Genomic DNA, 72,089 nt, shown 5'->3' with positions numbered 1-72,089 from the left:
TTCCCCATACAAACAGTAATTTTTAAACTAAGAACAGATGTGGTACAGGTTGGACCAGATCGTGTTTCTTCAGAAACTTAAATGTCTGTAAACAGGAACTTATACTAAAACTGTAATATCAACCATAATCATTGCTGCAATACTCTGATGAAGTTAGTTATCTTAATTCATCTGCTTTCTCTTCTGTTCATTGTTGATGCCCTTTAGCAAACTTGTTTTGTAGATAACAAAGTGAAAAATGACAGCCCCTCTATATTAACATACTCCACCCTGCAATGTGCAATAGAAAGAACGAACTTCCTGATCTTGAAAAGTTATATATTTCCTATAAGTCCAGTTCTTCCATCTTTATTTATGAGTAGTGCGTTACTCTGCAAGTAGTATCATTGGAACTCCCTGTGACATAACCCTGCACCCATAATAACTTTAGTGGGAACAGAGGTCATGCAGCACCTTACAGAATTGGGCCTTGGAAAAGAGATATTTGCAAATAATGTTGTTAGCCTTAGATTTATACAGTAATCTGTTTTAAATTATTTAGAAGTAAAAATTCAAAGCTAATTTTCCTCGATCTTGTTTTAGTGTTGCTTGAATCATACTATTTCACGGTCGGATTTTTATACATAAAATTTATTTGGGAGTTTATCATGTTTTAATGTGCTATAATGTGATCTAATGTATGATATTGACTTTTTAAGTGGCTCAAATGATTATCGTCATTGAGTCCCTATTCAGGATGAGATGGTGGGAGGAGAGACCATTTTAGTTAGAAACAGTATGTTGCCTACTAACCGTATGTAAACCACAAAGTTGTCATGTGCTTTCTTGAAAATAGACCACAGGCAGTTTTGCAAGTCTGTGAATGGCATGTCAAACTTGCCCCAAGTAAAATGTAGTGAGGCTTCAAATTATATTTTGTACTGAGCAAATACAAAGATGTATGGACATTCTAGCTTGAAAAGCAAGCACATTTGTGACAGCAAGGTTAAGTGTTCTGATTTAATCATTGTACGATCTTCACCTACCTGTATTAGTCTTTATGTAAAGCAATTTCAGAATAGCTAATTAGATAAGGGGGAGATTTTCAAAAGTAACTGAGTGATTTAGCAGCACGCGACCTATTGTAAATCAGTGGGATTTGTGCTAAACCCTTCCCACTTCAAAGCAGGTTACATCAAAGCACACTAGGAAACTTTTAGTATTCGGTAGCAGGGTCTACATGGACACTTAGTGCATGGCAAGCTCGTGTGGGGTAGATTTACACCTCAGCCTGCCATGAATTAATTGTTCGTTTAGACAAGCCCATAGCCTCTTAAGTTCCTAAATCACTTTTGAAAGTGGGACTTATGCTCCTAAACCATATAGGTGCTATTGAACATTTTATGCAGGCTGTTTTTATACAGTTGATCCCTGCCACCAGGTTTGATTAGTATCTGTAGAGAGCACAAAGCAAAAAGTTATGCTAATTCTTCAAAAGCATTTGACAGACCTTACCTGGATTACTGGGTGTGCCAATATAAGAAAATGTCCTAAAATATTTTAACGGCATGTTTTTATAGTGTTCTTCTGTTCCCTAGAGTTAAGCAACTGCAAAAATAAATCATAGACTGAGCTGATAGTTATGTCTATAGTTAAGATCCTGTTTTAAAACTTGACACAGAAATATACAGGTTTTAGGAAAGATAGTGTTATCGACTGGTGAAAATGTAATTGTGAAGCTCAGTTACTAGCAATAAACAGGTTTTTTACGTGATTAAATGCTGAAGCAAGGTAAGCTGTTGGATAACCACAGCAGCCTTTGTGAGTATATTCTGCCACTGTGAATATTGTTTCTACAATAAAAGACAAAAGATGGTTCAATAAACTACAGTGTACAAATTGGTTTTTTAGGAGGTTTGGCCATTCTTTGTTGGTTCTTTCTCTGATTTTCCACTGGCATTACTTTGGGGATTAGATTCAAGTCAGTAAAGCTCTAATCCTCAAAAGGCTCACACATATTCTTAACTTTATGTACTCTGAATAGTTCCACTGAAGTTGAGCACATGCTTAAATCTTTCAGGATTGGGGCCTATATGCTCAAAATGATAGTGCTGCATAGTGAATAGTTATTCAGTGGAGTGGATTAAATATTTAGAAATTTTTTCTCTAAGTATTTGGCAACAGTTCTTATGTTTAAAATGAAAAATGATCGCTGTAAAGTCATAAGGGAAACGGCAATGGAATTATTTGTCATGGCAGAAAATGGTGGAAGCGGTTAAAATAATAATACCGGTTAATAGATTAATGTTGCTGCCCTTTACTATTTCTGGAAGATTTTCCTTTTTTAACATTGAATAAAATTATTGGCATTCTTTGGGCAAATAAAAGTCTGTTTAAAAAAAAAATCCAGTGTACTAAGGAAGCAAGAGTATTGAAGATCCTGGAATTTTATGTTTGTTTTTAAAATATCATGTCACCTCTGCAATGTGCTGAACATGGATGTATATTTACAAGCAACCTTCCTAGGTAGAAGCTGAGAATTGTTTTTTGGGAAACAGTCAGTCAGATACTGGTAATTCCTTTACTTTTGTCCCATAGCCAGTAACGTTTAAATGTTTTGGGGATAAGCTCTTAAGTTGCTTTAGTTTAGGATTTTGAAATATAGAATATACATATATATACACGCACTTGCCACAGGTTAATAGAAATAACTACATTAGTTTTAATTTATTGTTTTGGTGCAAGACGGTGTGTATTGGCACTCTCATTTTGGAATCGAAATGGGTTTTTTTCAGTTAAGCACATTTAAATAAGAGTGTCCATATACAGACTCACTTAAATGACAAAAGGTGTGAATTAAAACTGATTTAGTTATTTAGGTGCAAGTTTGTGTGTAATTCAGCCTTAAGAAACATGTAATAATAACTGGTTAAAAAAATCTGTTTATTTGCATAAAGATAATATAATATTAGCCTGAGATTGTTATTTTGGTCACAATTTTAAAGATGTTTGAGCTCTTCTGAAATAACTGGCAGAACATTTATCCACAAGAGACTTAATTATTGAGGAATTCCAGCTGAGAAAGGGGTAACCATGGTTAGTTAATTTTTTATCTGAATGTACTGTCCGAAGGATTAATATTGGGGTAACAGGGAGGACACTTAATATCTGAAGATGGAAAGGAGTGGAATAATTTCTTTGGAAGAATGAAATAAACAAGCCTTGTAGGTTTACCCTTTAAACCTCTCATCAGTTCAGAAAAATGTATTCCTCAATCTTGTCTTATCGCTACTGAACATCCTTGCCTAACTTGAGGTGGGGGAGTTTTAGCAGTGTGCATATGTGTTTGATTCTCTCTTATAATATTGATAGTTAAGAGTGGTGTCATTTAAAAATATGAAGGCAGAAGTGTTTCCATAGACAAAAAACTAAATAGGAACACGATGAAGATGCAAAGAGAAGTTAACAGGAGCCTCTCTGGTTGATACAATAAACATGTGAAGGCAATCTTACCTTTCAGTATATGTACACAAACCTGGCAGTAAATGTTCAAATGACAGGCTGATTAGCTCATTATAATGAACAAAAGGAAATTTCCATCGGCAAAGCCCAAGGTTTTTGAAGTGCTAAACAAAATTTGAAATATTAATAAATTGAGAAACAGAATAAAACTGAAACTGAGTGATGAAGTTATCAACTGGTAGGTATTAAGGAGCACAGGGCAAGGAGGCAAAGAGGAAAATAAGGCAACAGTTTGCTATAATAGACATGATACAATATCAACATGATATAATATTTTGTTCCATAGAGAGGAAATACTGTACACCAAGTAATATGCTCATGTAATACACAGTAAAATAAATGTTAATTGTTACATTTAGCTATGTAGATTTACTACAAATCATTTTAAAAGGTTATTCATAAATACAGTAAAGGGTATCATCAATCCATGTTGACAGTTCGGTGAACAATACTACAGAAGCCAGCTTCCCCATTGGAAAATATGGGTGACCAAAAATCTAAGCTGTTGTATGTTTAGAAAAAATAGGAGGGTCCCATTCTCCCTTATGTAGGAACAGCCCTGTATGTGTGTAAACTTGGCAAGTTTCAACTCAGTTTCATTTTCGTTTTTCTGTCAGTGAAAGGGGAAGAGAAGAAAGGGTTCCATCTCTCTCTTCACAACAGGTTCCTACAGCAGTTGCTGAGGAGGGTTGCCCAGGGCCTGGGCATTCAGGTGGAGAAGGTAGTGGAGGATGCAGATCCAATGGTGGATATCCTCACTCCTTCTGGACCAGCATATATTGCCCTACCCCTCATAAAGGCCATTGCCGACACCACAAAAACCTCATGGCAGACCCCGGCTTCATTGTCCCCTACACCTAAGTACCATGAAAGATGTCATTTTGTGCCATCCCAGGGCTTACAAGCACTTGTATACCCATCCTCCACCAGATTTCTTGGTCATGGACGCTGCTAACCAACGCAAGTGCCAAGGCTACCAACCCCCTTCTCCCCCTCAAAAGAATCGGGAGGCAAAACGACTCGACCTTTTTGGTAGAAGGATCTCTACTCCGCTGGCAGCTTGCAGCTCCGCATTTCTAATCAGCAGGCCATTATTAGCAGGTACTGCTACAATACATGCTGGGCAATGGCAGATTGCAGAGCTGCTGCCACAGGACTCCCATGCTGAAATCTCGGCCCTGGTGGAGGAGGGCAAGCTCATTTCCCGAGCTTCACTGCAGGCTGCTCTGGACAGGGCTGATGCGGCCACTCAGCCACCCATGTCTACTGGGATTCCCACGAGAAGGAGCTCCTGGCTCCAAGTATCAGGTCTACCAAACAAGGTCCAGCAGACCAGGATCTCCCCTTTGAGGGTGTGACTCCGTTTTCCAAAAAGATGGGTAAAAAGCTACATAGCCTAAAAGACTCAAATGCCACCTTCAAATCGCTGGGCCTCCACACCCCTGCCATGCAGTGGAGGCATTTTAGGCCACAGCCTCCTCCGCGGTTCTACCAACCGCAGAACCGGCAAGATGGCTCAAGAAGGAGAAACAGGAGCAGCAGGAAAAGGCTGCACCCATCCTCGGGCCAGGGCCCTGGCCCATCTGAACTTTCATCTGGCCAGAAGCAGGCCTTTTGAATGTGCAAATGAGGACGGCACACCAGAACTTAGACTGGATCCAACCTGCCTAAACTTCTCGTCCCTACTATCCCCTTTCTACCCTATGTGGGCCCGTATCACATCGGACCACTGGGTGCTCCGCACGGTATAAAGGAGATTCTCCCTCCAGTTCTCTGCCCTTCCTCCCACCTTCCCTGTCTCTCTTCAGGGACCCTTCTCACGAGCAACTATTCATACAGGAGGTGCACTGACCCAGCTGATCGTTGTTAGTGATTTTTTTTTTTTTTTTTTTATTTTTTTTTTTTTTTTTTTTTTTCTTTTTTTATTTTTTTTTTTTCCTTTATTTTATTATTTTTTTCTAATTTTTTTGTTTTTTTTTGTTTTTTGTTTTATCTTTTTTTTTTTTTTTCTTTTTTTTATTTTTTGTGTTTTCTTTTTTTTTTTATTTTTCTTTTTTTTTGTGTTATTTTTTTTTTTTTTTTGCTTTTTTCTATCTTATTTTTTTTTTTATTTTTTTTTTTTTTATTTTTTTTTTTTTTTTTTCATTTTACTGTACTATTTTTTTTGTTCTTATTTTTTTTTGTTTATTTTTATGTTTTTTTTTTTTTTTCTTTTTTTTATTATTTTTTTTTTTTTTTTTTTTTTTATGTTATTTATTTTTGTTTTTTTATTTCTTTTTTTTTATTTTTTTTAGGCTTATTTTTATTTTTTTTTTTTTTTTTTTTTTTTGTTTTTTTTTTTAGTTTTTTTTTTTTTTTTATTTTTTTTTTTTTTTTTTTTTTTTTTTTTTTTTATTTTTTTCTTTTTTTATTTTTTTTTTTTTTTTATTTTTTTTTGTTTTTTTATATTTTCTATTTTTTTTTTTTTTTTTTTTTCTTTGTTTTTATTTTTTCTTTTTTTTTTTTTTTTTTTTAGGTCTTTTTTTTTTTCTGTTTTTGTTTTATTTTCTTTTTTTTTTTTTTTTTTTTTTTTTCTTTTTTTTTTGATCTTTTTTTTGTTTTGTTTTATTCCTTTTTTCAGTTGTTGCGTTTTTTTTTTTTCAATTTTTGGTTTTTTTCCTTTTTTTTTTTTTTGTCTTTTATTTTTTCTTTTTATGTTATTTTTTTTTTTTTTTTTTTTTTTTTTTTTTTGTTTTTTTCTCATTATCTTTCTTTTTTTTTTTTTTATTCCTTTTTTTTTTTTTTTTTTTTTTTTTCTTTTTCTTTTTCTTTTTTTTTTTTTAGTTATTTTTGGATTTTTCTTTTATTTTTTTTTTTTTTTTTGCCTGGCCCCATCAGCCTGTCCGTGGAAGCCCCAGTTACCTTGCCACTCCTCCCGGACTTAATAACTCAGGATCACAGCCGTCTCCAGCACCTGAACCTCAAGTTGTTGCACCTCACAACGTGGAAACTCCATCTCTGAACCCCACAGAGCTCTCCTGGTCGGACCCAATTAGACAAGTCCTCCTTGGCAATAGGAAACCCTCCACCAGGGCTACCTGCCTTGCCAAGTAGAAGAGATTTTCAGTCTGATTGGCGCAGCATCACTTGTCTCCGATGCTCACCTCTATACCACTCATCCTGGACTACTTTCTCCATCTCAAGCACATCTTTGTCCATGTCGTCGATAAGGGTTCACTTGGCTGCCCTCTCTGCCTTCCATCCAGGCTCAGAGGGCCGGTTGGTGTTTGCTAACTCCTATGATCAGCTGTTTCCTGAAAGGTCTCATCTGGCAACTGACCCCAACCTGGGACCTCAATCTGGTCCTTTCCAAATTGATGGGTCTGCCCTTTGAACCACTGGTGACGTGTTCCTTGCTATTCTTGTCATACAAGGTGGCGCTTCTGGTAGCGATAACCTCAGCCAGGAGGGTATATGAGCTCAAGGCCCTAACATCAGAGCCCCCTTACACCGTGTTCTATAAGGACAAGGTTCAACTCAGACCACATCCAGCTTTTCTCCCGAAGGTTGTCTCCCAGTTTCACATCAACTAGGACATCTTCCTCCCTGTGTTCTATCCTAAGCTACACTTGAGCGGCAGAGAGCAGAGGCTTTGCTCATTGGAGAGCACTAACCTTTTACACTGAAAGAACTAAACTGTTTAAGAAATCCATTCAAATGTTTGTGGCTGTGGTAGACAGGATGAAGGGTCTTCCAGTCTCCTCCCAACAAATTTCCTCGTTGATTACGTCCTGCATCTGTGAATGCTATAACCTGGCAAAGGTGCCTGCCCCTCCGCTCACAGTGCACTCCACTAGGGCACAAGCTTCTTTAGCTGCATTTCTGATGCAAGTCCTGACCCAGGAAATATGCAAAGCAGCGACGTGTTCCTCCATACATGCTTTCACTGTGTATTATGCAAGTACCCAGCAGGCCAGAGACGATGCAGCCTTCAGTAAAGTTAGTGGACAGCTCTGACTTTATCGTAACTGTTGTTCTTCCAGATGTGGTGTTCATGCCATTCCAATACCCACCCACCCACCCACCCCCATGAGAGTAGCCAGCAAAAAGGAACTGAGAAGGTGGCGGGTTGGTAGGGCCCAGACCGACCTGATGGATACTGCTGGGGGGAAATCTTCTGACTGCCACTCTCACTCTCCTGATTGGAATGGACATGAACTACACCTCTCGAAAAACAAGAGTTACAAGAAGGTGAGTAACCATTTTTTTCTCTCTTTTGAAAACATTGTTATATTATGACAGCACTCACAAAGGCCTGGCCTGATTCAGCAAGGTACTTAAAGACACACCTAACTTTAACCGTGTGAATAGTCTCGTGGCAATCAATCGTGAATAAGGGTCTAAAACAGTGACAGATAACCTAAGTGTTTGAAAGTTCATTTTAGAACAAAGATAATATACACTCACTAACTCTGCATTCCTACAAACATTGACAATTTACATAACTTTATGCTGCTTAGTATTCTAGTTAAATTCAATGGGATTACTTGGGAATAAATTTAAGCTTCATGTAGTGATGTTTCTTTAGCAGTCTGAAGTATCGTAACCAATTGTTGGAGTTTTATGTTAACAGTAGTCCAACTGTAGCTCCACTGGTAAAGAAAGTACTTGGCAAGAACGTGAAATGATTATGCAGCATTAGTGAACAAAAATGTGCCATCTATATTTTATGGCTGGTAATCTGTTTTCAGTTTTACTTGTTTTTTGATACCCTGTTGAAGCAGAAATTGCTCATCTCAGAAGTCTTTGAAGCACATTTTCAAATTTTAATTTTAACTCCAATCAGTACAGAGACTAGTTTAGAAATATGTTGAATTATTGAGGAGAGTCCTATATTATTTCTCTTAGATTTTTTTCAGTCCAACGAAAAGATTAACATACTAACTGCTTTAGCAGCTTTCCTCTAGATTAAGAATCTCATTTTGAAAGTTACTGTAATATCTGTGGCAGATTATAAAGTATCAGAAAAATGGGTGACATTTATTCTGCCATACTAAAGATACCATACAATGAAGGCCTTTGTTCTAGTTTTAATGTGCTTCAGTATCTATTTTACCTTAGAGATTCAGGAACAAAAAATTGTTTGTATCAATGCTTAAGAAGTGGGGAATGAAGTAAATGCCTCTCATTTTTTAAAATTTTCTAGAAGAGACTTTTTAAATTTTGTAATATGGGCTATTACAGAATAATAGACTATTGTATTTATTCATTGTTCTGATATAATAAAATGTATGTGATTTTGCTGGCTTCAACTTTTCAGAGTAAAATAATATGAGAAAGGCAAGGACTCCAGGCTTTCCCAGCAATGGCCTGGGACTAATTCATGTGATGATTAAAATGTATAAGACATGTAAGACAAAAGTAAAACTCCAGGCAGTCCTCAACTAAGTTTGATATGTGCCTCTCACTCAAAAATATGACAGTACTCAATAGTGTTAATCTATGTTACGGGGAAGAATTCACATCAGTAAATTCAGGGATGAACTATTTAGTGTTGTTTCCTCCAAGCTATCAAAATTTGTTCTGTCCTCCTTGTGGAGACTGAAGATAGTTCAGAACTGTTGGCCTGATCAGGTGATGGCTCATTTAGGGATCTTGCTAAAGATTTTGCCTTTGTCCAAGAGGCCAACTGAGCATGGTGTAGCGTGGATCTTGGCTGCTATCCTCCTGTATCAGGGAGTGCAAGTATCACACAAGTCATTCCATTGGTGTTGGACAAACCCCATGGGATGTGGCCCTACCTTATTCTGCGCTGGGCAGCTGTCCAAGACCTGTGTTGGGATAGAGGATGCTGTTTTCCTGGAAGGTGTAGGAGTTACTCCTACAGGCACTCCCAGAAGCATTCTGTCTGCATCAGCATTGCACATGGAAAGTATCTCCAGCCACGTGTGTGGTGTCGTTCCATGCATGCTCACTGTGGTCCCTGGAACTGCAATATAGACCTTAACAGCAAGCCTCTGAGTGTGAATGACAGAGTCAGATCAGTTTTTTGCACTTTTTCCCCCTACATATCCTTCCCTCAATAAATATAGTAGCTGGCATATTAGTGTGACATCTGTCTTTTAGGCAATTCCCTCTGTTACACAAGAGGACAGAAGGGGACAAGAACAGACTCTCAATGTGGCAAGCATCCTTCCTATGGAATCTTAAGGGTTGTACACAAAAGAGATTCAGGCTTAAACATTCCACAATCAGATCCTGCACTCCTGAAGTTACTGGGAGATTTAATATCGATTTCATTGGGAGCAGGATTGGACCCAAAGTGCCAACGGGTGTGGTTTTTGTGTCCCTTGAAAAGCAGACCCATGTATGAGAAATTAGGTGAGGAGAAAAAAGGAGGGTGGCTTTTAATAAGTTTGTCCAGTTAGCGGAGTTCCAGTCTTAAGCAACAGTCTGCCTACTGTGTAGTAGAGCCTGCGTAGTAACTACACAAAATGTTTAACCACTGGGTATGTTTTCCCTGCCTGTCTCTTTCTGAGATAAAGTCTAGAAGCTCAAAACAAATAATTTTGTGAACTGGCAAGTAGGAAAAATTAATTTTACACACACGAACCTGTAGAACCGCAATGGACTGTTACAAATGTTTGGTCACTCTTCATTACTGTTCCTACTTTTGCTACAACACTCCTGCAACCAAGCTTTCGTTCCATATGAAGGTTCTACATGTGACCTAATATCTAGTTTGGGAAAAGCATAGACTGTTGGATTCTCTTTGTTGTTGTTGTCATGAATACAGTGCTTTATACTAATGGGAATTCAGCATTTTAAAATGATAGGTTATCAGATTCTGTAATGGGGACCGGATCCCACTATCAGTTACTCAGGTAGTCTCCATCAGGAAGCCCATTACTATCTGCTGTAACCACAGGAAATAGAAGGATTTCTACCCTTAGATATAATTGAAGCTGCAGTTAGAAATCAGCTTTTGAATATAAATCCAGACTTGACACAGTACTCCCTCTTCCAGAAACTTTGCTGTATGATGAACACTTAGTAACTATAATTAGGGTTTACAACCAGCCTGTTGTTGGAAATATTGATTTGTTGACTAAAATATTGATGAGTAGCTTCTTTTATGTTGTGATTGCCTTTTCTAATGCTTCCATTAGGAGCATGTGCCTGAGCTACTTTATCATCTTGAAAGTGTGCTCATTGAACATGAAATTCACCCCTCTTCACTCAAATCCCAAGTATTTAGGTTTTGCGCAATTAATTTCATGGAGCTGTCCCAGCTCTGCAGCTGCTGTTCTAATCCATGTAATAGAATGGTGACTTCTGGCCCTCTGTGGCTCTTCTACAATGGTGTTTGTACCACTGGATCGGCATAAGTGAAGATCCAGTTGCCCCCCTCCAATCTGTCCCATTTGGAGTTAGTGTGGAGCCCCCTTTAATGGTGCAAAGGTTCCCTGGTACCACTGCTCCAACTGTGATTTTCCTAAACCCCTTGCTGCTTACCCCTACCTCCAGAAATACTGGAAGGTTTCCACAACTTCTTGTACCATGTCTTCACACTAGGATGAATTTCAGCTTTCCCTGTTGCTAGCCTCGCCCTTTGTCTTCCCTGGCCATCTTTCAGTAATACAGATCCCTTCAGTTTCTTTGTCTTGTGCAAAATACGTAATGGTTTGTAATCTGCTCGTAGAGGTTATTCATGTAGGTTCAGTGGTTCTAAAGTCTTACTGGCAATGACTTTTCAATGAATCCACTGTATTCATTATTGACTATGTTAAAATATGTGACTCATATCAGGTACTGAATTTAATGAGTTCCTTTTTACATATACTTTTGATTTTTTTTTCTAATTCTTGAAAGTAAAAACAGATGAGATGTTTGTAAATTGCAAGATACAGTAATAATAGTATCATATATATCTATATTATATATGTCCAAACGATTTCCTGATTTTGTTTTCTATCTGCAGGTCCAGCAAGAACAAAGAAATCACACTGTAGAGCCTGTTATAGATGACTATAAAAAGATGGGGACTCTCTTTGGTGAACTAAACAAAAGGCTTATCAGCATAGGCTTCACGAGGATGTACTTTGGAGAAAGGATTGTGGAACCTGTAATAATCATATTCTTCTGGGTTATGCTTTGGTTCCTTGGCTTACAAGCTCTTGGACTTGTTGCTGTTCTGTGCCTTGTCATTATTTACGTGCAACAATAGAGTATGGTGAATGGCCTGTTGGATAACATATTACAACCATATCTCCTTTCAATGGATTTATGTGTTTAAGCAAAGAACACCGGCATATTAAAAGCTGCAGTTTTCCAAATCATGCTACACATTACATTTGTGAGGTTTCTACATTCAGACTAAAATTACATACGTATTTTAAAGGAAGTCAACAGTCCTAGCACATCTCCAAAGGGAATGAAAAGGTATGCTCCTAATAATGGTACTGTCCAAAGTAACTTACTCTTTTGACGGGCTTGTCAGCACAGTAGGTTAGTACACGGCAAGCCAGGGTGTGAATCTACTGCACACTGGCCTGTCAAATGCTAACTCAGTGTGGACAAGCCCTGAGTGAGGGTATGTGAGCCATTGCAACCTTGAGGGCTCAGTCCTAGATTGTCTTTTTATTAAATGTGGTATAAAAACACCTCCATCCGAATGGGGTCAGCCTCTCTTCTGTGGTGTGGCTGATATTTTGAAATGACGCTTGTGTAGTGGAAATTCCTCTCTTTGTTTTGAAGAGTACACATAACCATGAGATTTATGTTCTGTTATCTTTACATTGTTCTCCTGTAAGCTTTTTGAAATCTGGACCCATAAATCTGTTAACTAAATAAAAGTGTTCCTCCACTGGCTTGCACGTGTGTGCGCACACATTCGTTTGTTACTGTAATGCCAGGCCTGCATTGGAAAAGGGTTGTCAGTCTAGCTATACCGACATAAATGTATCAGCAAATCCTCCTCTGGTAGGCTTAGCTTATACTGGCAAAAAAGTACTGTTGCCAATATAATTGTATCTACTCTTAAGACTTTTGCCAATATATAATTGTCAGAAAAAAAAATCACACCCCTAACTGACTTTGCTGTGCTGGGAATGTTTCTAGTGTAGACTAGGCCTCGGTCTACTTACGTGTGCTTGGCTGTGGCCATTAATGCCTCTTTTTAAAATCAAAACAGTTCTCTTCGAGGAAATAATTTGAGGACTTTGCAAATAAATATAAATCCCCACCCCTGCAAATACTATTCCAGCTAATGTGCTTGAATACTGACCACAGCCCCTCTACACCTCATATGCGGGAGGGTTGTATTACTAGTATTAAATGTGGATCTATCAACTTTGATTATGATTCTGATTTACTGCAGTCTGGGCCCAATCCTCGCTTAGATGCAAGCTTTGCTTGTGAAAGCACAGCAGATGCAGGCCCTAATGTAAGATATGAGCAATTACATAAGTAAGATAAGTATGTATAGATTTCAACTGCAGTCTTACTCAGGAATTTTTGGTGTTTGATTTGGAAATATACCATCTTAGGGTTTCATGTTATAAGCTGAAATATCAGAGAATAAGATATTGTATAGAGTTTTAAAATAAATCTATAAAATCCACTTTGATAATGTAGGATCCAATCCTGAGAAGTGCTGAACAGAGGAAAGACCAGAGAAAATCTTCACTAAATAGGCTAACAATTTAGCACCTCTCAAAACTGTATTTATTTTAAATACAGAATTGACCCTATTGTATGCATTTTTTCATTTCCGTTTGTTTAAATAAAGCAGTTTACAGTTTAAGATGTAAGCATTTGAAATGCTACTTTCCTTTTGTTTTTGCAAACATTTTTGGATTGACAAACCTTAACCTTGTGTAGTTTTTAGTTATTTACAAATTGTAGGCTTCATCCAAAGTCCTTTGAACTCAATGAAAACAATCCCTATTGCCCCAATCCTTAAGTTAACTAGGTCTTTAGGATGATTCTTATGTCCACATGGAGTCGTGTTGGATTCTATGGCCTGCACACATTGATCCAGTTGCAGGGCCTATGGAGCCATTCCTTGTAAACTTTTACAGCCATTGAAATCAATTACTATTTGTGGTTTTAAGCAGTAAGGCCCCAATCCTACAACACTTTATGCATATGTTTACCTCTATAAGTAGCCGCACTGCATTAATGACACTGTTTGCGTGTAGGAAGTTAAGCTCAACTGTAAGTGTGTGTCGACTGGGCCCAGGTTAAAAAAGGTATCAGTCTGTACATGAGTAAAATAAGTATACTGAGGACATGGGAATACTGTACATCATAAAATATTCATAGATATGCTTTACTCAAACATTGCTGGAAATCTGGATTTCCAAAAGCTAAGCATGAATACAATTTGAATTTAATGGCAGCAGCTCTCGACCCACAAGTGCCTAAGGATAAATATTTAAAAATTCTTTTAAAAATAATGTAATATACATAGTATGTTTGTGTATTGTTTATGTATAGTTGTGGTTTTGTCTGTGTATCTGTATGTGTATATATGAGCTGTATTACAAAATGTGCTTATTTTTTACACATCATGCCTTTTTCCTTCCATACAAGTTATTATTCCGGACATTTCATCCAAACTCTTTTGCCTCGTAGGGAAAAGGTCAATGTCTTGTAGGATAGTCCCTGTTGCTGAGACTCTGTGCACACAGACTATGTGTTGTGATGCAGAATACACTGATTTCCTGACATGAAAGGAAACTTTCCATTGTTTTGGAACTTAAGGCATAGCTGGCCAAAGGTGAGGCTGCTTGGTCACAGGTACAGAAATGAAGTAGGGAAGACAATGTAGTTACCTGCATATAATTTGTTGTCTGTGCATGTTAATGATCACAAAGAACATGCATATAATCATCCCAGCAGCTCTCCTTCCCACACACCATGCAACACACATTCATAAAAGGTGGTTCTTTACACTTGATTTTAGTTCAAAGGAGTGTCAGCTGTGTCTGTCCTCTTTTGAAGAAGACTATATCCTGCCCTACAAGTCTTTCATATCTGCATTTTTATGACCCTAAAAAAAACAAACAAGCCCCCACGTAAAAGTATTTATACAGGATTGTCTGCCTTTAATATCTATATGTTACAGCAGTTCCCTGCCCTGTTTTTGTGTGTTTTTGTTTTGTTGTTTTTTTTATTTTTGAGAGTGAACTGGGGAAGACGTTCGATTATATTGAAAATGGTTTTAAATGAGCAACATAACGGAACAAAGATGTGTATCAAAAGAAAATGTATTGTAAAATTGTGTCAGATTGTGAAGAAAATGTATGAGCAGCCTTTGCATTGCTTCTTCCCCCCACCCCACCCCCAAACTACAGTTTGAAGTCACTGGGAGTTTTGGACTTGCAAAGAATGCAGAATAGAGTCCCTACTCCAGAAATAAAGGGTGAATATAAATTTTGTTTGGATACAAGGAGTATAGTCTCATGCTGAAAATCATTAACTTTAATACAAGCGACTGTCAGTCTCTCTCTCCAGTTCTAATTACATGTGTCTATGTATGTTTGTATACAATGATTGTATAAAAGAATTACATCACCCAAATTGACATTAAATAATGAAATATGTAATCCTTATTGGTTTTTGGGGCAGATAAGATTTCTGTAGAACTATTACTATGTCTCCAAAAGAGCCTTCAGATGCATAACTGTTTGAATTACTATGTACAGTAAGGAAACGGCACATATAGCAAAGCTGGTGGAACCTCATTTGTAGTGAAAATTGACACATTGAAACTGTCCATAAGGGGGAAAATGTTGTTTCCTGGAGATATTTGTGTGAAATAAGTCTTACTGAAAGCACTTTGTTACTCTTTCTAATAAAATGTATTCTGTCCTCACATGAATTTATTGTTTTTCCCCTCTGTGGTGTTCTCTCTTACATTTGGAAGCAGCAAACTGATTAATAAAATGTATCTGATATGTCTTGATAATCCACTGATTTCAGCTGAATTTAAAATTATTGTAAATCAGCTATGGAAGAGTACACAGGTGCTCATCAGTGGACTGTAGCAGCTGTTGGTAACTGCATACAGCATCACATAACTATATATCAAAGAATATAAACTGTCTCATTCCAAAAACCTGTGTAATCTTGTTACAGCATTAGTGTCTGGAGGGTTTTCTGATTAAGAGTGCAACCTGTGGAGGAACTAGATTTGGTCAGTAGCATGAGAGATACTTAATAAGCCCATAATTTGTAGATCTCTAAGTAGACATTTTTGTTTAACACTCATTGTGAATGATACACAGCCCAAGATGTATCAAAGTGGATCCACTTCAAACAGTTCGTTCTCTCTCATTTCTCATTCCTCAACCCAGAAGTTGTTTCATTTCAGGCTATTCCAAAAAACGCACATCTCTACCAGTGGTTCTCAACCAGGGGCTATGTATAGCCGCTGAGTAGGCAGAGATTTTACAGGGGATACAGCAACTCACCCTAGATATTTACCTAGTTTACAAAAGGCTACATAAAAAGTACTAGTGAAGTCAGTACAAACTAAAATTTCATATACACGCCTTGTTTATACTGCTCTATATACTATACATTGAAATGTAAGTGCAATATTTACATTCCAATTGATCTATTTTATATGGTTCAAATGAGAAAGTCAGCAATTTTTCAGTAATAGTGGGCTGTGACACTTTGGTATTTCTGTCTGATTTTGTAAGCAAATAATTTTTAAGCAAGGTGAAACTTGGGGGATACACAAGAAAAACCAGACTCCTGAAAGGGGTACAGTAGTCTGGAAAGGTTGACAACACTGGTTTACACCACACGCAACGCCAGAACTGATAAGGCAACATAGGGATCGATCTGCTTTAGAACAATTGTGTAGGAGGTCTTGGGGCCTAGTTCTGCAAACTTACATGAATAGTCTTGAAGTATATGGGACTGCTCGCATGAGTAATAGGTTGCAGGATCAGGGCCACAGTCATTTTCCAGTAAAATTCCTTGCAATGTGAGGATTCTACTAATTTCCCAAGCATTGTGGTTAACATCGCTGTATAAGTATTTTTAGTCCTATGTACTATGTGCCGTTAAGATTAATTTCGTTTTTGTTTTATATTCTATAGCTTATCTATTCAATGTGTACCTAAATTCTATTCTTAGAAAGCTCTAACTTTCTTATAATAGGGACAGAATAGTTTCAAAGGGGGGGGCTTAGAAATACTCTAATCAGTCTGGTTATTTCTAATGCACTTATATATTTGATGTCTATTGTAAGGTAATAAAGGTGGAAGAGGTTCATGTTTCACCACAATACACTGAAAATCGAACCCTTCCTTTCTGTCCCAGTGATGAAAACACTTGTTCACATGCTGCTAATTTCCCATTTTGATTACTGCAACTTCTCTCTTACCTGGCCTCCTTGACTCCCCTTTGGACAGTCTCTCCAGAGCTTATGTTCCTCACTCTTCTATCAGGTCATATCACTAGCGCCCTCTTGCTTACCACACCAGTTTTAAACTTCCTATTTCCCTGCACAAGTCTGTCTCCGCCTACCTCTTGGATCTCATTTGTTAGCTCCTTTGCTCCATCAACAATGACAGCCTGATCACCAGCTTCTTTTCTTCACCTGTTCCCAACTTTGTGTCTTCTCCATGCTACTTCATATACATACAACAACCTGATGCAAGTTCCACAGACGCTAATTTTACTGTTTCCATTATCTTCTCTGCTCTACCTTTGTACCAGAGAGGCATATAGAAGAGAGGCCTTCTTACAAAAAGAACTGAAGTCCTCATTTCTTAGTGTGTTTATCTTCTCTGTGTCTGCCTTCTAGGGTGCAAACTCCATGGGGCAGGAACTGTATTTATTTGTGTCTTGGACAACCCTGATCACATTTTTGGTGCTTAGCAAATTAATGCTGTCAGCTGCAGTGTTTAAAAATGTTTTATCATCAAGTGCTTGCAAAATATTTTCTCAGAGTGAAGAAAGTGAAAGAATAGAATCATCTGTCCAAGGGAAAGTTGTTTTAGAAGGTTAAAATATTTTGGGTCAATGGGAGAGAATACCTTTCTGGTGCAGTTGCTGACCTATGTCCAGCTGCAGATGAATTAGCTGCTTTCCAATCCACCACCAGCTACCAAAGCTAATGCGAAGAAAGGATAATCTCAACCTATAAGACTCAAGGAATCGATGAGGTCTGTTTTAGCAAGATGCTGATGGCAGCTTAGAGTGGAGGAGCATGGAAGACAGAGGATGGCCTCTCCACTGTCCAGGAATATGGCTTTAAAGGGAGATAGAGGGAGAATTAATACAGGACTGAATGCAGGATCTAAGATTTGTTATATCCATTAATCTTGTATTTTGCTTTCTATCCTGGATGTGAGAACAACCCGGTGGTGTTATTGCTAGTCTTTGCTTCCCAGTTTGTGCCCACAACAATCACTATTTGCAAGAAATTTGTGTGTCTGCCTTTCTAACCTGTCTTGCTGTGTCCTCTGTCAAGGTACTTTTAAATATACCCATTACTGTGTATCTAGTTTAAAGCATTAACAGTGATTGAGATAACCTCCCAAACCTCATTTTTAGGAGCTGGAGGTATCATTTGTGCAAGGAGCCAAGTTCATCACTGGGAAACTGCTGTTGGCTTCCCAGCAAGGGAGGGAACGGATTATTTCAGTATGACTGTAGCAGTTTGGGCTTCATAGAGGATTTCTGAGAGTACTATGGAGAAGAGCATGTTGAATACATACTGGTATACCAGGACAGGAGGTGGACATCAGCCTTCCTAAATTCATTTACAAAGACTACCTGCTTGGGATAATTATTTCTGCTTTTTAGTAAATCTGTATCCTTTTTCTCACAACAAAACCCAGCTTGTCTCAAAACAACACAGCCCTGCCTCCCTCGAGTACTTGCAACAAAGAAAAATATAATGGGTAACAGTTTCAAAAAAAATGTTAGGAGCCAAAGTCCCGTTTTCAAAAGAGACAAGCACTCAGGAATCAGGGCTTAGCTACACGAACATTTAGTCTGTGGCGACCAGAGGTATGGATCTAACCTACACTAGCCTGCCACGGTCTAATTGTCCATCCTGCTGGCTCACGCTGACAGCTTGTTAATGCATGAATGGTTAACATGTGCCAGCAGGGTCCACACAGACAGACTGGGGGAAGCTAATGTGAGGTAGATTCATGCCTCAGTTTGCCACAAACTAAATGTTTATGTAGATAAGCCCTTTGTCTCGCTGACTTTCTGTGAGACTCGAGCTCCCACGGGCCCAAGTTACTTTTGAAAATGGAACTTTAAGCTCCTAAATCACTTACATTTTTGAAAATTTTATCCAAGTGAAGCTAAATTAACGGATTCATCTCTCTTTAAAAATCTATACAATCTTGATCTAAAAGAACACTACTTCCTCCTCCAAATTACTAATTCTCAAAGAGTGGGAAAATATAAGCAGTGTTTAAGGACCACTGGTGCAGGTTACAGTAAAGCATTCTGGCATATCTATCTTAATGCTATCTTATGTCACACACTAAAACGAGTTCTCCAACGTTTCCTTTATAGTCACTTTGTGTATTCATGCATCTTGTAAAAGACCTCGCTAGAGCTGACATCAGCCAAGTACTTGCTTTCCTCAGGCATTTCAGCCCTTTAAGCTCAGGACTCTATGTCCCTCCTCCCCAGCTGATCTTATTTTGTCTGTAGGCAGCTGATCTCCACAAAATGGCCCTGCTTTTCCCTAAAGAGAGTGGAAATATAGTTCTAGCAAACTGCATTCTTTTCCTGGTCTTAATAGGATTAGTAAAAGCATATGATAACATTTTTCAGTAAGAATAAACCTTTCTCTGCCCTAAAGCTTGAACTTATTTCAATAAATATCTTCTACAATTACACTGTTGCTGGAAAAAAGATTTAACAGCCTTGATTCTATTACCTATCTCTGATTTCTAGCCCTCTATTTACTTATGCTAAGTGGTGCTGTTCAGTGTCACCCAACGTAATTAAATATTATTCTAAGTTGGTTGTTAATCATAATTCAGAAATGCAAAAAGGAAACTGGCTCTATTGCATTTTCAGTGAAGCATTACCTAATGCCTCATGCTTGATTGATTCTTATTCCAGTTATTCAAAAAGCAAACACAAGTTACTGCTAACTGACTGACCCCTTTGTTATCTTAACCTTTAAATTGCTCCCTTATTTTTCCTATGTTGTGCAGTAGCCATCACCATTCAGTCCACTCTACACTTGTAATATCTACTGTCTTGGGGAATTCAATTCCCATATAGGGGCTGGATTTGTCATGGTTATAGCACAGTTGAATAAGGCAGCGGAGGCAGGATTGTTTCATAATTTAAGTGTTTCTAAACTGTGCTTCAGCATTGGACTTTATCATTTTTCTGTCCTGTCTACAATGCAAACTTTAGGCAGGTTTTACCTGTCTTGCATGAATTCTGTGTTATAAGCACGTGGTGGTTAGGGTAACCAGGACCTTAAAACAATAAGAACTTATTTGTGTATTGATTGCCATCTGCAGTTTCCCGTAAGACTGAGCAATGTATCATAATGGCTTTTTTTTTTCAGGAATCAGCAGCAAATAAGCTACAAAATACTTTCAGGTGAAAGTAATCCTTCGCTAATCATTACACTCTGCTGCTCTATTCTTAAATACTTTCAGGAAAATTAATTCTCTGTTATTAGAACCTTCATTTAGATGTCAGTGTTGGTAATATTGTATCTTTAGTGCTAAATACACAGGCAGGATGATACTTTCTCTGAAAGCTGCTTTAATGCCTCATCGCATTTCCCAATATTCTCTGGGAATACAGACTGTGGAGGAAAATCACTTCAGTTCTCCTTCAACAGAAGTCAATCACTTTCACCACCAGCTTCTGATAGTGCTCATTATGTTCTCTGTAAAAGCCCCAGATTTCTCAAGGGGAAACTCAGAAAGCATTCCACTTAGAATCAGGTCTGTGTATGTATAGTTATATACTCTGTGTATTTTATGTACTTTATTACTACTATTTAAAAACTATTTTTTGAAAACATTAGTATTTGTTTGAGTTCATCCCCTGCTGCTTATTTCCCATGTACAGTCATAGGACCACATTCATCCCTGGTAGAACTCCTCAGAGGCCTATAGCGTTTTCTGCTGAGAATGAATTTGGCTCATAGTGCCTGATTCTGTAGCTGCTACTCAGGCAAAACTCCCAGGGTCAAATTCAACCCTTAGTGGAAATAGCATAATTCTATCTATTGCCTTTATTGGAGCTGCTGATAGTTAAACCTAACAGAATCTGGCCTTGTCCTTGAGTAAGAATTTAGCCTGATTAAGAACCGCAGAGTTAGGCCCAGGACTCTTGTTTGTTACATTTATGACCCTCTCTGCAGCAACCAGTTGTGCAGTCACACACACAGCCGTATGATTTTAGACTGCCACAGGAGCTGATAAGAAACCAGGGTCTTAATGGAAAAATTTGTAAAGCATTAGTCATTAAGTATTGGCATTCAGAGTTGGAAATTTCCACTCTCGCCTCACTTGACACAGCTTATGCTTTTATTACCATATTCCTGGTATTTTGTGTTCACAGGGGACAGGTTTGAGACGTGCTGACGTTTGCTCTCTGAGTAATGTGCACCTGGCTCCAAAGCAGCCCTGGAGGCATGGGCATTCTAGGGTGGGCAGAGCAGAAGCCGGGCGAGGGTAGACCAGCAGAAGGAAAGGGTGTGGCTGGGACAGGCTATTCTGTACCCCTGCAAAGACCCGCGGGGCGCCCCGTGATTGGGTCCAGGGAGCGAATTATTGCTGCTCTCAGGGTTGCCCTAGTCTGTGCCAAAGGCCACACCAGCCTGCAGCCTCCATGACCTTGAATAGGAGACACAAACTGCACTCCTGTCCCTCTGCTGGTGCCTACACGGGAATGATTGTGGCTTTATATTGGATGTTACTGGGACTATAAAACTTCTGGCTGGTGGTTTAGGATAAATCCTTTTGCCAAGTGCATATTTTCATGAATTAAAATAGAATGACCTTTAACTCGAAGCAAGGAAAGGTTATGTAAAAACTTTTTCCTTTAAGGCTTTTTAAAGGACTTTTGAAGGCTTTAAAATCATTTTAGTTTCTCAGCTAAGGGAGTTACATTTAAAGTTTAAATTTTAAACCATTCATTTAAAACAAAACATAGAGAATCCTAAAATAATCCTATACCCCCAATAAAATCCTGAAGTGTCCATACATCTGAAATTTGTCTGTAGAGCCTCTAAAGCTACACAGCTACAGGCTTCTACGTCTTACAAAATGACAGAAGATAAGGGCAAATAATTGCATTTATGGGGTTCCCAAGTCTGTATCCATCCCAGGTGTAGAAGCATAGACTCTGTACCCAGTTGATGGCAAACAGGCTCATGGGATTCATCCTGCCTTTGCAATTTTTAAATGGGCCCTGTGGCACAAAGTTAATATTTCATTGCTGGACTCTGAAAAGCATCTCAACTCAGAGAGAAAAGATGGGGTACATTGGACTGAAGAGGTACATGAATACACATAAAGGGTATGGAAGGAAGATGGTGTCTCCCTATTCTGGAGCCCCACCCCACCTTCGCTCAACAATTTTACACCCCACCTTGAGCTCTGCAGATTCCTGTTGAGGTCTGTTATTAGTATTAGTCATGTACAACATGGGATAATTCAGCTCACTGCACAGTAGACATGTCCAGCCTTCTGAGCCCTGAGTGCCCCAGAGGGTCACATAGAATTTATTCTGGACACATTTCAGTGTTGAAATCCCCCCCAAAAAATTGTTTTTTTAATTGCTGAGCTGCTCTAAGATAATTTGAAGTGTCATATTTAATTTCTTCTGTCATTAGATTTGTTTTAATGCATCTATTCATATATACTTTTGAGTGTCTTTTATATTAATTTTTAGTACTTATACAGTGTCTTCTATTTAAAATATATGATCTTAGAATATGTGAATTAACTACTTGAATACCAAATTGTCTCCCAAAACATTTGAAATATCAAATGAAATGGAAATTCTGATTTTCACTTATCTTTATTTAGCAATTACTTTCCTAGCTTGACTCAACATCCATGTCACCTCGGTTGGAGACTGTGTGAGGTGCAGCTCAGGTTTCATTGTCCTGTGATGTCATGTTTTTTGTCCTTTAAAGAATGCCAAAGTCAACCTGCAAGAAGAGGAAAGCCAAGACCTGATATTCCTAAAGTAAAAAAAGAAAAAAATCTTGAACAGTAAAAAACTAAACTTGAAGGTTCTCTCTTGTCATAAAGAAGCACTAAGCACAACTCTGTTTTTTTCATTTTGATTATGCAGTTCATCTTGAAGATACTGTGTAAAGATCTGGATGAAGTTTTAGTAATAACTTCAGTGACTTAGATGTAGAATGTCAGATAGCTAAGTGGAGGATTCATGGCTTACTATTTTAAAGAGTGCAAAAACCACTTCACTGCTGTGGTTGTAATCTCAACCTGAGGAAGGACACGAGCAGTGGAAATGTCTTTGATTTTTTGCCCTCTCAGGCTTCTGTAAAAAGTCTTCATCTATTTTTTTTTTTTGTCTTTTCCATTCTGGTATTGTTGTGTATATGCTTAAGTGCTCTGGGGCTTATTGTATCCTCATAAAACAAAAATCAAGTTGCCATATGTTCCGTTTCTTCAGGAAGCAAAATGTAAATCAAAAGCTTTATAGCTCATCTGGCTGCTCAAAATGACTGCAATGGTACCTTGGATGCACTGGGCTCACTGATGGTATGGAACAGTTGTGAGGCATGGCATGGAAACTATATAACAGTCAAAGATTGTTTCATTAACCCCATGACTTTTTGGCCAAACACAGGTATTCACATAGGCTGTGTTCAGCTTCCAGCTTTTCACTGACAGCATTGCTGGCTCCAGTCCCATGATGACATTGGCTCCACTAATAATACAGGTACCTATATAACTCCTCCAGTAAGGTTCGCATGGCACATAGGTCTGATCAGAGAAGAATTAACTCATATTTTTAATCCTGTAACATATGCTGGAATTTGAAGGCAACATGTCCCACAAAGCTGCTGTTCCCCCACTGCTTTCACCATCCACACCTCTCGTAGTTCACATACTACCCAAGATAATGTACAGTTGCCATAGCAGGCCTGTTGGTGCTTCCCAGTGGGGATATAATTGCATTTGCCCTCTGTGTGCTCTGCTTCTTTTCCCGACGTGATTTTAGCCCAATTTTCCTATGTTCGTTGCATAAGCATAAGGGTTGACAGTGTAAGTACAAATAACTAGGCTTAAATAGCAAAATAAAACTGACATAGCAGGAAATTGAAATGTTCTGGCTAATACGCTGGTGTCTGGTCTCCGCTGTGCACATTAAGGACTGGAATTGGAGCCATAGTTCAGTTTCCTGATGATGTCATGTTGTGGTTTTGAACATAGCTGTATGTATTTAGTCCCTTGAAACCATCAGGTCAAGAGTTCCTGCCATTAGCACGACTGTAAACTGCATTAGAGCATCCCACTGGAAAAATCAAAACTCCTGCTGGCTAATGGTTAATAATGTTTCAAGGGTACTCTGCTCTCTGCCATGCATCCTGATCATTATCTTTGTATACTTATTCCTGCTTCAATAACTTTATCAGCTGAGGTGTGTAAAATTCTCTCTCTACAATTTACAGATTTATAATATTGTTATTACTGCTGTGACTAGCTATTACTGCTGTGACTAGAAAATGAATTGTAGTACTTTTATCATGGACACAAACTATGGTTAAAGCTTAGCAGTGCCCCCCACCCCGAGGCTCACTTGCTGATTTTTGTTTCCATGGGCTCTCAAACTGACTTAAAGAAATCAAGGTCACTGTGTTAATGGAAATGTTGACACCTTAGCTCTCAGTTCTGAATGTCTCCTATTTGCCCATCAAGGTGTAAAATGTAATACCATTTGTGTGAAATATCTTGTAAGTTCATGTAGGATCTTACTTCTTGCCTCATATGTGTTCCATTTCACAGAACTGAAAATAGTATGTCTGCTTTTGCATCTGTGCATCACATTTCCTAGTTTTTCATGCAAAATTCTTAGCCCCAGTTGAAAATTTGGGCCTCCACACACCTCCTTTAATACACCTTCTCATCTCAAAGCATCTTTACAGACACAGGGAGAAGTACAGCACCACCATTCATTCCTGTCCATGGCTTATTCCTCCATTAAGTCCAGCCTGATCATGTCCCTACATGTGATGTCCTGATAACTAGTCCGTAGTCAGTCTCTAGGTCTGACTGACCTTGGTTGCATTTCCATTACTGTCTTTAGCATCCTATCATCTATTTGTCTTCTACAGTGTCCCCACCATCATAATATTTTCCATTGCAGTCAATCCCATACCCTGACTTCACATCAAACTCTTTCTAACTTTTTTTAAAAAACTCATTCCACTTTACACTTGCTATCATCCAAAGAACTCTCCTCTCTACTGCTGCCAGCCTTCTGATGTTTCATTTAATATATCTGCTTCCAAACCATAGAGCAGGGATTGGCAACCTTTGGCACGCGGCCTGTCAGGGAAATCCGCTGGCGGGCCGGGTCGGTTTATTTACCTGCAGCGTCCACAGGTTCAGCCAATCGCAGCTCCCTCTGGCCATGGTTTGCCATTCCAGACCAATGGGGGCTGCGGGAAGCGGCAGCCAGCACATCCCTTGGTCAACCAAAAACCAGACTGACCATATTATTAACAGTAAGAGGCATAGAAGGTCGCTGTTGGATGTTAGAGTCTATAGGAGTGCCGAGTGTAGCAGCTATCATGAGCTAGTAATGGGAAAGATTAACTAAAAAGTAAAAGAAAAAGATGGGTGCAACTGGAGCCAGATTTGATTGTCATAAGTTAAAGGCTAGCTCTCTGAGGGAGGTATACAAGAATGATGCTTCAAGGGTGTTTCAGTCCATTAATTTGCAATGAAAAAGAAATCTCACTACAGACTGGATTGGTACTGTTCAAGGAAGCAATACAAAATATGGTGGAGGAAGTTATTAGAAACCATAAGCAAACAAGGAAAAGCTAGACAAGTAATTAAACAAGAACATTACAGGAAAAGTGTAAACAATCCAAGACTGCTGGAAAGATTGAAGAAATGAAAGTGTTGCAGAAAGCAATGAAGAAATCACAAAGATTGCACAAGCAAAAGGTCTGGAAAGATGAAGTTCAAGAGCTAGAGGAAGGGTCAAGAAAAAAAATTAAAACAATGTACCCAAAGGTTAAGTTATATGGAAACACAGTCAGACCAGCAATACAAGCAGTAAAAGAGACTACCACAGAACTGACAACAAATACTAAAGAGGTGCTGGAAGTATGGAAGCAGCATTTTGACCAGGTGTTGAGCCCTGCCATTCAGCCAGATGCAAGCAGTCTAGACATGCTAGATGAACAGTGCAAGGCAAAATGGTTATCAGCACTGAACTACCATCAGAAAAAGAAATAGAAAGAGCAGTGAAGTGCTTACAAATGGGAAAGCTACAGGAATAGACAATATAATAGTTGAGCTACTAAAATGTGGTGGAACAAGTGCTGTCAAATATTAAAGAAAAATATATAAAGTATGAGAGCAAGAGGAGGTACCAGATGAGTAGCTAAAGGCAATAGTTGTACCAATTCCAAAGAGAGGAGATCCTGTCAATCCAAATAATTGTAGCAGTATAAGCTTATTATCAGTACTGGGAAAAATCATTATGAAAGGAATTGTCAACAGATTAAGGCAAGTTTTAGAGGAAATGGTAAACAAGGAATAGTATGGCTTCAGACAAGGACAAAATTGCATTGATCAGATATTTGCTCTTTGACAAGTGATGGGGAGAAAAGTCAGAATCACAGGACTGGAAGGGACCCTAAGGGGTCATCTAGTTCAGTCCCCGGCACTCATGGCAGGACTAAGTATTATCTAGACCATGTCTCACAGGTATTTGTCTAACCTCCTTAAAAATCTCCAACGGTGGAGATCCCACAACCTCCCTAGGCAATTTATTCCAGTGCTTAACTACCTGTCTTCCCCATCTTCCATGACTTTTTGAAGATAATTACTATTGGCCCAGATGTGTCCTCAGTCAGCTTCTTGAGTATTCTAGGATGTATTTCATCTGGCCCTGCTAACTTGAAGACATCTAACTTGTCCAAGTAATTTTTTACTTGTTCTTTCCCTATTTTAGCTTCTGATCCTACCTCATTTTCACTGGCATTCACTATGTTCGACATCCAATCGCTACTTTCGGTAGAAACTGCTTTTTGGTGAAAACTGAAACAAAAAGGGCATTTAGCACTTCTGCCATTTCCACATTTTCTATTATTGTTCCTCCCATACACATACATTGAGTGAAGGACCTAGCCTGTCCTTGGTCTTCCTCTTGCTTCTAATGTATTTGTAGAATGTTGTCTTCTTACGTCTCTAGCTAGTTTAATCTCATTTTGTGCCTCAACCTTTCCAATTTTGTCCCTACAGAATAGTATTATTGTTTTATATTCATCTTGTGTAATTTGACCTTGTTTCCACTTCTTATAAGGCTCTTTTTTGAGTTTCAGATCATTGAAGATCTCCTTGTTAAGCCAGGGTAGTCTCTTTCCATACTTCCTGTCTTTCCTAAGCAGTGGGATAGTTTGCTCTTGTGCCCTTAATAATGTCTCTTTGAAAAATTGCCAACTCTCTTGAACTGTTTTTCCCCTTAGACTTGCTTCCCATGGAATCTTATCTACCAACTCCATGAGTGTGCTAAAGTCTGCCTTCTTGTAATCCATTATCTTTATTGTGTTGTTTCCTTCCTTCCATTTCTTAGAATCATGAACTCTACCACTTCATGATCATTTTCATCCAAGCTGCTTGCCACTTGCAAATTCTGGACCATTTCCTCCCTATTTGTCAAAATCAAATCTAGAACAGCCTCTTCCCTAATAGCTTTCTCTACCTTCTGAAATTTAAAAAAAAAATGGTCTCTAATACAATCCAACAGATGTCCAGGTAGTTGAAGTCACCCATAAGCCCCAAGTCTTTTGCTTTGGATGATTTCATTAGTTGTTTAAAAAAAAGCTTCATTCTGGTTAGGTGGTCTGTAGTAGAATCCTACCATGATATCCTTACCCAGAGACTTTCAACAAGTCTGTCTCCCATTTCCATCTCAAGCTCAGTCTAAATGTATACATTTATATATATATGGCAATACCTCTTCCCCCTTTCCTCCTCCCTGTCCTTCCTGAGCAAGCTGTACCACTCTATACCAATATTCCAGTCATGTATACTATCCCACTAAGTCTCTCTGATGCTAACTATGTTGTAGTTGTGTTTATTAACTAGCATTTCTAATTCTTCCTGTTTATTCCCCATACTTCTTGCATTAGCATACAGATATCTAAGATACTGATTTGATGTCCCCTTATGTTCTTTCTTATCTCTCCCTTATCCCTACTGTAATGGCCCATGTTCCCCCCTGTCATAAACAGTTAAGGGTTAATGTCTCTTTTACCTGTAAAGGGTTAAGAAGCTCAGTAAACCTGGCTGACACCTGACCAGAGGACCAATAGGGGGACAAGATACTTTCAAATCTTGGTGGAGGGAAGTCTTTGTTTGTGCTCTTTGTTTTGGTGGTTGTTCGCTCTTGGGACTAAGAGGGACCAGACGTCAATCCAGGCTCTCCAAATCTTTCTGAATCAGTCTCTCATGTTTCAAACTTGTAAGTAATAGCCAGGCAAGGCGTGTTAGTCTTATTTTTGTTTTCTCAACTTGTAAATGTTCCTTTTTTGCTGAGAGGATTTTAACTCTGTTTGCTGTAACTTTGAACCTAAGGCTAGAGGGGGTTCCTCTGGGCTATATGAATCTGATTACCCTGTAAAGTATTTTCCATCCTGATTTTACAGAGATGATTTTTACTTTTCTTTCTTTAATTAAAAGCTTTCTTTTTAAGAACCTGATTGATTTTTCCTTGTTTTAAGATCCAAGGGGATTGGATCTGGACTCACCAGGGATTGGTGGGGGGAAGGAGGAGGGGATGGTTAATTCTTCCTTGTTTTAAGATCCAAGGAGTTTGGATCTGTGTTCACCAGGGAATTGGTGAAGTCCCTCAAGGCAACCCAGGGAGGGGAAAGTTTTTGGGGGGAAAGAGAGTGCTTCAGACACTGGAATTCTGGATGGTGGCAGTGTACCAGATCTAAGCTAGTAATTAAGCTTAGAAGTGTCCATGCAGGTCCTCACATCTGTACCCTAAAGTTCAGAGTGGGGAAGGAACCTTGACACCCCCAGATTCTGATTGGAATTAAATGATGGGGATTAAATATATTTGCTGTTCTCACTGACTTCACAAGGGCATCTGATTCAGCCTGGAAGGAAGCATTATGGAAAGTAGTAAAATTATATGGTGTCTGTACCTATTGGGTTCCAGGAAGTGGGCACCCACTCCTACCTTAAAAGGTTTAAATGAGCCCTGGGAGAGGGCTGCTACTAGGAAAAGCAGCAAGCCTCGGCTGATTGGGGAACCAGCCACAGATGTGGCCACGCCCCAATCAGGGCCCAGCTGGCCCTTATAAGAGGGCAGTGGGCCAGGAGCACATAGACACTCTCTCTCTAGATGTGGAGAGGGATGGGCCTGGCTGCTAGGAGCTAAGCAGGGTACTGAGACTGGAGCAGGGCTGGGGGAAGATCAGAGGAGTTGGGGAGCTCTGGCCTAGAAAACCCCAAGGCTGCAGGCCTTCTTAAAGGCCAAAGAAAGGTAATGGGATTGCAGAGGGTAGCCTAAGTGCAGGCAGAGGCAGCAGGTCCAAACCCTCCTTGCTGATGATGAATGACATTTACACTGCAGTCTGCCCCAGTGAATGGGGCTAGATTGAGACTGGCAGTAGCCATAGTCTGCAGTGAGGGTGGGGGTTTCCTGGGGAGGGGAGACCCAGATCTGTAGGGGTACTGCCAGGGGGCAGCACCCTGGCCTGAAAGGGGCACCGGGGTCCAGAAGGGACTCAGGCCCAGTGGGAAGCAGTACACCAGCCTGCAGAGGGCTCTCTAGGGGCTGGAAACGCTAATTCCCTGGCTGACCAGCAGGATGCACCGCACCAGTGAGTCATCACCCTGTGACAGAGTCCCAGATAGGGCAATTGTAATTATAAAAGTTGTGTCCAAAGACTTCTTTAATATATGAGCAATGCAAATTCTTTCTTGGAAGGTGACTTAAAAATTTAAAACTAAAACACATACCAAGATTACTATTATGTGTTGAATGGTACTAATGATCAGGAGGAGAGGGGTATTCTGCAATGACAGCTGATGACCGCTGAAAGCAAGTAAGCAAAACTGACCTTGAAACTGTGCTTAGAGCCAGTTTAGAGAATGAGAGGAAAATCAACACTATGTGACCTAAAATAGGATTGACAAGGCCTGCTAGGTCTATCCTAGCTGCCTGAAGAGCCTTCACTGTCATTCAGCATGTGATTTAAACTTAATATTTATTTTATGTTTGTTTAAATTCTGTTATGCCCAGTCTTACAACATAGCCCCAGCTCTTTATTTTGAGCTGTGCCCCAATATATGCTGTGTTGGGGATATATTGGCCAACCACATCATTCTTCTGGAGTCTCTGTACATTAGGTAAATCCATGCTTTCTCTAAAAATATACATTTTTGCAAAATGTTTTTAATGCTGTTTGCACTGTACTATACAAAAAGATGGCTATACCTGATCTATAGAAGTCAACTGCATACCTCAGAGAGAGGTGCCAGGGTTGGCTGGTATGAAGTCACCAGTATAGTCTGTACTGGGACACTCCTTAGAATAAGAAGGAATAATATGCAACAGGACTGAGCATTGCAGGATGTTGAAACCTCCAAAAACTCTAGGTACAGTTTAAATTAAATATGTGATGAGGCCCGCTTTTGAATGTAGAGGGCCAGATCTGCAGCTGGTGTACATTCATTGAATTCCAAGCCTACTGTTAACAATAGGCTTTTGATATTCCTATTGAGAAGTCCCCTTTGTCATTTTCTTTTGTTTTTTAAACTCTGTTTCCCACAATTTTCACTCCAAGATCCTCCCTTCAGCACTACCTGGAAGTTTCAGTTATTTATATTTCTCCCTTAAGGTTCATATTTTACCTCTTGAACTGACTTAGAGTTAAGTGACATAAGTCCAGACTTTTATCTTGGGATTTAATAGGAGGTTTTTGCCCTAATGTCACTTTTATGACAATCACATGTTTGAGACTTCCCAGGTGTGCTTCATAAGTACTTATTCCAGTTTCATATTGCAAAACATATCCACCCAGGGACAAATTCTGTGCTCACTTCCAGCCTGTACATAATACATTGAACTCACTGGTATTTGCAATGTAAATTAGTGCAGATTTCGGCCCTCAGTGTCTGCTAGTCTACTGTCCTAACTGTACTTGGTGTCCTGTTCTAATTGTTAAATCATTGCTACACTCTCTGTTCTGCTAAGAGGTTGGCCATCCTCACTCTGCACTCTCATTTTGGCTGGTTTAACTAGCAGATTCATTGCCTGGTTAATATTGTTTGTAATTCTCTTATAATACTGTTCTCGATCTGTTTCCCAATATCTGACTTCTCCAGCTTGGAAGCATATAAAGAAAGAGCTATAATATTTCCTACTGAGCAATCTAATTGATTTGATTTGTAAGAGTGTGATTCAAGTATAAGGAGGATTACAGTTATAAGCATTGGTACTTCAATCAAGTTCTTGCTAAATTCTGTTTGCCTGCTTCAGTTTCCTCAGTCAATTGCGTATTACAATTATGTACTTCAAGTATCCTGGATTTCAGATGTTCAAATATTTGTGAACATAAAAACTAATAGACATCTGGACAATAACACAAATAAATTACCCTTTTAGTTTAACAAAGCAATTGCTTAATATCTACTGATTCTTCCTTTTTGGGGGGTGGGGTATAAACTTCAGCGATTGATAAGTGTTAGCGGAACCTTAATACAATTCAGCGCCTTTCACTTCTAGTTTACCAGTTCAACTTTGGTCCAAATCATTTCAGAACCAGAAATGTTACCATCTGATGTCTTATTGCAGGACTATAGTCTATATGAATGAACTGGATGGCCCAAGTCCAGCTCTTAATGAGCAGACGTGTAATTAACAAAATAACCATCACAATTGGCGCTATTTGACATGCTTGTCAGCAGTGTGAGCAAAGAAGAGCAGGATTAGGACGACAGGGACCCTGAACTATATATCCTTCCTCTTCCTTATTAATAATTACTTATATTACAGTAGTGCTTAGCAGCCCCAGGATTGGAACCCCATCATGTTAGACACTGTAAAAACACAGTAAGAAATAGTCCCTGCCATGAAGAGCTCACAATCTAAGAAGATGAGAGAGACAAAAGGTAGAAGAAAAGGAGTATTATTATTCTCTTGTTCCAGCAGCACCTAAGCCACAGAGTGATTAAGTAACTTGCCCAGTATCACACAGGGAGTCTGTGGAAGAGGTGGGCATTGAACCCCAGTTGCCTGCATCCCAATCGAGGGCCTTTAACTAAATGACCATTTTCCTGTTGAATAATTGTGCTCCATACTTATGTTTTTCTGGAGGCTCACACTTCAGGAGTAGGGTTTAGGAGTTGGAAAAATCTATATTAAAAGAGTGAATTCTGAACAGTATTGAATTATTAGGCTCAGTTCTGTCTGAGGGATTGGAGCAAATACGGTTGTATCTTAGAGCTTAGCTGTAGACAATGGATCGTTTGGTGTGTCCTGAATGGAAACTGGAGGCATGTAGGTAAGTATAGCGGTCAGTGGGTTTCCGGTATAGGGTGGTGTTTATATGACCATCGCTTATTAGCACAGTAGTGTCTAGGAAATGGACAAATTGGACACTAGGAAATCCCTCAGACAGAGATAAACACCTACAAGATCTCTATCAAGCATTCTTAAAACTACAGTACCCACCTGCTGAAGTTAAAAAACAGATTGACAGAGCCAAAAGAGTACCCAGAAGCCACCTACTACTGGACAGGCCCAAAAAGAAAATAACAGAACACCACTAGCCATCACCTACAGCCCCCAACTAAAACGTCTCCAGCGCATCATCAAAGATCTACAACCTATCCTAAAGATGATCCCTCACTCTCAGCAGATCTGCGAGACAGGCCAGTCTCGCTTATTAGACGCCTCCCCACTGAAACATTTCACCAGCAGCCGCCACCATACACATAGAAACACTAACCAGGAACCTATCCTTGCAACAAGCCCGATGCCAGCTCTGTCCAGCAATCGATTCAAGTGACACCATCATAGACCTAATTTCACATCAGCACGCATCAGGGTTCGTTCACCTGCACATCTACCAACGTGATGTATGCCATCTGGCAGCAATGCCCCTCTGCCATGTACATTGGCTAAACGGGAAGTCTCTTCGCCAAAAGAATAAATGGACACAAATCTAACTCAGGAATCATAACATTCAAAAACCAGGAGAGAACACTGTCAACATCTCTAACCACTCAGTGCAGACTTGAAGGTGGCCGTTTCAACAAAAAAAAAAAAACTTCAAAAACAGACTCCAAAGAGAGACTGGCTGAACTCGAATTAATATGTAAATTAAACACAATTACTCAGGCCTTAACAGAGACTGGGAATGCTGGTCGATTACACTAATTGAATCTATTTCCCTATGTTTAAGTTCTCCTCACACTTTCTATGGGTCATCTTAATTATCACTTCAAAAGTTTTTTTTTTTCCCCTGCTGACGATAGCTCATCTCAATTGATTAGACTCTTCCTGTTGGTATGCATACTTCCATCTTTTCATGTTCTCTATATGTATAAATATCTCCTGTCTGTGTGTTCCATTCTGTGCATCTGAAGAAGTGACCTGTAGCTCACGAAAGCTCATGCTGAAATAAATTTGTTAGTCTCTAAGGTGCCACAGGTACTCCTGTTCTTTTTGCAGATACAGACTAACACGGCTGCTACTCTAGAGCATATGTTAACTGGCAGACCTTATACCCAGCCGGATTTGAAAAGCTCATTTTGTGGATGTACTTGGCATGTCCTGCAGCACTGGAAAGGTAAATTCCTGGCAGAAAATATCAGGTGCTGTTTTTGGAGTTGGTTAGGTACTGATAGGTACTGTCCTTAACTGTGACTACAGGCTCACAAGCACTCTGTGGATCTTCCAGACAGTTGTTCTCAGCTCTAAGAGGGTTCTTTCTACTCGATAGCCGCCATGTAATGCCTGATTAGATTACTTCCTGTAAACCCTCGTTCCTTGGTGCTGAGTCACTCTGCCCTGCTTTACTGCCATACGGAATGGCAAAGTGGCTCAGGGTAATGATACTGGGAGAGAGACTGGGCATTGTGTGCACTTTGAATGCTAATATGGGACTGTGTAACTGAGCAATTATTGGGCAATGGAGCAGTGAGGCTCTGAGACCTCCAAAATGTGAGTCACGATGAGATGTTGACTTTTTGAAACAGATATTATATTTTCTCCACTTTCTCTGTTTCTGTATCCTATCAACACTATATCCCTATAAGCAGGGCCCTATTAATGCAGGGGGCTTTAGGGGCTGCAGTCCAGGGACTCAGGCTAAGGGGAGCCCTGCAGGCTGGATTTGGCCTGCTGCTTCTTTTCATCTGGCCAGCGGCATGTCTGTGTGCCACAGGCCGTACACCAGTCCCCGAGCCTCATGCCCCTCTTCCCCGCACCCCCAGGGCTGGAGCCACAAGCGCTGGCTTGCTTATGTGTCCCTGTGGCTCCTAGGCGAGGGGTGTTCAGGGAATCTCTGTGCACTGCTCCCAGTGCCGGCTCTGCAACTCCTATTGGCCAAGTACCGCTGCCAATGGGAGGTGCAGGGGTGGCGCCTATGGGCAGCATGCAGCATGCAATGCAGCCTGACTCCTCTGCCTAGGGGACGGACATGCTGGCCACCTCAGGGATGGCTGCCAGACCAGAGGGGGGCCAGCCCGCCGATGGCTAGTTTCTCAAAAATGGAGGCAGGCATGGTAGCAGCTATGCCTGCACTCTGGGTGGCAGGGCAGCAAAAGACACCAGGTGTAGTCTATTTATTAATTAGACTAATGTCAGGGTATCCCATTCCCCCTTACTCCTGCCCCCCACTTACCCCTTCTCCATATAGAGCAGGAGGTAGGAGGAGGGCTCAGGACAGACAGCTGGCCACAGTTGCTGTCTGAACTTCCTGATCTTTTTAAAAGCAATGTACTTAGAACAGGGGTGGGCAACCTATGGCACAGGAGCCGAAGGCAGCACGCGAGCTGATTTTCAGTGGCACTCACACTGCCCAGCTCCTGGTCACCGGTCAGGGGAACTCTGCATTTTAATTTAATTTTAAATGAAGCTTCTTAAACATTTTAAAAATCTTATTTACTTTACATACAACAATCATTTAGTTATAGACTTGTAGAAAAAGACCTTCTAAAAATGTTAAAATGTATTCCTGGCACACCAAACCTTAAATTAGAGTGAATAAATGAAGATGCGGCACAGCACTTCTGAAAGGTTGCAGACCCCTGACTTAGAATATGGTGTCAGTGTACTTAAAGGGGCAATGCACATCTCTCTCTCTCTCTCTCCCCCACACACAGGGTGTGTGCCTCTGTCTGCCATGCTATGTCCCTTCCCTGCATTCACTTCCTTTGATTGTGTCATTTGTGGCTTCTCTACACCCTATGTTGGATTCTCATCCAGGTTTGGATCAGGTCTTAGGCAGTGGTCCTGAGCTGAGAAACACGCAACAGGTAAGACTCGTGCTACTAGAGAGACCTTTTCTCCTTCATTTGCCCTCCCCAGTCCACCCCACACAGTTCATCTGCAATTGATTGGCACAGTACAGCTGAGGCTTCATCTTGAAACCCAGGTACTCTCAGGTGAACCCTTTAGAATAGGATTACCAACCACTGGTGATTAGGATGATCCCAAATGTTGTGACCACCCCTTATGTAAGAAACATTCCCTATTTGATGGCTGCTGTCCTATGACCTTTACTCAACGTGGAGTTGCAGCAATGGAACAACGTAAAAGTTCATTCACTGTGTGATTTTGTACTTTGAATAACACATCCAGGGTATGGTCTCTTAAAGATGTGTTTTTCATAGTGGATCTTTATTTCCTTGAAACCTAGGAAGGTCACCTTAGCATCGTTGTCAATTCTCGAAGTTTTAGTGCATCTCCTACAATGTGGCATTTGTGACTCTCCTCTTTTTTTTCATTTCCAAAGGGTTCTTGTTCTTAGCCTCAGAGAGAAAAAGCTTGAAATCATGGGCTCAGCCCAGAGCCACCGCGGGGGTGGGGGAAGCACCTGGGCGGAGGAGAAGGGAAAAAAGGATTTGGCCGACAGGAGAAAAGGCAGGACAGTTTGGGTTTGGGGCTGTGNCAAGTGGGGGAATTTGCCTCAGGCCCCGCAGGGGCCCCCATGAGAGTTTTTGTTGGGTCTTCAACAGCAGGTCCTTTTTCCACTGTAGGTCTTCAGTGGCAGGGGCTTCTTCTGCTCCAGGTCTTTGGCGCCAGTTCAGTAGCGGGGGCTCCTTCTGCTTTGGGTCTCTGGCAGCAGTTCACCAGCAGGTCCTTCACTCGCTCTGGGACTCCCGCTGCCGAAGACCCCAGACCCCATGAATCCTCTGGGCAGCCCTGACTCAGCAAACCAGAAGGAAGGCCAAATTTATTTATTTTTTTTCAGTCTCATGGTGTCGTTAGGCCTTTCTCGTGCCTTTTGGGGACCTGACTCATGATTTGTTGAAGGCTTGGGATAGGTTGGATGTATTCCCGGAGGTTTCCTAACATGACCCAATCTCTAATTAAAGATTCCAGGACACTCCTGGAGAGTTACCAACGCGAGCTCGGGGTGGAAGGAGCCCGAGAGGGTCTCAGGGACAGGGTGGGAGAGCCCTGGGGCAGGGCTCCGGGCCGGTGGAGCGCTGAAGGGGCTGGGTAGGCGCTAGGGGACAGCCTTGCATAGGAGGAGGCGAGGGGCGGAGCAGGTGGGGGCGTAGGGAAGAGGCTCGCCCTACGACGCATGCTCGCACCTGCCACCTCCTCGCGCCGTGGGCCGCATGCGGCAGTCAGCGGCGGGGTGCACCAGGCAGTTGCGGGCCGGGGGAGCGGTAGTTGCGGGGCCATGAGGCTGGTGCAGCGGCGCTTCGGCCGGGCGCTCCTTCCCCCTCCGCAGCGAGCGTAGCAGAGCCGTCCCTTCCCCCTCCGCGGCCATTGATGCCGCTGCCCTTGGGCGGCGGTGGCGCGCGCCGCAGAGGGGCCGTTTGATTCCAGGCCGAGGCCTGGGGCTGCCCCCACTATGCGATGGGGAACTGCTGGGCCCAGTGGTGCTGCGGCCTCTTCTTGCGGAGAGAAGCGGGGCGGATCCAGCGAGGCGGAGGGTAAGGCGGAAGGAGCAGCCCCCTGGGGCGGGGAGGTGTCGGCCCGGGCTGGCTCCGCCCTGCGCCGGGTGGGGAGGGGGCGGATTCGGGCGAGTCCCTGGCGGTTGTTGCCCTGCACTCCGATGGCTGGACACCGGCAGGGCGGAAGGGCCTGGCAGCAGCAAAGGGGGCTGGGCTGGGCTGTTCCCTCCCTGAGATGGGGCCGACCCCCGGGTGAGCCGGGGGCGGGGGTATATGTGCTGCTGGCAGGGTAGGGAGCGGGGCCTGGCACGGGCGGGAGCGGGAGTTGGTCGGGGCTGGCTCGGGAGCGGGCCCGGCGGGGTGTACCTGGGAAGGGTAGATGGAGGCGGCCGCGGGTTGGCGAGGTGCCAGGTGGCGCTGTGGCCTAGAGGAAGCTCTGGTAGGTGACCCCTCCCCCCCATGGCTAGGGCCTCCGGGGTGGACAGAATCCACTGAGTGAAACCATTTCTTATGGCCAGCAGCTGGCTGATCTGTTACGTCTCTGTCATACTGGGGTGCTCAAACTCACCTGACTTGTGCGAGCCTAGGCTCTTGCTTGTTGTAGCTGTTTAGTTCCCCCTAAAGAGGTAATGAGAGAACTTGACAACCACGGTTTTCAGCTTGTGGTCTTTGCAAAACCTTGTGGAAGACTTGAGGGGCTTCTCTACATTTGAAATGCTGCAGCTGTGCTACTGTAGCATGTCATTGTGGATGTTACCCACACGAACGGGAGGGCTTCTCCCATCGGTGTAGGTAATCTACCTGCCCAAGAGGCGATAGGTTGCTAGAATAATTTTTCCATCAACCTAGACCAGTCTACACAGGGACTTAGATCAGCTTAACTATGCCACTCAGGGGTGTATATTCTTTATGCCTTTGAGCAGTGTAGGTTGGTTGATCTCATTTTCTTATGTAAATTTGCCCTAGGACTCTAATGCTACTTAGGAAATTATATTGAAAACTTGCTGCTGGGAGCTGGTGCCTCCTGGTACTTTCACAAGGTAGATCCTTTGTTCTCCAACAGTAATTATGACTCCAGGGATAAAAGTAATCTCTGGTAAAGGTACTTTAGCAGTGTCCAGAGATGGTGTAAACTTAGAATTCTGATGTATAGTTTCCTTGAGCCCGTTTGACTGCACAACTACATTTAGTTTTCAGTAAATTCTTGGAATGCATTGGGAACAGTTGTTTGTTTCAGAAAGTGGAGGAAGTAACTAGGAGGGACAGCCATTTTAGACACAATTCTGACCAGCAGGGAGGAATTGGTGAATCTGAAGATGAAAGTTAGTTTGGGTAGAAGTGATCATGAATTGATAGATTTCATGATTCAAAGGAAGTTAAGGCGAGAGCAGCAAAATAAGGACAGTGCACTTCAAAAAGGCAGATTTTAACAAACTCAAAGACCTGCTAGGTAAGATCTCATTGGAAGAAAATCCCAGGTGATAAAGGAGTTTAGGAGGGCTGTGAGTTTCCCCCGGAAACAGGATTAAAGGCACAACAACTGCAAACTAGCCCAGTGTGAATGAAAGATCCGTATTGGCTTTTTACTATATTTGATATCAGGAGCTCTTTAATGGACTGAAAAATCAAAAAGGAATCTTTTAAGAAGTAGAACTGTGGATGAATTGTGAAGGAGATGTATAAAAGAATAGCACAAGCATCTAGGAACAAAAAAATAAAAAGACCAAGACCCAATAAGGCCTTGTCTACACTGGCAAGTTTCTGTGAAGTAAAGCGGCTTTCTGCAGTGTAACTCCTGAGGTGTACACACCACCAAGCTACTTAGTGCGCAGAAACTCCTCAGTTGCAGCGTAGCAAAAAAACCACCCTGATGAGAATCGTAAGCCTTAAAGTGCAGAGGCTCTAGCTAGGGTGATCAGATGTCCCAATTTTTGGGTCTCTTTCTTATATAGGCTCCTATTACTCCCTACTCGTATCCCCATTTTTCACATTTGCTGTCTGGTCACCCTAGCTCCAGCGCTGTATTGGCAGTGTAAACACATTACAGTGCAGAAAGAAATCAGTTGGCCTCCGGAAGTGTCCCATAATCCCTCAAGGGGCTGCTCTGCTCATTGTTTGAACTTTGCTGCACCAAGCTCCCTTTCTAACAGCCATTGCATGCTGTGCATGCTGCTCTGGGACACAAAGCAAACCATTAATGTGGAATGCTCCTCCTGTTGAACACAGAAGCACGTGTGTGAGAGAGAGCTGGAGAGGGATGCAGGGAGCTGATGTTGGGGTTTTCTCCCTGCCTCAGGACTGGTTGCTTCCTGCCGCTGGCTGAACTTGCAAGATAGCATGCTGACACACTCTCTCCCCCCAAAACACCCTGTCCCTCCTCCCCCGACATACATATATACACACACACCCTTCCTGTCCCACACTGTTCCTTCTCCTCTCCCAGTTGAAAAGCAGCTGGCAATGTAGCAGGAGGCCCATGAAACAATGGCATTGGGAAACCTGTATCATGTGGTGCTGTGCCTGCCCCATGAGACATTGAAAATCCTTCCCAAAGCACCCTGAACCCAGCTGCACAGTGGCAGATAGGTGCCACAATGCACTGCTCTCTTTGTGGTTGCAAGAGCTGCTAATGTGGATGCACTCCACCATCACAAGGAGCCCAGTGTGGACACGCAACAGCCGTTTAATTCCAGCGCTTTAATAAAAGTGGTATAACTTGTTGCGCAGAAACTTGCCAGTGTCAACATACCCTAAGTTATAACTAGCGGGGGACATAAAAGGCAATAAGGAGCTTCTTTGCATACATTAGGAGCAAGAGAAAGACAAGGGAAAGTCTAGGCCCTCCACTTAGGGCCAGAAGAAGACCTAATACAAGATATCAAGAATGCTGAGGTGCTTAATACCTGTTTTGCTTCAGTTTTTTTGAACAGGTTAATGATGAACAGATGCTAAATACAATTAACATTTATGCAAGCCAATAAAGGAAAAAACAGGTTAAAGAATATCTAGGTATGTTAAATGTACTCCAGTTGGTGAGGCCTGGTGAAATTCATATTAGGATACTTACAGAACTAACTGAAGCAATCTCAGAACAATTAGCAATTATCTTTGAGAACTTGTTGAGGATGAGTGAGTTTCCAGAAGACTGGAGAAGGGCAAACCTAACTTTTAAAAGAGGAATAATGAGGACCTGAGTAATTATAGACCAGTCAGGCTAATTTTGGTACCTGGAAAGATACTGGAACAAATTGTTAAACACTCACTTTGTAAGCGCCTAGAGGCTAATAGGGTTATGAAGAATAGCTAGTCATCAAGAACAAGTCATGCCAAACCAACCTAATCTCCTCCTTCAATGGGGTTACTGGCCTAGCGGACAGGGGAAAGAGCAATTATGATATATGTTGATTTTTTTTTTTTTAGCAAGGCTTTTGACACAGTTCCCACATGATGTTCTCATAAGCAAACTAGGGAAAAGAAGTCTAAATGAAATTACTATAAAGTGGGTGCACAGCTGGTTGAAAGACTATACATACTCATAGAGTAGTTATCAATGTTTCACTGTCAAAGTGGGAGGATGTATCTAGTGGGGCTCCTTAGGGGTTAGTCCTGGGTTCAGTACTGTTCAATATTTTCATCAATGACTTGAATAATGGAGGGGAGAGCATGCTTATAAAATTTACAGATGACACCAAGTTTAGAGGCATTACAAGCACTTCAGAGGACAGGTTTAGGATTCAAAATGACCTTGACAAATTGGAGACTTGAAATGAATTAAACCAGGTGAAATTTGGTAAAGACAAGTGCAAAGTGCTATACTAAGGAAGGAAAAATAAAATGCATAACTATGAAATGAATACTGGCTAGGTGATAGTACTGCCAAAAAGGATCCAGAGGGATTGTAGTGGATCACAAATTGAATGAGTCAGCAGTGTGATGCAGTTGTGGAAAAGGCTAATACCATTTTGGGGCACGTTAACAAGTGTTGTATGTTACCCATGAAAGTAATTGTCCCACTGCACTTTGCACTGGTGAGGCCTCAACTGGAGTACTGTGTCCAATTCTGGGTGCTACACTTTAAGAAAGATACGAATAAATTGGAGAGAGTTCAAAGAAGAGTAACAAAAGTGCTAAAGAAACCCTGACCTATGAGGAAAGCTTTTAAAAAGAAAAAAAGAAAAAAACAACAGCCAAACTTGACATGTTTAGTCTTGAGAAAAGAAGACTAAAGGGAGACCTGATAAGTCTTCAGGTGTGTTAAGGGCTGTTATAAAGAGCACAGTAATCATTTGTTTCCATGGCCACCGGAAATAATGGGTTTAATCTGCATTAAGGGAATTTAAATTAGATATTAAGAAAAATGTTCTAACTATAAGAATAGTTGAGGATTGGAACAGGCTTCCAAGGGAGGTTGTGGAATCTCCATCCTTGGATTTTTTTTAAGAACAGGTTGGACATGCATACCTGTGTGCGCACACGCCCCCAAATTCAGTAGCTTTGAACTGACTTGGAGTTTAGCTTGATGAAAAATGAAAACATTTCATGTTTTTATCAACATTCTGAACAACTGCGGCTTTTGGTTGATCAAAAAAATTTCTGCTATGCTTTTATTTAGAAAAAAGTTGATAAATTAGGAAACTGTTCAAATGTGTGTTCTTTTGGGGGGTCTTTATCTGTGATGTAAGCCAAATATGAATCAATTAGCATCTGTAAAAATCTAAACGTAGTCTTTGGGGAAGGTCTTTAATATATTTCTATAGATAGTTAATAAATATTTGACTTCAGTATATACTGAACAAATATTTTGCCCAAAGATTAGAAATAATCACCTCTGCTGATGACCAACATGAAAGCTTTCAGTCTAGAAAGATTTATTTGTTTCCAATAAGTTATGAGCAACTGAGAAAGGGAAAGTTGGACTTTAGAAAGTTGTGAATCTTGTAGATGTTTCCTAGAACTGTGGGATGGAAGAGAGAATATTATGGTATTAGTTGAGAGAGTTTAGAAATTCTGAAGACCTCTGTAGTAAATGCTATGTAAAGTGAATTTTACTGATAAAATTGGCAGAAATCCCTGGTTCCAAACCATATTGTGGATGTATACAGATCCGTACTTATGGGATCTGATGCTGTTCCCACTGAAGGTAATGGTAATCACTTATGGGAGAAAGTTCAGCCTCTCTGAGGAAATTAGTGCTTCACCTTCACTGTTGTATGCGTTGAAGTCTCAAACTATAAAATTGGAGAGATCTCTTGTAAATGCTCAGGCTAAGAATTCTTTACTGTTTACTTTACACTTTAGTGCATTTATATATGAGGCTTGCAAAGCACTTCACAAACACTAATCTAAATTGAATTTATATTTATATGAAATTGCAGAGATTATTTTAAAATTGCTTTTTAGCAAAGTGTCTGCTATATGAATTACTGTAGTAATTGAATTCTCAGTGGGAACAAGAAGAAAGGTTGCCTAAGCTGCCTGCTAAGCTACAGAATTTGGTCTGTTTTAAAATGATAATTTTTAATTGTGTCCTGAAACAAATTTATGTTAATATTGCTCTTCAAATAAAACTTAATGTTTCTGGCCTCCAGTCATATTAAAAAGTAGATCAGGTTTAGTTTGTCCCTGTCCTCAATCATAAGCTTTTTCTCTTTGCTCCCAGAGAGATCACATCATTCATAAAAGGCAGCTGTGGGAAATAAATATAATTGGAGCTCCTGGCATTCTTTTGCTATCATTTCCCTAATAAGATTGAAGCATAAACATTTTTATCACTTAAGTAAAAAACAAAATCAGTTTAATATTTTAATAACTTTCCATATGTCCATGTTCTTGCATATCTAATTTTATTACAAGATTGTAATATAACCCCTCCTCCCCCCATGACTACTTAAACAGGATTGTATTTAGCTTATTTACTCCTTCCATGGAGGTGTAAATGTGAACCCTATATGTCTCTTTTTCCCATACAATATTTTGTCATTCTTCTGTAGATATATCAACTTTAAAGGTTTAATTGGCTAACCTGTAATCAGGGCTGTTGCACCATTTAGGCAAACTAGGCAGCCGCCTAGGGCGCTTAGTGGTAGGGGGGGCCTAAAAGTCCCCTCAGGCGAGGAGGTGGAGTGGAGGTGAGCTGGGTGGGGGGGCACGTGGGGAGGGCTGCCTGCAGTAATGGGGGGGGCGCACAGGGGAACAGCTCCCCTCCCCAGGTTACCTCCACTCTGCCTTCTCCGCTGAGCACACAGCCCAGCTCTTAAATCTCCTCCAGTCAGTGCCGCAAGCCTGGGCTGGGAGAATTAGAGCAGCGCCAGCGTGCTCAGTGGAGGAGGCGGAGCAGAGGTGAGCTGGGGCGGGCTCCCCAGGCAGGGTTAGCTGCCGTGGTGGGGGGAGGAGAGGGTGGAAGTCTGCCCAGGCAGGGTTAGCTGCCGTGGTGTGGGGGGAGGGGGCGAAGTCTCCCCAGGCAGGCGTTAGCTGCATGGCGGGCGGTGGGGGGTGAAGAGTCTCCTGGGCAAACGTAGTCGCGTCGAGGGAGAGGGTTAGAATTCACAGTGGCAAGGAGGGGGTAACTCGCTGCGAGGGGCTCCCCGCGTCGGATGCTGAGTTAGCTGCTTTGCGGGGGGGGGGCGAGGTTAGCTGGGTGGGGGATGCAAGGTGGAAGTTTCGCCTAGGGCGCGAAACTTCCTTGCACCGGCCCTGCCTGTAATGTCAAAAAGGTCATGATTTTGTATGAGCTGCAAGAGGTGGAGAAGTGAAGCAATATTGTAGCCTTCTCCCTTAAAAGTTCTTTCAAGAAAATAATCAAATGTATCAGTATTTAAATATAGAATATCAGAACATAATATACATATGCACATTAATGATGTACTAATGAGACAAATGGTAAGTGGTGATGAAAACAACATTTTCCCCACTCCTTCCTTATTCACTCTAGGCCCTACCCTGAGAGGTGCCCAGTGCCCTCATGTCGTCCATAACCTTAGTGGGATTTCAGGGCACTGAGTTCCTGAAAGGCCCATGCTTATCATTTCTGTACATAAGAGGGAACAACAGAGCCAAGGGACATAAAATGCCTCTTCTGTTGCTTTTTATCCATCCCTTTAGACAATTATTCAGTTTAAAACAGGAGGTATGCATTCTGGAGACCATTTTTAAACATGATGGTATTGTGAGCTGAAAACGAAAGCAACATGGGGAAGCAATGTAAATGGCTTGGGGTTTTTTTGTTTTCTTTTGTTTCTGTTTTTAACCAAAAAAACAATCATTAATTTAAATCTGAGGCTTTTTAAAACTCATTTGGAAATTTGTGCTATTGCAACTTTAGATTAAAACTTAACAACCTTAATAATAATAAATGGATTCATAAATGCAATTTTTAAAATGCCACTATGGGTAGAGTATATTTATTGAATTTTGCAACATTGGTATTGGCAGAAATCAAAATTGAAGATTAAGGCCCCAGTTCTGGGAACACTTCAGGTACATAACTATGCTTATGAATAGTCCCACTGACGTAAGTCGGCCTGCTTGTGTTTAGTGTTAAGCTTGTGCCTGAGTGTGTTTAGCATCAGGGCAAAAACATTATTTTTGTTTAAAAAAAAAACAAAACAAAACTTTTAATGGCATCAAATCTTTTACTTCAAAACAAAATTGCTTCCATGTTAACTATGAAAAGTTATTTAGACTTTAATGTTGAACTTAATGTGAACTTTAAAAAAAAAAAAAACACAGGCTGAAAATTTCAAAAACAGAAGGCTAAAGATAGACATATAAGGATTTTCATAGTCACTGAAGTAACTTTGGACCCATTGATTTCTAACTGCAAACCCCGATGAAGGCATGTAGTCTAAATAATTTGTTTTTCTTCAATATTTTGCCTTCAGTGTAGTCAACATGACAGTTATGTTGCTGATACTTGGCTGAGGAATCTGCTTCTCAAGAGTGGCGTTACATGGTTATGTGGAGTTCTGGGATTCAGCATATTGTCTGTTCTTTCCAACCCATTTACATCAGTCAAGGAACTGGGCTTTATTTGAGCCCTCCTAGACTTGTTACAGTCCACTGGGCTTGCTGTAACGTAGCTGTTTTCTCAAAACTCTGGGAGACCGTTCCATAGCCTGGTACATCTCACCAGTCTGGAAGTTTTCCTAGTGTCAACCTAAATTTTTCTTTCCTTAATTTCACCCTTTCTTTTTTAAATGGGTGGTGTGTGTGCACATGTGCTCTTTCTCTGTGCTACAAAACATTTTGGGAGCTGAACGTCTAGAAAAGCTCCTCTAACAGTGAGTAAGGGCAGTCATGGTTGGGTTACCCTGGAAGTTGTTTCTGGAAAGAACAGTAGTTTTTATTTACGCCTGTGCTAGAATTTATAATGTATAAATACAACCATACCTAAAACAGCAGTGGTCTCCTATTTGAGAGCCAATATTCTGAGGGGTGATAGCCTGAAAATAAAAAAGTCTCGGTTGAAAGTCTTGGATAAACTCCTTATTATGCTCGCCTGACTCCTTAAGATATACTTATGTCAGTCAGTGACTCAAAGAAAGGCTTGGATCTCTGTAGTTGCTATGCGCAACCACCCTCTGCCAAAAATGTCATTTGATTCCCAAATTGTGATCCATGGAGAACTGGCAAGTCAAATGGTGCTGGTTTACTACCTTGTTTCTTGATGCTTTTTTGGATAAATCAGTAATCTTTCTGAAGAAACAAGGGATATAAAAGGTTAGCCCCCTAGCTACATCAGTAAACAGTCAAAGAATGACATTCTACAAGTTGGCATGTGTTACATAGAACACTGCTAGCAGGCATAATGGGTCATACCATGAGCACTGAGTTTTTCAGAGGCTGGCCAGAATGATGTGTCTTGAGGGAAATAGGTAAAATGTACTTAAACTGGTTAACACGTTGAAAAATAGAAATGCACAATGGCAGCAAATGCAAAGCGATCATCATCCTGATACATTACTCCTTCACTGGGAAAGGTGTTTATTCTTTTTACACCTTCCTTCCAATTTGAAAAAAACATTTTTACATCCTCAGACAAGTATTTTTCACACTCCAGCTTGTCTCCTCTGTAATATAATGCATCAGTTAATATAACTCTATTAATAGTTGACAATAATAAATTAGCTTAAGCCTAAACATTAAAATGAATTCACAATGGCTTTTGAAGTATTTTGCTCCTGAGCTGCTTCTAATTTTGCGATTAAAATGGTAGTCGTGTAAGTATCAGACCTGACTTCATTCTGTCATAAATAACTTTTTAAAAATATTTTGAGAAGTTATTTGAACTCTAGAACTACTAACCTGCCATGAAATTATGGGTTTGTTTTCTAGATCAAAATATTTTAGGACATGTTCAACTGGAGAACACTTCACTATTGAGGTAAGTACTTTTTTCCCCTAAGCCTTGAAACCTTTTTTTAAAAGTTGCACCCCCACCAGACTTTCTGGCACTTGTCATTGTTTGCATAAAATGGAACCTCTTAACAGTATATCAAACTAAAGCACTAAGTGAATTATGAAATAGTAATTGTCGTGCCGCTTCTCTTGATCAAGTAAAAAGACTTAGGCATGTCAGTATTCTAAACTGTAATGCATATAGGAATCAAAGTATTGGTTTTCTGTGCCCTACCCAGCAGCAGATGAGACAGAAGCAAAAATTCTCAAGTCCTGTCTATACTACAGCTTCTACTACTTCTGTGCCTTATAGGAATTCCTGTGGGCTGTGCTGCTCACCGATGCTTGTAGATTGACTCTACTATAGATGTAGGAAGCAGCACTGGATGGCTTCTGTTTGTTTTATTTTGATCTTTGTGATAGGTCAACCTACTGCAGTGGCTTGTGCAACTTAAAAGGCTGCATATATTTTGGATTCATCCTTCTGTGCTTAGATGCCTTTATAAAGCATCCTAATGTTTTCATTGACTTTTACTCCCTGATATGCAAAGTTGTCATCGTGCTTAGAATCCTCGTTTCTGTTTCAAGTAACTAATTATTCCGCCTGAATTTATTGTTGTATATCTCCAAAGTGGAAAGGATAAATTGAGGTCTCTCTGTGGAAGAGGTATATCTATGCTGCAGCTTTCCAGGAGGCAGATTCGGGGATGGGACACTGGGACCGTTTTAGGAGGTTAGGATCCATAGCTAGAAGAGAGAGTTTTCCATCTTTTGCTTAGGAAAGCTTGTGTTTATTTCTTCAGAGATGTCAGTGGTGCCTAGAGCTTTTGTATAGGCAATTTATTTGTTTTTTATAAGTTAATTAATTTTGCCCTATGAATACTTTTCAGAAAACACGTCATGAATTTTATTTATTTTAATATTTTAGTGTTTTAGAGAGCTTTCAATACAGCTTTTGGCTTTGGTGCACTTTTACACTAATATACAGTACTTCTGTGTCTCTAGTGCCTGTAACTGATAGTTTTACGGCTCTTATTCATATCAGAATACATGAGCTTGAGACAATTCATCAGTCGTTAACTAATAAAACCATAAATTACCCTCCCAGCAGAGTTGCTCGGGGCACTGTATAATACCAAATGCAATGAAATGCAACAAAACTCTTAATTCTAACTCTTACCCTCTTAATTATTACATTCTGTGTAGAAGAAAACAACTTACAAGCTATGTTTGTAGGGAAGCTGGTCACACTCCAAAAGCAATAGTTCTTCACAAAGTAGAAGATTTGATAATTGAATAGTCTTGTCTTCAGCTTTAATTAGAGCGGCGTTTCCACAAAATATGCCTAATAGGTAAACGTTGTAATTATGCTGATTTTTATTTATGTTCATTGAAGTGTGGTGTTTGTATCGCAATGACTGCTTGTCAGTAACCTTGTATACTCTGTGTTTGTGTTTTGTTTTTTCTTTGCAGTTTGAGAATCTAGTGGAAAGTGATGAGGTAAGTACTTGGGTTTCACAGTACAGCACTCAGTAATTCAACACACTTTCATACTTGTAAAAAAATTTATTTGTAGTCCCAAGATCCACATCTTGCTAACCCTTCTGGCTGCAGCTAACTTCTGCATTGGTCTCTTCATAGAGGAGTTGCTGATATTTCTTTGACACTATCAGAGCTTGATTTTCTTCCTCTAGGATAGTAGTAAATAATATTTCTCTGGTTACGGGGGATGGAGAGAAGTGGGACTGCAAAGGGAAGTGCAGGATTATTATAATGGTACTTGTGGAAAAAAAATTATACCTGATGATAAAGATTCAGTGTGTGGGGGTATCCTACATAAGAGTAGGAATACTTGGCTAACTGTAATCTTTTGGTAAAACACAAACATTCCCCATATCAGTTGAGTAATGGCAGTACAGCATGCTTTTATACAGAGAATCTGAGTTTGGCACCTGAACTATTATAAGCGCTAACTTGAACTGGTAGAAGCACTGGAGTTAGTGTCTTTAGCTCCATCTAGGAATGTGTGTGTTGGGGTTACTCTTTGGTAATGCCCGACTTCATTTCTGAAGCCTAACACAAGGAAGTAGTTCACTCATGCTACAGGGAGTTGCTTTCAGTCCATCCTTCACTGCAACTTAAAGTTTTTAAAGGAAAGTAGTAAAGGGGGGATTTCTGTGTACAGAAGCCTCTTTTCCCAACTCCCTGACAACACCAAAAAAAAAAAAAAAAAAAAAAAGACAAACCAAATACCATTCAGAAGGTACAGTTAGAACTTCTCAGGGACCTGGAGGCAGTTGGACTCTGTCCACATGACCCATAATGCATTCAAAGACATGCTGTCACCTGGCACAAGAGTAAAATTACTGCACATAGGGTATACATACTAGACTTGCTCTGACAGTTTTTGCTATCTAAGAATGAACTTTGTTTAAATGTTGGTACTGCAAAATTTAAACAGTGACCCTTACTGGTCTCCCTTTTGCACCTTCAATAAACAGGATTGGCATCCTTTGTGGTTCCAATATCTGTACATAAGCAGTAATCTACGAGGTGTGGGTTTATAATGGATACCAGCACAGTTCAAGTATGCTGAGGCACTAGGTCAAAAGTGGCATTTTCAACCATCTGTGAAGAGCAGCAGTCACAGAACTATTTGCATAGGAGTGTCCTTGCACAACAGCTTTAAAAAACTTTCTCAAAAAGAAATAAATGATGGCACGGGTCAGTCGCTAGTTTCTCCTGAACAGTTCATCAATATCCTCAAATGGAAAATGGACTGCTTCTGGCATAACTTAGTGATTTTCTTGTCAAGTTTTTTTTAGAAAAAATTATAGATCTTTCTAAAGTTAATCTAATAGGTTCTTAATGGCCTCTTGAAGGCTAGTAGCCCTAGAACTTGGGAAAACTTGTACACCATTTTGTCTGGAGCAAATCTCTCTCCTGGGATACTATAGTGGTTCGTTTCACTGCCCAGCCTCAGTAAAGGGGTTATGGTGGAGAAACAGCAAAGGAAAAAGCCAAAACAAGAAAATTTGCTTCTGACGTAATTCTTCCCTGGCAGAAATCTGCGCCTTTCAGTGACTGAGGGCAAGTCTACACTTAAAATTTCAGCTGCGCTGCTGCATTGCTTTAGCAAAGAGCTTCTCTCGTCAACATAGTTAATCCACTTCTGTGAAAGGCAGTAGCTATATTGATGTAAGAAGCTCTCCCGTTGACATAGCACTGTCTACGCTGGAGGTTAGGTCAATATAACTGCGTCACTCAGGAGTGTGGATTTTTCACCCCCTGAACGACTTAGTTATCCAAGTTAAGTTTATAGTGTAGACCAGTGATCCCCAAACTCTAACAAGCTGTGAACCCCTTTCACTAAAATGTCAAGTCTCACGAACCCCCTCCTAAAAATGAATATTTCCAGGGATTTTCTCCTTTACCTGAGTATAATTTATAAAACAGTGATCTTGGAAATATAAAAAAAAATTTTATGACATGTTTATTGCACACTATTTATTTATAATTACAGTGTTTTTATTACATTATGAAAATGGCAACATTCTGCCAAGATCTCACTTTCATAGTTTATATCGCTCTGAATCAGCCTGTCATAAGACAAGGCTCTTATGCTTCATCAAGGAGAATCAGATGTGAAACAACATGAAGTTATTTAAGACGCCAACTCAGAGTTCCTCCTACACAAGCATTCAGGTCTTGAGCAGTCCAGGCAAACAATGCATGTTACAACAAAGCTTAAACTTGTTCTTCATAATTTTAAAAACAATACTAGCTGCCTATTTAATTTTAAAAATAGCAAAAAATGTCCACCTCCCTTTCCATTTCTTATAAGGAGTCTTGAAGTTTAAATCTTCTCAGTTGACAGATATGCTTGCTTTGATCTGCTTAGCTCTTGGAAGTCCAGGGGCTCTGGACTGCTGGACCTGTGCTGCCCAGAGTCCCTAGGGACAGCTCTGTCTGCCATTAAGGAATTTTTTTCCTGAGAACCTCCTGTAACATTTCACGATCCCCAGTTTGGGAACCACTGGTGTAGAGTGACCTGAAACAAAGACCCAGGTTGCATAGGTCGCCTCCTCCCAGGCTAACATAGAATGAGGTAAACACATCACTGATCTGGTTAGTAAAGAGTAGAAGATTCACCCAGTGGTACTGTATCTGAGCCAGACCAGAATATGAAAACATGAAAGTTGCACACTGTGGGAATGCCAATTCAAGTTTTATGCAGTTCTCTCACTCTGCCTGTGCATAAATTGGCTCAAATGACAAGCCATTCAAAAGGATCAAAATAGGCCTCACAACTTCACTTCCAACAAGCACATGCTGATAATGATGGACAATATGTTGCCAAGTCATGTCAAGAAACGCAGAGGTCCCTAGGTCCAAAACGCTTCAGAGGGAACCTAATATATTTTTCACATGGGCGGAAAAACACCTTTTTCCAGCAAGAGTGCTTCACATCTAGGAGAAGTGTGATGTAAGGGGAGACTAGCTAAGTGGACAGACTAGGAAGAGTGGCATCTTCACCATGAGGTCTTCAGGAATCTGAAGTTTTTCAGGCAGCAGCCATGGAGCTCTCTTCATCCATGGACAGTACCAAAGTTGCCCAGGTTCTACTCCTAGATAAAGCGCAAAGGGTGGTGATAAGTTGCGCTATTTAACAAATGGCCCGTCAGCCTGCTCTGTATGTTCCATGTAGTTCTAGCATGTTGCTGGCTATCATGTGCAGGGGAGAAGCCTGATCCTTCAGGCTCTTTAATGGCCAAAACAAGCTGGAGACCATAAGAGAAAACCTGCCTTGTGGTCTACCTATACAAGAAAGACCCTCCTTTCTCGGGGTGCCAGCATTCTATCACAATGCAGACAAGCTGAGACTAGCTGCCTGTTACTTAGAAAGGTGAAGATGGAAAAAGAGGATGCTTGTAGCTCATTCTGTTGGATCTCTAATTACACATGGGTGTTGCTTCTGATCTTAAAACTTTTGTCTGTGGAAGTTTGGTGGTATTTTAATAAATGTAGATTGGTTAGTTTGTACATTTAGATGTAGATAATGGATTATCTTAATTACATTGATTGTATTTATAAATTAACAGGGAGAAAGCCCAGGAAGCAGTCATAGGTAAGACATTGTTTCAAGAGCTGCTTTTTTTTTTTTTACTAGAGCTTTTTTTACTAGCTTATGTCCTCTTCCATCATGTTAGTCAAGTTACATTTGACCAGCAAAATTCATGCTGACTTTTCACTTAACTGATGCCTGAAAATTCTAATGCCAGACAGTTACCCAACTTCAGTGGATAACTGTGCACTTACAAGATATTAATATTTGTAGTGATAATTTATTTTAATATAGTTTAAAATACTTTTTAATGGAGTTTAGTCAACAGTAAATCCATAATCTTTTTAACCCACCTGATTTTTATATTTATTTCTGAAATGATGAACCCACACCTTAAATCTATTAGTTTTGCAAAGCTTACCTTTATGTGGCATTCACAACCACTTGGATCTGACTAACGCATCAAATAGCACCACAACCACAGGGGGATGTTCTTCTCCACTGCCTTTGGGGCACATACGTAGACTGTTTGGTGAGAATGATAGGAAGCAAGCTGCAGTGATCCTGAAGGGGCAAGGATGGAGGGTCCCAGACCTGGGGCTGCGGTCCCGGCCCAAACATCTTCACGGCAATTTTTCTTAGACCCGCAAGCCCAAATCAACTCACCTGGGTCAGCCACAGCTGTGCCATGGGTCTTTTATCCCTGAGTAGTGTACCTGTAGAGTGCTCTGTGCAGTTGTGGCAGCCTGTGGCTTCAGTATTGAATCTAGCACCCCAGACTCCGCAGTCAGTCACTGGAGTTTGCCTGCTATCAGACCCTTACTGCACAGCCTGCGGGGGAGGAAAAGCCAGAGGGGGAATGCAATGGAGGAAGATCATCCCCGGAAGGAGGTCCAGGCCCAGGTCTGACCAAGGTAATTCAGGACCTTAGGTAGCTTTCCCAAGACTGATCTTCCCCTTCTCCATTCTTGTGAGTGGGGGCCAAGAATACAATAAGGATGATGGTAGAGAGGTCCTGGTTTCATGCAGATGAGGAGGCAGGGATAGAGGTCGTGGACTGGTTCTGGAGGTGAGGAGAGGGAAAGGTCCCAGTTTCTGGGTGGGGTGGGGGATCCCTATTGCTCTGACATACACTTCTGTGAATCTAAAATTCACCACAAGCATTCACAGTGCTAGGCTAGACATCCCCTCCCCCCAACTGTATTTAGCTTTACACCTTTGGTGCTAGTGGCTGATTCAAGCAACATCCTTAATTTTTTTTTGTAAACACCCCTAAAAATCTCAAAGCAGGTTGGCATCTGAATCAAGAGAAGGACTTCAAGTAAATCAGTATAAAGCAACAATTTTTTTCAGTAGTCTAGAACAGAAAAATCTTAAATATCTTGAAGTATCCTTCTAAATTTTAAAGGTTTCTACTTCTTTAAAAGGCTACGGCACTTGCCTTTTTGTTTTCCTCACAGGTATTCAACTTTGTTCACAATGTAGATATTTTCTTAAAGTATATTTCAGTGATTATGCATAAAAATATTTTTAAACTCAATTGCATGTTAATAAATTAATTGAAGGTAGATCTGTATAATGTACAGCAAGATTGCTGATTGAGTTTATTAAACATTTACTATATTTAAACTACTGGTGCAAAGTTAAAAACAAGTAGCCTTTATTTAGGCATACAAAGATAAAACAATGCAGAATCTTTGTCTGTATTTCCTTTACCTGATTTTCTTAAATATCTTGCCTTTTTAAGCCTTTGGCTTCGGTTTTTGTTCTGTAAGTCAGTTTAAAAAAAAAAAAAATCCCCTTCTAACATCCCACAAAAAATAGTTTCACAAACATTCTGCTAGTTGTGGGGGGAAATCTGGACACGAAAAAGGTTCCAGTGAATTCTCCAGTGCTCTGTAATCTACAGGCTTATACCACTCACTCAATCTTAACTTGGTCCCCTAATATTTGCAAAAATATATACAAATGTTACAAGAACATTACTAAAATTATAAAATCTTTCTATTCCATGAATTCATATCCAACATGCTGTAACATTTAATATATCCTGCAACGTTATCACTTGATTCTGCAACTTCAACGGACGCTGTGTTGGCACAACAACTTGTCTTCAAGAGTGGGGCCTTGCTCCCTGTGAAACACTATGCTCGTTGCTTAGTTGTTACATAATTTTAGGACACTGTATAATCAACATGAAACAGATCCTCCATTCCAGTTCTTTTAATAAACACATTGTTCTGCTCCTCCTACACTTTGATCTGAGAGAATATTTTAAGCTCTGTTATAACTTCAGTTATCTTGGGATTACTTTCCTTTTGAAATCTTTACTATATATTAAATAATACATAATCAAAAATATGTCCAATATTTATTTCTATTAGAGATTAGAAAAAGGGGACACAATTAAATAGGATGGGACAGCTGTTAGTAAAAGGTCATACAGCACTGAGATATTAGTTGGAATCTTTCAATCTTAATTTTGAGGCTTTTATCCTTCTCCTAAAAGGGGCATAACTTTTGTAAAGGGTGAATTCCTTCTTGAGGGAATGCGATTTCATTTAATACACTTTAATATCACATTGCCTTTAATAACATGAGTTTTCATGGGGAATATACCTGCGTATGTAGAGAGAAATAGTAATGCACAACAAACGGGGGTGTAAATCTACCTTGCTGTGCATTAACTGTTTGTGTGGACCACACTCTAAAAGTTCCCTGGAGTGTACTTTGATCTACTTCCATTCCACTAGGGAAGATTTAATGCACAGTAACAGGGTCCACATGACAGTTAGTGTATTGCATACTAGTGTTAGATTTACACCCCAATTTGCTGTGCATTAACTGCTCGTTTAGGTAAGCCCTATAACTTTAAACCTTGTTTTAGATATGAACTGTACTTTCAACCTGCTCCTAGGTTTGGATTAAGGGGCCAGTCAAGTTAGAGCTTCAGATCAGAAGGCTGGCTGAACAATTCAGAATTATAAATTACCTGCTTCCTTCTTTCCCTCATTAGTATGCTTCCATTTATTAGGCTTGTGTTGTTAGTTCCAAGTCTAACTAATCATTTACTAAAGAGTGCCACTGTATTTTCTCCCTCTTCAGGCCTTTGACAGAGGAAGAAATTGCTGATCTGAGAGAGAGACATTATGATTCCATTGCTGAAAAACAGAGAGCATTTGATATGAAACTTCAGTCAGAGGTTGGTGATTGTCTGACTTGGATAATTTTATGATTACAAATAATGGCCTAAACAAGCAGAACAGGTTTTAAATTGTGGCAAATCATTGTTCTTGCATTTATCGGTTAACAGGATTTTTAGTTGGCCAGGTACTGTAGCTGTGCAATTAAATTTGTATGAAAGATGATCACTTAATTCATGTATTGCTTAATTAAAAGGAAAATATAATAAATAAGATAGCTAGTCCTCTCTAGAGAGCTGTTTGAATTCAAAATATGCCAGCCTTTTTCCTTTGGAAAGAAAAAAATTGCTATGTATTTTATTCAGCTTATTTAGTGGGGAGAGGCGAAAAAAATTTTAAATGAAAGAACTTAATTCATCATGTCTGCTTTTAACATCATATCCCATTACTTGTTAATGGGATATGATATGGAAATTAGGGATCACTTCCAGATGAATACCTCTTTAAATGTAATACAAATTCATTTTATGTTTAAAACTAGTTTTATAATGTATATGGTCCTCTGTAAAAAGCCCTTATGTATTTAAAACAGCTCACTATTTTCCCAGTAGGTGTCTTTGTTTTAACAGGGTAATATATATCTGATTCAATTTCATTAGTTGTTTGAAAGAAGAAACTAGCAGACTTGCAATACTTTGCATATTATAATGATCAAGAAGATGGTTTCTGACTATACATTCTGGTAGTTTGGTTTTTGTTTGTCTTTTTATTTAGTAAACTTATGTTTTTATTCATAGGAAGATAGATAGGTTCTGCTTTTGTTAACCCTTATTATTTTGTTCATATACAGTTAGCCTTACAAGAGGAGAAGTTAAGAATAGAAGAAGAGGCTTTATATGCTGCACAACGTGAAGCAGCCAGGGCAGCAAAGCAGAAAAAGCTCTTGGAGGTGAGGGGAAAAAGACCCCAATACATATCAGAGCTTCTGTTCTATATTTTTGTGTACACAGACTATCATAGCTTCATTTATTTTCTCAGAAGTAATTTCTGAGATGCAGCTTGGTTTGTAGTAGTGTCTATTTTCATGCATAGTCCCTAAAGTCTAGTATAAAGTATTTTTATAGCAGAGTAGTGCATGTGTTGCATAAAACATCTGTGCCTATGAATAGTAGTAGTGTTAAATGCCTAGTGCCTGTTGCTATTGAGATTGGAGTCAGCTGATAACACTTAGCCTGGATGTCTTAAAAAAAAAAAAAAAAGGGGGGGGGGGGTTGTTTTCTGTTTATCCAGTAGACAGTTGCTGGTCTGTCTTCTGTGATACTTTGACTTCTTCATGCAAGTGTGGTTATATGAATAATAAAAATCCTACTGTATTTTAGCCCATAATTGTTAGTACATACATTTTTTCACCTCAATTCATTGACTAAAAGATAACGAGTATAAATTGTCTAACTATAAGAAGCATCTGCAAATTTAAAAGAACACTTAGAACTGTACATCTGACTTTTTTCAACATCCATTTAAATGCTGTTTGTGACAGTTGTTACAGTATGCCCAAGAGAACAAAACTTCCTAAACACAGTTTACATGTTAATTACAGACAGTTTTAAAAGCCGGTGGGTAGACTCACTGAAGAAAGTTTAAACTCATGAAAAATGAATCCCTGTAGTCAACAAAACATTAGGTGAGAGCCCATTTTAGGCCTAACTACCATTCAGCCTTATTGAAAATGCAGTAGTTCACTAAATGAACAGTCAAAAAGAACAGGAGTACTTGTGGCACCTTAGAGACTAACAAATTTATTTCAGCATAAGCTTTCGTGGGATATACCCACTTCATCAGATGCATAGAGTGGAAAATACAGTAGGCAGGTAAGAATATACAGCACATGAAAAGATGAGTTACTTTATCCAGCTGGGGGTCACTGCTAACGAGGCCAATTCAATCAAAGTACATGTGACCCATTCCCAGCAGTTGACAAGAAGGTGTAAGTATCAACAGAGGGGAAATTATTTTTTTCTAGTGACCCTGCCACTCCCAATCTTTATTCAGGGCTAATTTGGTGGTGTCAAGTTTGCAAATTAATTCCAGTTCTGCAGTTTCTCACCAGCAAGAGTCTGACATGATGATCATGGCCAGCTCACAGTTCATGGGACACTGTAGGGCAAAGATGAGATCTAGTTTTCTTCCGATATCAAATGTTCCCAAATAGTTTCGAGATGCCTTTCCATTCTGCATTTTTTCCTCTTTTTTTTTTTTTTTCTTTCTTTTTTGCTATTACTGTGTTCTCTATTCTTTCTCAATGGGTTTTTCTCACCTTCTGCTTTTTTTTTTATTTTTCTGTATTTGGTCTCTTTAAGGTCATCATCAGTAATTTGTTTTATGCATAGGACTGTAAAAGTTCTTCGGGAGAAACCCTACCAAATGCCCTGTTCTGAAAACTGGTCTTTCTTACCCAGATCCTAGGACATCTGTAATGCACCATTTTTGTTTTTAAACAGACTACCTTGTTGAAAAAGGTTGAGTGACATTAATCAACATGGAGTGGAGATGGGGAGGAAATTAGTTACTCTTCACAAAGTCTCTAAATCTTATTTTTGTTTTTTAGTTAAAAATATAGTCGTGGCTACAATTAAAAGAAAACAGTAGAGTTCTAATCTTGTTTTAACCATCTTTTAAAAGCACATTTCCGGGACATGAGCTTAAGTTCTGACATGGTCCAAATAAACTAGAATTCATTATAGAAAATTCACAATCCAACTCTTATCTCTGCCTGAAACTCCATGCTTGGCTCAGGCATCGGTCTGTTAATTCAACAAACAGGTGAATCGTTGGAAATATGACAACATATGAACCTGATTTGACCACTGTTGGTTGTTAAATACATCTTGTTTAGTTCATTTGTTTCCAATAGAAATGCAGGTTAAGATACTAAATGTGAGTACAGGTGACATGATCAAGTTCTGCAAAGCAAAACAATAGTTTTGAAATACTTGCGTACCCTGGGACTTACCTTCCAATTTATGGAACAAGTTTAAAGATGGATCTGCTTCATCCAGTAGAAACCAAACATCCAACTTTGCTTAACATATGTGATCCTTTCCTTCCTCCTATCCACCTTCTCTCATTCACCAAGTATCAATAAGAACTGCACTTTCTCCATAACTTCCCAGTTACTCATTACATTCAGAATCTAGTTGTGCTAATACATTACCTGCCACATAATCCACAGTGGGAAAATGCTTTTGTGCCAAGAAAAGGCGTTGTCATATTGGACTTCTGTATTAAATAAAAATTTTCACTAGACCCGTTCAGCCCTTCAGAAAGAGCTCTACTACAGCCATGTTAAAGTGCTTGAATTAATGTTTTGTTTTACAACTCACACTTTTGTCCTTTTTCTCTCCTTTATGTGCCTGAGAAAATATAATTGCTACATACCTGGCTCTTGCTACTAAAAATTAAACTTGCTCATTTCATTTCCTCTTTCTATATAATCAAAGTGAGGTCACACTGATTAATTTAATTAAATCAGTGATGAAACTGACCAGCAGGTACCTGACTGGCCTTACATTTTTATCCCAAATTTTTCTCTCTGGGATTGTGGGGATGGAGATGTTAGTCATCTTAAAATCAAAAACTGTTAAAAAATGAGTGAAACCCTTTGCCCACAACATATATATCGTGAGGCTATAAAAGGAATCCTATTACTAGGTTGTATCTCATATTTTCAATCTGTTTACACATAATGATACAAAGAAGGCTTTAAACTGCAGAATTTAAAGGAACCAACAAATAGTAAAGTTTTTGTTCATGCAAATCAAATACTTTATTATGATATAGAAATATATGTGGCAATATTCCTTGTGCTGAGGTAATGTAAGGAAATAAAATTGCTTCTTTAAAAGCAGATTTTCTTTGTCAGATTAAATGTTTTCTATTGAACATGTTCTACGGACAGAACCAAACTTCCAAATCGTCGTATCTCAACTGCTTTTAGAAAGTACTATGCTGAGATAAGAATAACTGAGATGGAAAGATGCTATGGTGAATAACTCCTCTTATTTTCATGCTTGCAAATAGGATGGTGCCTTGTGATCACATTTCTTGTGTGCAAAATGGGTTAAAATGAAAGAAGACTCTTGCCCTTCAAGTTAGAAGGGACTGGTACCGCCGTGGAGAGAATATACTCATCCTCTGAGATTAAGAAGAAAAAGTTATTTTTATCTGACAAATGCTTCACCTACTTAAGAATCTGTATTAATATAATAAAAGTCCTGTCTCTTTCCCAGCTGAATTGGGGGAACTGGGATAATATTTTTAGGCCATGCAACAGGGAGGTAGTCGATCTCAGGAGGTTGAAACTTGTTTTGATATTTTTAACTGCTTTGAAGGGTATTAAGTCTGTTTCTTCAGAGTGAGTTTTGAAAACTTCCTGATATATGACAACTTACACTTTGTTTGGTAGCCACATAGACTACAGAGGATTATGCCACGAGCACTAGCAGCTAATAATGGAGAAAATCAAAGGTAATATTTTAAATAAAATACCTTTTTTTTTTTTTTTTTTTTTCTGTTTGTTTATTAATGACTAGTAGTGGGGGAGTTTTCAATAAGTGAGGATGTGTTCTTTCCCATCTTCCCCATCTGACTGTTTGAAATAAGGGATATTTTTATTCTGAAAATGCTGTTTTCCCCTCGCCACTAAAAAGTAGTCATTCTTGCATGCCATCATCATACTTACACACCATATTGCATTCCTACTGCCATCCTCTGGAGTTACTGGAATAATACATGCAAAATGCTATTCCAGTCTAGAGTTACCCGAGTTATCCCTTTATCTGATGTGTTTCATGATTCAAATCTGCATTAAAACTGTAAGTTAATCAAACCTGTAATAGAATGGTGTCAAGCTTTGTGCTTTCTGCTGTCACAAAAGATTTTGTTAGTGAAAATAAACTCATGATTTTTATTAGCACCACGATGGGGAGAGGTGGCAGTGGAGGGAATCAAAGAAACAATATTGGGAGCCAAATGAGCAAAGAAAGTGAGCCAAGCAGCCACATTTTGAATGGATCAGAGGGGAATTATATACTTGTTAAGGAGACCAGAGAGAAGATGGTTGCGGTAATTACAGTGAGAGATGAAGAAGGCCTGAACTAGTTTTAGCTGTGTGCATGGGGTGCAGGAGGGGGGATTTTTGAAATACCATGGAGGGAGAAAATGAGGATTTGGATGCTGGATGCATAGGGTAAATGAGAGAGGGAGGAGTCAAAGATAAACTGCCAGGTCATAGGTCTGAGATGACCCAAGATGAAGGTGGTGTTAGTGGTGACAGAGAATGAGGGAAGAGGAGTGAATTTGGGAGGAAGGTTCAGGGAGTCCAGTTTTAGCCATGTTAAGTTACCTGCAAGTTATCAAAGGAGATGTTAGAGAGCAGGGATGTAGGATTGGAAGGAAGGAAGGAGACAAATATGGAGTGGAATGTAATTTTGCAAGTTATCTGCGTAAAGATGGTAGCTGAAACCGCATGAGCAGACATGATTTCCTAAGGTTAACAAGAGGATGCCATGTACAATGCTCTGTGAGATCCCCATGAAAAGTGAGAGATGAGAACCTATTTAAAGACGCTAATTCATATGGACTTTTTAAAATGGTGGACCTATAAATATGCCAGAAAATCATAAATGCTAGGCTTGATCACTGATACCTCTGGATGTAATAAGCAAAATGTTGATTTTACAGCTCAGTGGCAGAGGAGGAGTTTGATTGTTCTTTGAGAAATATGAAGCTCCACTATGAAGCTTTTCGAAGTAGCAGTAAGTGATTTTCAACGTACATTTTGAAATTAGATGTTCTTTAACTGTGGAGCAAATTGTGTTTTGAATATCCTTAAGAAAAATCTCCTTGTTTTCCCACTTTTGGGTCTTTACTTCTGTATACGACAAGATAGGAACTGCTGTTCCTCTTGGATTTTTGAGTTCTGGAGGCATCTGGAGATGTACTTCATATATCCTTTAGACAGGTACCCTTTATTGTATCCAGCACTTAAAGTTGTTTGTTCTAATAAAACGAGTTTTGAACTAGCACCCAAACTGAGCTCCTCAGGCTGACTTCTACTAGCAATCCAGAGTTTTCCAGCACTGAAGTGGCAGTGTCCCACACAGACATCCCAGAGAACACCTAGGAGTTGCAGGAGAAGGTCCTGTATATTAGTGGTTTTCAACCTGCAGTCCGTAGATTCCTGAGGGTTCGCAGACTATCTAAGATTTTGCTCCAAATTTTTTAGGGTTCCGCAAATGAGAAAAGGTTGAAAGCCATTGCTGTATATGGTACTCTTACCCTTGAATCAGTTCTGACCCAGTACCCCATTATCTTATTAATGGACTTTGTATTGTTGGAAGCGCAGTCTCTGAAGTATAAAAAGTGTGTCTGGCTGCTTGTAATTAAGGATCCTGTAGAACTCTAGAAATCCTTGTTAACCCTGGCCAGATTCCAACTTGGATAATTGCATTCTATGTCTAAATCCCTGTGTAATTTTAATTGGATACAGTTTTCTTCACTGTCCTACCTTAATTGTTTGTTGTTGTGAACTGTTAAAAAGCTGCTGTATGCTCTCCCAAAGGAGGATACATTAAATTGGTGGATGGAAGTGATTCATCAAATAGTGATGCTAATTTTAGTTGGTTTGCAAAGTGCTTAGATTCTAAATAAAAATTGCTGTGGATATGTGATAGTTTTGGCTATTAAATCTTGAACCCAAATATGTATGTGAATTAAAAACACCTTCTTGATGTAGGACTTTCATCTGATGCTACCATTCTGACACCAAACACAGAGAGCAGCTGTGACTTAATGACCAAAACAAAATCAACAAGTGGAAATGATGACAGCACTTCGCTAGATCTAGAGTGGGAAGATGAAGAAGGTACTTACTCTGTCATACAGTGTTGTTTGTCATACAAACCTTCTATAGGTCAAAAACATTCACCATTTCAATGACTGTATGTAGTTTGACAACACCAAAAAATGCTGTTTCTTCTAAAGAAGAAAATGGCTTAACATTTTGAGCCTGCTTTTTTAAATGTGTGTTTTTTATTCTCTTTTAAGATCACACTGTTGGTGACGGTGATGATTTTGTCATAGGAATATTAGATTAAATAAGTTTATTAGAATAACTCTAATTTCACCTGTCTGAGCAATGAAAACTAAGTTCCTTAGAGTCTTCAGCAAATTTGCTTCAGGTTTCAATATTGCATGGTAACCTCACTAGTAGTAAACCTGCAACAAAATATAACAGTAAAGAAATACTGCCCTCTTGTGAGCAAGTAGCATCAGAAATTGATTACTACTGCTTGCTTTTATTGTTTCACTATCTAGAATGTAAAAATAATTAATTTAACGGATATGCACAGACTGTTTAAAGGTAAATATATTCCTTACAATTTAAATAGGATTTCCATTCTTCACACACAACCCAAAAATGTAGTGATCTGGAGAAAACCTACAACTTGGTCTTAAATTCACTTTTGAAAGGCAGAATTTTCTTTTAGTTTTCTGAAAATATCCAGGCTCATTATTTGAGCATATTTCTATATTGGGTGAATTTCTGCTGAAGTAACCTGAGCCTAGACAGTGATTTGTTGTGTTTTGTTTTGTTTTTTTGGTATATCATGTTAAGTACCTTGAACTTTATCCATTAGTGGATAGGCAGCCAGTGCAGAGAGTGGGTATTATATGCTCTCCTTGGCCTGGCCCTGCCCCACACTCATACCACAAAAAGCCAGAAAGGTTGGAAGGGTATGGGGAAAGCTTTGCGTGCTCAAGTTCTTATATATGATCTGGTTATACTCTCTTTCTGTTAATGAACAGGGGATTGTTTGATTGTAGACCAAAGGTATACCAATTTTTAAAATGGGTCTCTGCCTAATGGCAACCTAACTAGAATAAATCTTGTGAGGGAATTATACTTTGCGTGACCAAAAGACTTTTCCAAGTTAGGGAGCTCTGAACTAAGACTTTTGGAAATGTCTAAGTTTGTCTGTATACCTTTTACTTCATCTTCAAATTAGATGACTAGTAGTGGTAGTAAATATTTATATTGTGATAGTGCCCAAAGACCCCCATTGGGATTGGGGCAGCTTTGTACTGGGTGCTCTATGAACACAAAAGAGAGAATCCCTGCCATAAAGACCAAGAGTAGACCAAGGGAAGGAGAAGAGGATACATCATAAGTCAGATGAGCATTATGAAGAATAGGCAATAATAGTAGTGGTGTGGTATGGTATAATATTTGCAGCATATTTAATCCTGTTTGGTATAGTAATTTGATAAAGTGTTGAAGCCAAGGCAAGGGAATTCTAGATTAGTCCTTGTCCTAACAGTTAAAGAGAAACTGATCTCAGAAGTAAAAGTTGATAGCTTAGGTACAAGTTATCATGACTTGGTCACATTTATAATATGCATACAGAAGGAAGTCGAGGCTAGTAAAAAAATAAGAAACACGTGTGCGCACGCGCACACACACACATATATACTTTAATAGGGCTAGTTTCACAAAGCTGAAAACAATTGTGAGTCAAATCTGCTGAGAGGAAGAATTTAATTAGAAAAATGTGAATGATGATTGGGAGTAATTTTAAGAACCTTATTAGATGCCCAAAAATCCACAATCGAGGAAGAAGGCTGTGATGGTTAAAAAACCAGCGTGGTTTAATTCAGAAGTGAAGGCAGCTTTAAAACGAATGGGAGAAAGGGGTTGTTCAAAGTAATGGATATATTAGGAATTGTAGAAAATTGATAAGGAAAGGTAAGAGATTTCTCCTAGTATCCATGGCCAGCAGAGTTAAGGACAATAAGGAGTTTTTTAAATATATAAAGAATCCTGACAAAGGTATTAGTCCATTACTAGAGGGAGATGGTAGCATTATCAGTAATAGTGCAAAAAAACAGAGTGGTCAAGAAATATTTCTGTTCTGAATTTGGAGGGGGAAACAGATGATGCAGTCTCATCTTAAAGTTACTTCTGGGGGAATTCTGTGCCAAAAAAAGTCTGTGCACAATATTTTAAAATTCTGCATATTTTATTTGTCAAAATAGCACAATATAATCATACTAGTTTCAATTATTTTGGTAATTTATTTCAAAATACCTGTCAGCAAGTATGTCTCTAACAATATAGACAACAAAAGATTCAGGAAATGTTTTTGGACAAACAGATTTACTCCGCATATTAATACAGAACTTTGAGTAATTCATTTAAACTACAATACAGACACTTATTTCCTGGACCCCTCAGAAGCAGTGTAAAGGCTTAGGGGGAGTCAGGTAACGGAGGAACTGATGGAAATAAAAGTAATTTCTGGGAAGGAGCCTGGGGTGAACCTGGGATGTGGGTGGGAGAAGTATGGTACAGGGTTTTTTGGGGGGAGAGGATTGTTAGGGAATGGGGGATCCTTTTCTATGCAGAACCTGGCTGACCCCTAGTCTCTCCCATTCAGTCAAGCACATCTGCTCCATCCCCATGTGTGCCTGCACCCCCACTCCCATTTAGGTCCCGCCCTACTCTGTTTCCCTCACCCCCCTCTATTCCATGCCTCCTCACCTGGCCCCACAGGCAGGGCCCTGTGAGAAGCCTCTCCGTCTTCCTATCCATCACTGCCTGCTACATCGGGTGAGCTGGCTGCCCTTTGCTCTGGTGCCACAGCAGCCCTGGTAGTCAAAAGGTGTAACTGCAGTGTCTGTCTAATAGAATGTGTTTTCTGCCGGGGGGGATCTGCAGGGGACATGAATTCTGCGTGTATACAGTGTTGCAGAATTCTCCCAGGTGTATACAGTGATGGTAACCCTCTTTCCATTTCACTAGTGTCCCTGTAAGTTGTTAAACAGAAGCTACTAAAGTTGAACATTTTTAAATCAGCAGGTCTAGATAACTTGCATCCAAGAGTTTTAAAAGAACATGCTCAAGAGCTCATTAAACTATTACTATTGATTTTCAGTGGGTCTTTGAATACTGGGAAAGTTCCAGTGTAGAACTGATAAATGAAATTGTTTTTAATTGTTCACTTTATTAATGTAAGTTCTGTTCACCATTCACTACACTTGCCTGCATTGTAACTTCTGTTCACTGTTTTATTTTGTATTTCATATGACTTGGCATTGTGCCTCTCACATACAACTTTGTATTAGAAAATTGGTAGAAAACTTTGTATCAAATGTTATAGCCCCTAAGAATAGTATAGTTACCCCAAGTAAAAAAAAATGTGCCTTTTTGCTAGAAGTAGAATAAAATCTCCCCCCCCTCCCCAATTGCCCCATTGACTGAATGAGGTGTGAATGAGTAAGCTTGGAAGACACCCACCTCCAGACAGCTACAACAGTTAAAGAGGGAATGGAAGCCAGAGCAAAGGACAATACAACTTTGTCAAGTGGGCCCAATAAAAAAAAGCAGACATATTGACGACCTCAGGGATTAGAAGCAAGCACCTTCTTTAGAAAACGCCCTCTTTGAGCAGCATTGGGACAACACCCAGAAAAAAAAGCAGCACAAAGCACAGACCAACGGACACAGACCCAGATTTTGAATCTGGTCTGGATTTGCATAAGAGGGAAGCTGCTATAAATACAAGGTGTCTTGCAGAAGGACCCTGGGTCTCGTCTTGTCACCATCGGAGCATCGATCCGGATCGGCAGAAGCCTGGCTCCACCTCTCCCCCCCATCTAACTCACCTGGCCAGTGCAGTTAAGGGGAGCAACTAGCTGGTAACAACAGCAAGACGAAGTGTGTTTGTTTGTGTGTGTGTGTGTGTGAATGCATGACTGTAATATATCATATGCATATGATAGAGTATTAATTAATACCTGTATTACTAATAAATGTGGCATTTTGCCTTAATCCCCCTGAAAAGATCCCATATAGTACTTTGAGTACAACACCAGGAGACCAGAAGAGAGCTAATTTTTAAAAAGGGTAAATGGGATGACCTAGGTATTCGTAGGCCTATCAGCCTGACGTCAATCCCAGGCAAAACAGAGTAGCTGATATGGGACTAAGTTAATAAAGAACTAATGGAGGGTAATGTAATTAATGTGAATCAGTATAAGTTTATGAAAAATAGATCCTATCAAACTAACTTGACATCTTTTTTTGATGAGATTACAAAGTTTGGTTGATTAAAAGTAACAGTGTTCATGTAGTATACTTAGACTTCTCTAAGGCATTTTACTTGGTACCGCACAACATTTTGATTAAAAAACTAGAATGATATAAAATTAACATGGCACATATTAAATGGCTTATAAACTGGCTAAATGATGGGTCTCAAAATGTAAGTGTAAAAAGGGGGAGGTCATCGAGTGTGTATGTCTCCAGTGGGATCCTGTGGGAGTTGGTTCTTGGCCCTATGCTGTTTAACATCTTTATCAATGACCTGGGAGAAAACACACAATCATCACTGATAAAGTTTGCAGATGACACAGATCGGGGAAGTGGTAAATAACAAAGAGGACAGGTCACTGATTAGGAGTGATCTAGATTGCTGGAGGCCAGTTTACTAAGCAAACAATAACATATAGCCATATTAAAATACATGTGGGAACAAAAATTTGGGGGTTGTGGTGGATAATCAGCTGAACATGAACTCCCAATGTGATGCTGGGGCCAAAAGAGCCAACGCAATCCTGGGTTGCATAAACGGGAATCTCAAGTAGGGATATAGATGTAAAATAACTTCTGTATTTGGCACTGGTACAGCCACTCCTGAAATACTGTGTCCAGTTCTGGTGTCCATAATTCAAGGAGAATATTGATACATAGGAGAGGGTTCAGAGAAGAGCCATGATAATGATTAAAGGATTGGAAAACATGCCTTATAGTGATAGACTCAAGAAGCTCAATATATTTAGCTTAACAAAGAGAAGGTTAAGGGGTGACTTGATTACAGTCAGTAAGTACCTGCATGAGGAATACACATTTAATAATGGGGTCTTGAATCTAGCAGGGAAAGGTATAACATGAGTCAGTGGCTAGAAGCTGAAGCTAGACAAATTCAGACTGTAAACAAGGTGTAAACTTTTAACAGTGAGAGTGATTAACCATTGGAACAATTTACCGTCACTGATATTTTTTTAAATCAAAATTTGATCTTTTCCTAAAAGATTTGCTGTAGGAATTATTTTGGGGAAGTTCTACGGCCTGTATTATACAGGAGGATAGGCTAAATTATCACAGTGGTCCCTTCTGGCCTTGGAATCTATAAATTTACTGATATTTTCTATTTTTACTCTGAATATCTTTATGATAAATAGGTTGTCACATACAGTTAACATGGAACTGCAATAAAGTTACACTATCATTTCACCCAGTTAACGGTATAACTTGTTAAAGGGTACTTGTATCTTTATTGATGACACCTTCAGTGAAGTGTCAGTAGCAAAGGAACAAAGAGATTGAAATATTGCTAAACTTCACAAGTACCCAGTGAGTGGATGTAAACTTTTTTTCCTGGAATCTCAAGTGATAAAGGATGTTTATTTGATAAATAGCATACTACAAGTGAAGCAGAATCACTGCAGTAATCCAAGTTTAAAATGAGAGGGATTTAATTAGGAGGGTGGGGTAAACCTGACCATAATGAGAACAGAGGCACAGTAAATCTTTTATTGTCTCTACAAGCTTTCACTTCTTGCCGTTGGCAGAGGAGACAGTTTATGCAGCTCTGGAGATAACGCAGCATTCTCTGCATTGCTAACATCTCTGTCTTTTGGAAAATCTCTAACCTGTTATGCACATTTCTGATCAACTTGACTTACTTTGTGTATGTATCTTGAATTTGTCCTCTTTGTATAAAGCAAACTGGTATCGGTGTCTAGGGAAACACAATTTCTGAACTTCAGAATCCGTTTCACTCAGTGAAGATTTCTTCTGATATCGCTGTGTCAGGAAGCTGCAAGCAGATACATTACTACAGATCATATGGTTTAACAGGAGTTAGTAGCTTTCATAGAAATTTCATGGAACCAGAAGGTTTTTGATATGTCTGTATGTGTTCAGAATACATACATTCCTATCAAGTAGAAAGGGCATCAGATTCGTTAGTGGGAAAGACTATCAACAAACCTGATCCTATTTAGCCATGCTTCTTGCCTTTTTTTTTTTTTTTTTTTTTTTAAATTAAAGATAAACTAGTTTCGTTATCAAACAGGTAATCAGTTTCCTTGTGGCCAGTTAACGACTGAAGAAGATATTGATGCCCTTACTTGCAATGACATGAACAAGACTGCTTGCAGACTGAGATACTAGTCAGTAAGAGCAAAAGTATCAGAAGCTGGCTCTAAAAGTGTTCTTGTTATCATTTAATATTTTAGCAAAAATGTGATGACACATTCTCCTCTTCCCATGGTGTCTGTGCAATCCCCCCCGTTCTTGGCTCCCCCCTCCCCCAAAAAAAAACTTTTAAAAAGCCACAACTTTTTTTAATCTTAAATTGCAGGCATGAACAGAATGATTCCAATAAGAGAGCGCTCTAAAACAGAAGAAGATATACTCCGAGCAGCACTGAAATTTAGCAGCAAGAAGACAGGAAGTAATCCAACCTCAGCTTCTGATGATTCAAATGGTTTGGAGTGGGAGAATGATTTTGTTAGTGCTGAGATGGATGATAATGGCAATTCAGAGTATGCTGGATTTGTGAATCCTGTAATAGAACTGTCTGTGTCAGTCATAAATAAACTCGATGCTGATCAACAAGACAGGTAGTGAAATTGTGTGGCTGTTATTAATGGCAAAATGTTTAAAGTTAAATAGAGTTGCAGAAATGTGAGGCTTGTGTAAGAAAAGGAAGGAAACCATATATACTCAATAGCAAGGAATGAGAGTGATTTGTTATCTGAGTTACTTCAGAATTAAGTGCAATTTTATCATCTACCTTATAAATGTTTATGAAAATACTGGGGTGATTCTATCTTGTATTTCTGGAAACTTGGGATTCGTATAAAATTATCTGCACTAATTTAAGATTCACAGCTTGACATACCTATATTTTAACTAACCACTTCATTTCAGTGTATTTCTCCTGATTTGTTTTACATGTCATTGGCCTAATATTTATCTTGAAAATAAATATCCTACATAAGTTATCTTAATACTTGAATGTATTAAGTGGTGGGTAAGGATCTGTGGCCTGCAATGTGCAGGAGCTCAAACTAGATTATCGTGATGGTCCCTTCTGACCTTAAAGTCTGAGAATGTGAAAGCAGTGAGAGATTACTTTTATAAATTGCCTTTTTCCATTATCTGTTTGATTTGTTCTTTAACATACAGAGGCCAAGTCAATAGTTTATCACGTGTGAAATTGTCTGTTTGCAACTGGTTTATTACCTCAACGTATTTCTTAGCTTTTTTTTAAATTTGAATTTTCTTGTACCAAGCATGATGATTCCAATGGCATAGAAACAAAATTAGACCAGATTTGTCATGTAAAATGATGTATTATGTTTAGTGAAAGTATGCTACCTAAAGATTTTTTTTATAGCTGCTTTTCTGTACTTCAGCAGGAAATTTTGAAATTTGAAAGTTAAAGGAAAATTTAGAGGACTAAAGGTTCAGTTTTTTTCACTTGCAGCTCATCAAATGCTGCTAGTACAAAAGTGTTTAGAGAGACTTAACTTGTAGAATACTTATAATTTCTTTACCTTGTATGAATCATTCTTAAAGGCAGCATTATTTGAACAGGCTTGCAGTATGTGGAAAAAAATTACTTCTCTGCTAGGTTTGGAAGAAAGAGATCCTAAAACAGAGTTCCTGTGGCTATATTAACACAAAACAGTATATTGAACTTTTCCAGCTTTCCTGTGCTTTGTAACTGGATAGTTACCATCGCTGATATGGGCTGAAACTTAAGCAGGCCTTCAATTACCGCTGACCTTGTGGAATCTGATGCATATTCGCCCCTTAAGTTTTGATTATGAATTATGTAAAACAAAAACTAACTGAAGAGACTGTGTAAAACACAACTGTAAATGTGTTTTTTCTCAAGCTTGCAGTAAAGCTTTACTCTCCTAATGTAAATTGTGTGTTCCTCTATAGCATCTTTCTGAATAAGGATTTTCATGTGTGGCTCTTTATTTTTAGAATAAAGGCAATGCACTTCCTCCAAGTTACAAAAAGCTACATCATCAGAAATAACTATATATTATCTAAAGTGTGTAACCCATTTGGATATGAGTCCCTATAATGTGGTAGGGTCATGGTAGTTTGATCTTCTTCATGCCTTTTATCTAAAATTAAAACACCAGACACTTTGACTAAATATGTACATACAGTGACACTTTAGGAAACAGCTAAGTCTTTTAATGTACTTAACATTCCATTTCTTAATTTAAGTTCTAGCTATGTTGTTGGAAATATTTTAACTTAATATCTACATTTACAATGCCTGTAATGTTTTTTAAAAATTTGTATACATCAAATGTATATTTTTGTTTTGGTGTAAGCAACTACTGTGTAATTTTTTTCTTGACATATTCATATTCTAAGGAAAGGCAACTTCCTCAATCTGTAAATAAACTTTTTTTACTTGAAAACTAACCCACACTTCCTTTGTCACTTTTTTCTGTTTAAAAAAACATGTTCTGCAAACCATGGTCACAAGCGAACTACTGTTGATGACAGAGTCTTGATTGTTGAGCAAGAAGGGGGAAGATATAACCTGGACTGCAGATTATTTTATTATAGTGACACACATGGTTATTAGTAGCATTCTGTTTTCACAGTTAAGAGTTGCAATCATTTTGACTTAAAAATGACAATGGAGTCAGTATTTTTCTTAAAATTTAAGAAAAATGACTGAATGACAGAAACTGCTTTTAAACAGCCATTGAAACAGTTCTGCAGTATATATGCTCACAGCCTTGAAACGGTATAAATGAATATAATTAAAATTATGATTTTTGAAGGATGGAAATATCTTTACTTCATCATGCTCAGTGTGAAAGTAGAATTAATTATATTGTACAAATAAGAATGGATTAAAGAAATGTTGTATGTACCTTTAAGCAGAAATAAGAAATGTTGAAATACAGGTGCCAGGAAAAAAAACATTAGGCATAAACAAGGGTGCTAATGGCGAAACATTAACAGAAGATCGGTAATAGTAAGGAAATAAGATATGCATGCCTCGCCCAGGTAAACTTATCAGATTCTGCTTCCTTCTGTTATCTTGTTAAGTGCTCCACCCTTTTATCTGTATAAATAAGATAGTTTGTGTAATCTTTGTATGGTGCTTACAATATCTGGGTGTTGTTAGCTCATGCAGTGCTGTGCTAATAAAAACAGAGTGGTCTGACTGAACAAAACTGTGAGTCCTGAGTCTAATACTTTGACCATTTTGGAGGTTGATCCACCGAGATGGCAACCGCGGCGCCTCTTCGCTGGGGGTTGTGTGAAGTTCCTGACCATTTTTGTCGTAAGATGACTGTGGCAGCTGGCACCTGGGACATTTGGCCCGGAGCGGTCCCCACTGGAACGAAAGGCGCACAACCACAGTGAAGTCTACGCCATCGAACCTGTTGGTTCCCACTCTGTTCTGGTAGGGATCCCGGGATCTGACATCAGGAATCTGGTCAGGTAATTATTTCTGTGTTTTGTCCGGACTGAGGACTGTCCTGTCTCTGTGTCTCTCTGTCCTCCTGTGGAGTGTTTTGAGTCTGGGTGCCGTCTCCGTCCGGGGATCGGCCGACCAAGGGGTTCCTGTCCCCACGGTCTGAGTGAGTGGAATCTGCACAATCGCAGCCACACCGCACTTTAGGTAAAACTGCTGGTGTGAAAGCAAAGGCGACTGAGGCAGTAGCCTGTGGGCTCCTTTTGTGTGTTGCACTGGGCATCGTTCTGACGAACCCGAATTTCCTTCTTGTGCGATTGGTGTGTGAAGTCCTCCTGTATGGGTAACCAGACGTCTAAGTCGAGACAGTTCCCTAAATGAATGCTGGTTCATTTTAATGTATTTAGGATGGGTCCAGACTCCCGTAAATTTCTGGAAAAGTGGTCTAGGCTAACTCAGGGGGGATCCCAAAACTCAGTGGCCACTGTTAAAATCTTGGAACAAAGACCGAGTGGACATCTTAAAGGACAAACTCAGCCAACTTAAAACTAAATTGGCTAAAGGAGAGGTTAATTGTTTCATGCAGTGGTGGGAAAAAGGCAAATCATAGGTGGACAGAATCAAAACTCGCCTCTCTCAAATATTCAAATAATAAGTTAAAAGCTTTATTAAAAGCCTTCTCTCCCACCACCAGACTGAGCACTCCCCTTTACCCCGTTCTCAAATAAACCCCACCGTGGATCGATCCAGCCCCCTTCATACTCTCATCTCATTTGTTAAAAGGACAAGAAGTCCCTTGTTCTGTTCCCCTTTGTTGTCTGCCTCAGAAACTGATTCTTTAGTGTTCTACTACCAATTCAGCAAGGGGGGAGGGGTCTCCTCAGCTAGCCCCTTCCTGGTCCCTTTCCTTGAACATTTCTTTCAAAACTGTGAAGTGATCACAATAGCACTCACAAACGGTTCATTGGGGAAAAAAAGCAGGATCGGGCCCAGGCAAGCAACAGATAAAGAAACTGAAAAACAGGTTGAAAGCCCTAAGGGAATAGTGTTAGGAGTAAGAAAAGCAGTA

General features: G+C 39.7%; 2 protein-coding genes and 1 long non-coding RNA gene across 5 annotated transcripts in view; 2 read left to right on the top strand and 1 right to left on the bottom strand.

Moving 5' to 3' along the window:
• The window catches only part of FAM241A (family with sequence similarity 241 member A), a 30,269-nt gene extending 14,902 nt beyond the window's left edge, over positions 1–15,367 (top strand). Inside the window, exon 2 of the mRNA XM_032769729.2 lies at positions 11,462–15,367. Within this exon, the coding sequence (XP_032625620.1) occupies positions 11,462–11,707 (246 nt within the window). The 3' untranslated portion in view covers positions 11,708–15,367. The remainder of the gene's footprint in view (positions 1–11,461) is intronic.
• A 20,204-nt stretch (positions 15,368–35,571) lies between these two features.
• LOC142046874 (uncharacterized) lies at positions 35,572–36,560 on the bottom strand. The gene is made up of 2 exons (XR_012655931.1): positions 36,513–36,560; positions 35,572–35,723 (listed from the first exon to the last, which is right to left on the bottom strand). It is a non-coding gene; the product is annotated as an uncharacterized LOC142046874 (long non-coding RNA).
• An 11-nt stretch (positions 36,561–36,571) lies between these two features.
• AP1AR (adaptor related protein complex 1 associated regulatory protein) lies at positions 36,572–70,014 on the top strand. 3 transcript variants are annotated; one of them, XM_032769713.2, is made up of 11 exons: positions 36,572–36,860; positions 46,155–46,203; positions 47,691–47,717; positions 51,320–51,345; positions 54,388–54,484; positions 55,276–55,374; positions 58,891–58,952; positions 60,168–60,241; positions 61,222–61,350; positions 67,913–68,174; positions 69,191–70,014. In XM_032769713.2, exons 1-11 carry the CDS (start codon positions 36,784–36,786, stop codon positions 69,210–69,212), a joined length of 924 nt encoding a protein of 307 aa, XP_032625604.1. In that variant the 5' UTR covers positions 36,572–36,783; the 3' UTR covers positions 69,213–70,014. The 3 variants fall into 3 exon arrangements, with proteins under 3 accessions (XP_032625604.1, XP_032625606.1, XP_032625605.1); XM_032769714.2 differs by lacking the exon at positions 36,572–36,860 and adding an exon at positions 37,042–37,073; XM_032769715.2 differs by lacking the exon at positions 55,276–55,374 and having other exon boundaries at positions 36,632–36,860.
• The last annotated feature ends 2,075 nt before the right edge of the window (positions 70,015–72,089 follow it).

This window comes from Chelonoidis abingdonii, chromosome 5, assembly GCF_003597395.2.
Source record: "Chelonoidis abingdonii isolate Lonesome George chromosome 5, CheloAbing_2.0, whole genome shotgun sequence".
NCBI lineage: Eukaryota > Metazoa > Chordata > Testudines > Testudinidae > Chelonoidis > Chelonoidis abingdonii.
The sequence above is the reverse complement of the archived record's forward strand: the minus strand, read 5'-3'. Positions and strand labels throughout refer to the sequence as shown.

What these genes read in the sequence shown, in the direction of transcription:
- AP1AR (XM_032769713.2), top strand. Translation starts at nt 36,784, where the DNA reads ATGGGGAACTGCTGGGCCCAGTGGTGCTGCGGCCTCTTCTTGCGGAGA. An exon ending in ATATGAAACTTCAGTCAGAG is followed by an intron (nt 54,485 to 55,275) that starts GTTGGTGATTGT and finishes GTTCATATACAG; the next exon opens with TTAGCCTTACAAGAGGAGAA. An exon ending in AATAATGGAGAAAATCAAAG is followed by an intron (nt 58,953 to 60,167) that starts GTAATATTTTAA and finishes TTGATTTTACAG; the next exon opens with CTCAGTGGCAGAGGAGGAGT.